Source organism: Monodelphis domestica, chromosome 1 (genome assembly GCF_027887165.1).
Source record: "Monodelphis domestica isolate mMonDom1 chromosome 1, mMonDom1.pri, whole genome shotgun sequence".
NCBI lineage: Eukaryota > Metazoa > Chordata > Mammalia > Didelphimorphia > Didelphidae > Monodelphis > Monodelphis domestica.
In genome coordinates, this window is record NC_077227.1 from 705,588,871 (window position 1) to 705,660,033 (window position 71,163).

At 43.5% G+C, this 71,163-nt stretch overlaps 2 protein-coding genes across 3 annotated transcripts; both read right to left on the reverse strand.

Moving 5' to 3' along the window:
- Positions 1–447: 447 nt before the first annotated feature.
- LOC100026086 (cytochrome b-245 light chain) lies at positions 448–16,870 on the reverse strand. The gene is made up of 6 exons (XM_056810786.1): positions 16,661–16,870; positions 10,758–10,827; positions 8,108–8,182; positions 6,090–6,173; positions 4,255–4,336; positions 448–880 (listed from the first exon to the last, which is right to left on the reverse strand). The coding sequence occupies exons 1-6, from the start codon at positions 16,716–16,718 to the stop codon at positions 674–676; spliced, it is 576 nt and encodes a 191-aa protein (XP_056666764.1). The 5' UTR covers positions 16,719–16,870; the 3' UTR covers positions 448–673.
- A 5,346-nt stretch (positions 16,871–22,216) lies between these two features.
- Positions 22,217–38,323, reverse strand: MVD (mevalonate diphosphate decarboxylase). Of its 2 annotated transcripts, none has more exons than XM_056810796.1 (10): positions 38,114–38,323; positions 35,628–35,698; positions 34,306–34,420; positions 27,709–27,849; positions 27,189–27,388; positions 26,228–26,302; positions 25,781–26,086; positions 25,090–25,205; positions 23,729–23,837; positions 22,217–23,042 (listed from the first exon to the last, which is right to left on the reverse strand). In XM_056810796.1, exons 1-10 carry the CDS (start codon positions 38,181–38,183, stop codon positions 22,962–22,964), a joined length of 1,284 nt encoding a protein of 427 aa, XP_056666774.1. In that variant the 5' UTR covers positions 38,184–38,323; the 3' UTR covers positions 22,217–22,961. The 2 variants fall into 2 exon arrangements, with proteins under 2 accessions (XP_056666774.1, XP_001376834.1); XM_001376797.4 differs by having other exon boundaries at positions 25,781–25,999; positions 38,114–38,321.
- Between the last annotated feature and the right edge of the window lie 32,840 nt (positions 38,324–71,163).

Consider the following 71,163-nt stretch of genomic DNA (forward strand, 5'->3'; position numbering starts at 1 on the left):
TCGAAGGCGTCCTTGTATCCAGCAGTCCTTGCTCTTCTTTGTACCGCAGCCCTTGGCCCAGAGCCAGAGCCAGAGCCAGAGCCAGAGCCAGAGCCAGGGTGCAGCTTGATACTTGTTCTCTGACTGTTACATTCAGAAGGCAGAGAGAAGGGACTCGGCCAGAGCTGGCTACAGACAGGTTAAGCGCCCAGAGCTTTCTGGTGCAGTGGTGGGGAAGGGAGCCCTGCTCACAAAAGCTGAATTTAAAGCGCGGCTAGAGTCTTCTCTGTCTTCAGTTTCTTCCTCTGCCAGAGGGTGCCTATGTTATTTCTCAGGAATGCATGACCAGCATCAAAAGCCAGACGAAAGCGCTTGGGAACCCTGCAGGGTGCTCTAGAACAGGAGCGATGATCGCGTGCTCGCCAGTCCCACCCACTGTGCCCATTGGAGGAAGAAAGACCCAGGAGCTTTTACCGCGGTGCATTTATTACAAAATATGCATTGCAACTGGAAACTGTGAGTAAGGATGAAGACAGAAGGGAAATAGGGCAGGCTCTGCCCCCGGGGCCAATAGCTGACACGGAGGTTCCCGTCCCAGCTGCCTGCTGCGCCGGGCTTGGGTGCCTTCTGCCCTCTGGTGGTCATTTGTAGGAGTGCGTGAGGCGGAGGTGGGGCTCTACCCATTCAAGGGTCTCTACACGACTTCATCCGTCACCGGAACCGGATTCACCTGGGGGCCCCCAGAGGGCACCGCGGCCTCTTCCTCGGGCTGCTTCTTCCGGGCCTCCGCGGGGGGACGGGGTGGGGGGTTGCTGGGCGGCTGCTTGATGGTGGCCCCCACCTGGAGTCGCTCCTTGGGTTTCTGCTCGATTGGCCTCCACTCCTCTCCGCGGATTGCAGCCTGAAGAAGGGGAACGAGGGATAGGTGGGCAGGCCATGAGCCTGTGTCCCTAGAGCCCCTGTGGGCAGGGGACATCCATCACAGCTGGTCCCAGCCCCAGAAGCGGCACTCCCCCCTTCCCCCATCCTCAGCTCTGGAATTATTCCTGTTCCCTCTTAGGGGTATCATCCATCTTCTTCCCCCAGAAACTGGAGGCCCTTCCCCGCCCCCCTACCCCCCCCCCCCCCATCCAGTACTTTTTCACTCATTTCCTATATCCGTCTTAAAAAAACAAACTTCCATCTTATTATTATAATACCCAATATTGGGTATCAATTCCAAGACAGAAGAGTGGTAAGGGCTAGGCAATGGAGATTAAGAGACTTGCCCAGGGTCACATAGCTGGGAAGTGTCTGAGGCCAGATTTGAACCCAGGACTTCCCATCTCTAGTCCTGCTCTCAATCCACTAAGCTTTCCCCTCCTGTACATATCTTTATGCATCTAGTTATCTGCATTTTATCTCCTTCATTAGACTGGAAACTCTTTGAGAGCAGTGACCATATTTTTGCCTGTTTTTTTGGGTTTTTTTATCCCTGGCACAGGGATTTGCATACAGAAAACATTTAATAAAGGCTCAAAGACTGGTCCACCAAATGTCCTTTGAGACACAGTGTGGTGGACCAGGAGAAAGCACCTGGCCTTGGACAGAGGAACCAGAGCCAAGTCTGTGTGGCCCTGGACAATCTTCTTCCCTCTCTGGACCTCAGTTTCCTCATTTGTAAAATGAAGAGTTGGGATAATTTACATGTGGTCTTCCTCTATGACTGTGACCCTTGAGGGAAAACACTAGTTTTGCCTTTCACTGTAATCCTAGCACTTAATTAATGCTGGCTGGAATATTATAAAATGAATCAACTCTGAAAGTCTTAGGAACTCAGATCAACAATCATAATTTCAAAGAACTCACAATAAAGTACCCACCTCCAGAGAACTACTGGACCTGGAATTCAGACTGAAGCATTTATTTCTCCTTCCTCCCTCCCTCCCTTTCTATTCCTTCCTTCCTTTCTCCCTTCCTTTTTCCCTCCCTCCCTTTCTTTTTCCCTCACTCCCTTCCTTTCTCCCTCCCTCTATTCCTCTCTCCCTTTCCTTCTTTCCTTCCTTCCTTCCCTCTCTCCTTTCTTTTTTCCATGGTTAATGAGGGAATTTGTTTTCATGACTATTCATATTTGTAATGGATTTTGCTTTTCTTGCCTTCTCAAAGGGTAGAGGAGGGAGAGAAAGAGGGGAGAAACAGGACTAAAAAGAAATTAAATGTTTGTTGACTGTGTGACTATGGGGTAGCCCAGGAGCAGAGGGTGGGATGGGTGGTGAGAAGGGGCACTGCCCCTGACAGACTCCTGCACTCTTGAGATAGAGTGCAGGCTATGGGTCCCCTGAGGTATTGTGGAGCACAGGCCTAGTCACTAATCTCACTGAGCCTCAGTTTCCTACTCTGTAAAATGGGTATAATAAACCTCCACTTCACAGGGTGGCTGTAACAAAAGAGATTTATAAATTTTAAAGTACTCTAGAAAATGGAGTTAACAACATAGCTGTGGTATAGCTGGCTCACTGGCAGAGGGGGCATAGACTTTGAGTTGCCTGCACCCCAACAAGTATAATTTTGCACTGAATGGGTCACAGTGATCAGAGGCACTATTCCTGACTTTCTGGAAGAGGCAAGGGTACTGTCCATGGTCCTCTAGAAGTTAACTGGCCCACACTGGAATCAAGCTAGCAATAGTGACCTCTGGAGCCAGTCTGTTCCAGGGGCTAGGAGGGACAGCCTGGAGAAGGAAGACCCTGCTTGTGAATGAAGCACACTGCCCTGGGGGTCAACATGTGGAAGAAGGTGCCCCTCTTCACCCTGAAGCATCCCTCTGTCCTTTGGGGCCCCTTCTCTGGCTGGTGAGTTCCTCCTGGAAACTTGGTTTGGAGAAAAGCCCTTCCCAAGCAGTCCTCTAAGACTCCACACTTCAGAGAAAGTGCCCATATGCCAGAGGGAGCTTCCTTACTAGGACTTCTCTCTTCAGACTAATCTTTTAAGCTTCCTGTTTTGTTTTGTTTTATGACTAAGATTGTGGGGTTGGTGAAGAGAGTGCTTAGCTTGAAGTCAGAAAGCTCTGAGTTCAAATATAGCTCCAGCTACTTTCTAGCGGTTTGTCTTTGGTCAAGTCATTGACCTTCTGTCTGTGCCTCAGTTTCCTCATCTGTAAAATGGAGACGGCCATGGCTTTTACCTCCCCACCACTACCTAAGCTTGTTGTGAGTATCCAATGAGATTCAGCACAATGCCTGGAACATAGCTGTCTTTTAATTAATTTTTGTTCCCTTTTCCCAATTAGCACTTCCTCCCTCCCTCCTGATATAACTGTGAATATACCACACTGTATTTACATGCCACAGGTGGTTTTGTCTTTGTATTCTATTGTCTAGCACAATGCTTTGTATGTTCTAGTGATGGGAAGTTATGGGATGAGGTCCAGACTCATTGTATGGAAACTTGCCACTCTATAACTTTAGCATTGCTTGCTGGGGTCCTGAGAGGTTCTGTCTTGCCCAACATCATGCAGTCAGTCAGTGGACATTTATTAAATACCTACTATGTTCCCCTTTCTCCCAACTCTGACATTTTATGTTCTACAGTCTTGCCAGTTCTGACATCCTGTGTTCTAAGATTTCTCCAGCTCTGAAATCCTAGGCTCCCTTCCCTTCTAATTATGATATTCTCTTTTCCTCTCCCCCAATAAACTCTAGTGGCTCCCTATTACCTTAAGAATAAAAAATAAAATCATTCTGACATTTAAATTCACAACTTGGGCCCTTCCTATCTTTCTTCTCTTCTTTTAAAACCCCTATTTTCTGTCTTAGAATTGATACTCTATTGGTTCTAAGGCATAAGAGTGGTAAGGGCTAGGCAATGGGGGTTAAGTGACTTACCCAGAATCACCTAGCCAGGAAATGTATGAGAACCCAGGTCCTCCCTCTAGGGCTGGCACTCTATCTACTGAGCTACCTAACTGCCCCAAGTTTGATACTGCTGAACAAATTTGGCACGATAGACAGAAATATGTAAATTGGTCTTCAATATGGGAGAAAAACAACCACCACCACTCCCCAGGCCAGGAAAGATGGCAGACACTGGGATGTAATCCCAGCTGTGTAACTAACCATCTGTAAGACCTTCAGCAGGTCCAGGCTCAGTTTCCTCCTTTGAAAAATGTGAGGAAAAAAACTCAACTCTAGGATAGGTCCCTTCTAACTTCCAAATGCCATGACTTCAAGATGGGGATGTTAGAAGGGATTCAGAGCAGGGAGAGGGTTGTGTTTGTCTGCACAAGATAGGACTCACCAGGAGATAGATACCACTTGCAATAGCCAGACAGGCTGTGCCCAGGATGGTGGCTAATAGCACACCTGCAGGTACTGCCAAGCTGTGGAGAGACAAAAGAAAGGGATCACCAATGTAGAGATATTTTTTAGGGATGAACAGATTGTACAGGCAATGCTGAAGGATTAACGGTCTTAGGCAATAAGGGAAGAGTGCTGCTACAGGGGACATCTGCTGGCATTCTGCAGCCTGTCTCATGAAGCTACTTCATAGAATCTTGGAGTAGGAAAAGAGCTCAAAGGTCATCTTGGGTTGCTTTCACTGTAAAACCCTCAGAGATGAGAAATTTAATACTTCCTAGGCAAGATGCTACAGTGGACAGAGAGAAGAATCTGGAGTCAGAAGAAGACCTGAGTTAAATCCAGCCTAGTGCAACTAGCTAGCTCAGTGAATAGAGAGCCAGGTCAAGGTCAAGGGCTCAAATCTGCCTCAGACACTTCCTATCTATGTGACCTGGGGCAAGTCACTTAATTCCCATCACCTAGCCCTTACTACTCTGCTGCCTTGGAACTGACATTTAATATTGATTCTAAGATGGAAGGTAAGTGTTTAGGAAAAAATAGAAAATGGTATCACCTGGCATTTCTATAGTACTGATATTTATAAGCATTTCACTTTGGGGATAGAGAGCCAGGCCTGGAGATAAGAAGTCCTGGGTTCAGGGGTCTCAGACACTTCCTAACTATGTGACACTGGGTATGTCACTCTTCAGTGTAAGGATTTTTGAAAAATCAAGCCTTCAGTATTTACTGTGTGACTGATTCTAGGCAAATCATTTATCCTGTCTGCCTCAGTTTATTCAACTGTAAAATGGAGATAATGATAGCATCTACTTCCTAGGGCTGTTATAAGAGAAATCTAAGATAATATCTTCAAAGCAATTTACAAACCTTAAAGTACTATGTAAATTATTATTACTCCATTTTCAGTTAACCCTAGTTAGAAAGTCATTTTCCTTATATTGAGCCACTATATATATATATATTTTTTTTTCTTTTTCAAAAACCTTATCTTATGTCATAGAATTGATACTAAATACTGGTTCTAAGGCAAAAGAGACGTAAGGGCTAGGAAGTTGGGGTTAAGTGACTTGCCCAGGATCACATATCTAGGAACTATCTGAGGCCAGATTTGAACCCAGGACACCCCCCCCCCCATCTCCAGGTCTGACTATCCACTGAGCCACCTAACTGTCCATTCCTGGTATCTTAAAAAAAACTTACCTTCTATCTTAGAATCAATATTTTGTATTGGTTTCAAGGTGAATGAGGGATAAGGGCTAGGCAACTGTGGTTAAGTGACTTGCCCAGGATCATATTGGTAGAAATATCTGAGGACAGATTTTAACCCAAGTCCTCTTGACTCCAGCCTGGTTCTCAATCCACTGAGCCACCTATCTGACCCTAAACTGGACTGAATTGAAGCATTACATTTCCCCCAATGGAAAAGTACAAAGCAGCAGTATTGCTCAAACCCCTCTAGAGGACAAGATGAAGGGATGAGAAGGAAGAGACCTAGGCATGTATCACAAGGTATAGAGCCAGGAACAAGGGAGCCTTGGTCCTTCTGCAAGGTCAGTCACCCTAGAACATAGCCTATCTAGGAAACCTTGTTCAGCATCTAAAATCAGGCAGGGAAGATGTCCAAGGATGGAAGGGGTAAAGAACCCAGGAGTCTTGAGCCCAGGGGTCTCCCCTGATCACTGACCCAACTTTGCTAGAGGGGACCAACTTATATTCTTACTCTCCTTTAGAAACCTGCCCTTCCCCTGCCTCAGGCAGGTAGGTTCTACTCACCAGAGGTGTAGGATGGCTCGGACATAGTAGTTCCTAGTCAGGGGTCCAAATGCCTTTACCACAGTTGTCAGGTACTTCTGACCACTGGACAAGAGAAGAAAGAAATGCATGTGGGAGAAAGGTCCCCGTGCCCAAACATTGACTTTCCTGGTGGCCCCTGATGTCCTTCTTATGAGAAATCTGTCAGCCAAGGAAAGCTTCCAATGAGCATGCCATGTAATGCCCACTTTGTGAGTGAATACTGGCTCTGAAGAAATGGCCAATGGGCTCTCCCATGACCTTCACCTCCTAGGTGCTCCATTGGGAAATGGAGCTAGACTCCATGAATCATTCCTGAGTCCTACACACCTAGAACTATGTAAAATACAAACCAATAATAGTTCTTCCCTCATGGAACTTATCATCAATTCTGGGGAAGTAGGTCTCTATGAATGGAGAAGTGGTCAGGGAAATAAAATACAGGATTTCAACTGGCTCTTGAAGGTTGGGCAGAGTTTGTGTGGACAGAAGTGGGAAGGATGAAGATTGAGAGAGAGAGAGAGACAGAGAGAGAGACAGAGAGAGAGAGAAAGAGAGACAGAGACAGAGACAGAGAAACAGAGAGAGAAAGAGAGAGATGGAGAGCTGTAGAGACAGAGAAAGAGAGAGAGACGGATGGATGGAGAGAAATAGAGAAAGAGAGAGGCAGATAGAGCTAGTTAGAGAGAAATATGTAGATAGATGGGTGGATGAATGGATGAATAGACAAATGATGGATCGATGGATGGATAGATGGAAAGAGAGACAGAGAGAGATGGATGAATGGATAGACAAATAGACAGACAAATAGATGGATGGATGGATAGAGAGGAAGAGAGAAAGAGAGAGAGAGGCAGATAGAGCTAGGTATAGAAAAATATATAGGTAGATGGATGGATGAATGGATGAATTATGGATGGATGGATGGATAGATGATGGATAGATGGACAGAGAGAAAGAGAAAGAGAGAGATAGGTAGAGAGAGATATAGAGAGATAGACAGCCAGATGGATAGATAGATAGATAGATAGATAGATAGATAGATAGGAGACTGAGAATGCTATATGCGTCAATAGGGTATCTATTTTTCCAGGAATGAGGATGAGTTTGCATTGAGTCATTCTCACTGCACCATTTATTCAAGAATGAATTTCCTGACCACCTACTATATGCCCAGGACTTTGGGGAGCCAATGATGGATGAGGCAAGATCTAACTGCCTACCCCTTGGAACCAATACACAGTATTGATTCTAAGACAGATTTAAGAGTTTTTTTTAATTAACACACAGGGAATAGGGAGCAATAAACAACAATATATTAGAGGTGCTGATTTGTACTGATCAATATATATTTGTTGAATCAATTACAGACAAAGTGCATTGCAGGTTTAGAAAAGGGATTCATCACTGTGAACTAGGAGGGTTGAAAAGAAGCTTCATAAAGGGGTTGGGATGGAATTCTCTCACTCACCCACTCTCCATTATGGTCTACTATAGGAATGTCAAATGTCTGACTAGCGCTGTTCTCTGTCTAGAATTTAACTCTCTTCTCCCCTTCTCTTCCCTCCCCCATATCCATCCATACAAACTCTATCTAGCCTTTAAAACCCAGTTAAAGTCCTATTATTCCTTTGACCACTTTCAATATTCCTCCACCTCCCTCTTTGAATTCCTAAAGCCAGCTCTCCCTTAAGAGATGATGAGCTCTGTGAGAGCAGAGGTATTATTCTCTTGTATATTATTATTATATTACGTATATTATTCTTGCTAGTCACTTTGGGTATAAGCAACCAAAAAGGGTTTGTTAAGTAGCTGGCTCCCATTCTCAAGAGGTAATGGGTCTTTCTGTAGGAGGAAACATCAGTCAAATCTTTAGATCTAATATTTGCTGACAAGAGGTTGGGAGAGTTCTCAGTTCTTCCTGGCTCAGACAGCAGGGCAAAAGTGGCCTAGAAAGTCCCTAAAGATCTCACCCATGATAAACAAAGGAGGGAGCTTACCACCGCTCCATGGTGGAGCCCTTTTTCCTCTTGCCCCGAGGGTACTCCAGCAGGCAGATGAAAACTCCAGCCACACTTAGGGATCTAAGTCAAGGGAAGTTTCATCTTTGGGAAATGAAGGGGTTGAACCAGAAGATCTTGGTGGCACCTTCCAGAGTGTGACTGATGATGCTATAATCCTATGTCCTGACTCATCCAGCTCAGCCTACAGATCTGCCCACCAATGGCTCTGGTGGGGTACATGAAGAGGAACCTACCTAGGTCATAGCCCCTGGAGGAGGAGTCCAGAAAGGCCAGGAGAAGATGGCATCTCTAACAAAAATGTCTAGACAGAGTCTCAACCAGGACCCAGGAATTCAGGCCCATTACTGGCTAGAGTGGGATGTTCTGAGAAAGAGGGCAACATTATGCTGTAGGAACTGATGTAGGAGATGGTTTCAGAAAAAAAATCTGAGAAGACTTATATGAATTGATACAAAGTGAAGTGAGCAGAATCAGAAGAACCATTTATACAGTAACTACAAGATGATAAAGATAACCAATTCTGCAAGACTCAGGAACTCAGATCAACACAATTCCAAAGAATTCATGATGAAACATGCTGCCCATCTAATAGAGGGCTGATGGGCTTAGAGGGTAAACTGAAAAATATTTGCTTCTCTCCCCCCCCAACACAACTAATGTAAAAATTTGTTTTACATAATTATACCTTTTTGAAATGGGTTTTATTTTTCTTGCTTTCTCAATGGGGAGGGAAAGGTTAAGAGGAAGGAGAGAACTTAGAACTGAAAACAAAATAAAATGGAATTTTAAAAGATACAAAAAAATCAAGAACGAAGGCAGCAGCAGAGGGGCAGAATGTGGTGTAGAAGAAAGAACACAGGTCAAGGTAGCTCTAGCCTCAGCTCTGCCATTAACTAGCTTTGGGAAAGTGGGGTCTTGGTTTCTTTACTTGTGAAAGGGATCCATAAACTTGAAGTAGGTGATCTCAAAGGATCACTCTAGCTCTGATGGTGTATTCTGTGTTCCCTCCTAGCTCTGGCATTCTATGTTCTAAAAAGTCTTTTCCAATTTTTATGTTCTCTGTTCTCAGGACCATTCCTCTTTCTGATGAATTCTAAGGTCTCTTCCAATACTGTTTTGTGTTGTAAGTTTCCTTTTAGCTCTTAAATTCTAAGGTTCCAACTCACAGTCTATGTTCTAAGGTCCCTCCCAGATCTGACATTCTCTGTTCTAATATCTCTTCCAGTTCTGACATTCTCTGTTCTAAGCTCCCTCCCAGCTCTGACATTCTCTGTTCTAATAATCTCTTCCAGCTCTGACATTCTCTGTTCTAATAATCTCTTCCAGCTCTGACATTCTCTGTTCTAATAATCTCTTCCAGCTCTGACATTCTCTGTTCTAATAATCTCTTCCAGCTCTGACATTCTCTGTTCTAATAATCTCTTCCAGCTCTGACATTCTCTGTTCTAATAATCTCTTCCAGCTCTGACATTCTCTGTTCTAAGGCCCCTCCCAGCTCTGACATCCTCTGTTCTAAGGTATCTCCCAGCTCTGAAATTCTCTGTTCTAAGATTCCTCCCAGCTCTGACATTCTCTGTTCTAATAATCTCTTCCAGCTCTGACATTCTCTGTTCTAATAATCTCTTCCAGCTCTGACATTCTCTGTTCTAATAATCTCTTCCAGCTCTGACATTCTCTGTTCTAAGGCTCCTCCCAGCTCTGAAATTCTCTGTTCTAAGGCCTCTTCCAGCTCTGGTATTCCCTGATTTCTATTTGTTACAAGTTCCAGAAAAATTTTCACACAGCACATAAGGGACACAGGAATTCCCCTGTGACTTCAGCACTAGACCTAGGACAGAGCATTTGACAAATGATTCCTACCCCCATCTTCCTTTTCTTCTGACAGATGCCTCTGGGACAGGGCAATAACAGAGGTGTAGCTACAACGGGGACAGGGAACATCACAGTCTGCCAAGCCAAGACCTCAATCCACTTCCAAGGGACCTCATTCACAACAGACTTCTCCCTTCAGAGGCTATGGGAAAAGAGGACAAAACCAAACTCCAAAGAGCTGTGACCTCAATAAAGAATGTTCTAAGGTCCCTTCCAACTATAACAACTTTTGTTTCAATGCTCCCTCCAGTTCTGGCATTCAGGGTTCTTATGCCCAAATTCCTTCTTCAGCTTTGTTTCCTCACAGAAATAGAGAAAGTTAGGATTGGGTTCTTAAAGATTATCCAAATGAGAACTAGGGGCCCAAGATGTGTGAAGTGACTCACTTCCAGTACTGTTTTGTCAGTAAGTGACTTTTAGAAACAGAATTAGAATCCAGTGCTTTGGACTTTGCTTCCAGGGCTCATAGGTAGATGGGGAGAATCATATTTGTGTCCTTGCCTCATGGTGAGAAAAGTTTGCAAACTCAAAAACACTCTTTGGAAATAAGCATTATTATTGTTATTATTAGTGGATGCCCCCTTCCTCTCTGTGATTTACCATCCATCATTCATCAGCTTTCCTGTAACGTCTGACAAAGAATGAAGCTCAAAGTTCTGGAATCTTTGTCCAGTTTGGGTGCAGGTCCTTCAGCATCTGGATTAGTGTGACAGGCAAGGGTGGGGTGGGGTGGGGTGTGAATGTAAAAGGATACATCGAGTAGGCACCAAACTGCCACAGGACAAACTGCCCAGCTGTCGCCACAATGCCACCACTCAGGAGGACTGCAGAAATAGAAAAAGAAACTGAGTCAGGGATAAGGGACTGGAACCAATGGAAAGCAGGATACACTGGGGGAGTCACCTCTGAACAGAAGGGGGACCCAGAAGACAGTGTCCATTTCTTTCCCAAGCCTGGAAAGGCAGACTATATATTTTGTATTTATTTATCTGTGCATATATTATTTTCCCTCAAAGAATAGAAGCTTCCCCGGGGGGGGGGGCGGCAGGTGTTTTACTGCATTCCCAGGGCCTAGGACAGCACTTGAAACATCACAGGTGCTTAAGAAATGTGCTAAATGTATGAATACGAAGGCTTTCTCTCTCTCTGTCTTATTCTAATTCTCTTTCCTTTTCCCGCTCTCCTCCCTTGCCCTCATTTTCTTTTTCTCTCTCCCCTTCTTTCTCTTATTCTAATTCTCCCTTTCTCTCATATTCTCTCTTGTTCTCTCTTTCTTATTTTCTCTCTCCTTTTCCCTCTCCCTCTCCCCTTGCCCTCCCTCCCTTCATCCTCCCTCTCCTCATCTCTCCTATTTTTCCAACCAATCAGTTTTTACAAAGCCCATCTGGCTACATCCAACCCAATACCTTGGATTCTGCTGATGTCTGTCTGATTGGGAAGGTGGTCACATCTCCCCCTACACACAGACACACACACACACCTTGGAAGGCAGCAGACGGTGTGATCCCATAAGGCAGCAGGGTCAGAGAATATCAGAATTGGAAGGACCTTTGGCTGCACGAAGTCATTGGACTGAAGAGTCCATCTAAGCTTAGAAGCTGAGCGCTTGCCCTTTCTTCTCCCACTTCCAGGAGTCCACTGCCCTGTGTTCTCTGTCTTTCTCTCATCCTCGGACTTCTGATCTCATTTATTTGGGTCTGAGAATGGTCACTCTCCCAAGGGGATTCCTTGGAGGGAGCTTTCACTTGGTCTGTGGAAGCAGGGACATTGCCTATGCCTGTGAGAAGAATTCTCTTGGGCATCAGTGAGGATTGGGATGGATAGCAGAGGAGAGGGCAAAGTGGAGGGGCAGTATTCCTTGCCCTGGAAATGTGGCGGTTCTATTTAACCCAACACTGAAAAGCCTTGAGCAAAGTAGGCTGAAGCATATTCTCCAGGAAAGTTAGCTCTTGCTTCCCTCTTGAGACCATCACCCTTCATTTGATAACTAAGGAAACTGAGGCTTAGAGAGGAAATAAGACTCATTCAGTTATCCATGTAGTGCGCAATCTTTAGGTGGTACAATGGGGAGAGCATTGACTTGGAGTCAGGAAAACCTGAGCTGCAATGTGACCTCAGGCACTCCCTAGCTGTGTGACCCTGGGCAAGTCACTTAACCCTGTCTGCCTCATTTGTCAAATGAGCTGGAGAAGGACATGGCAAACCATTCTTGTATCTTTGCCAAGAAAATCCCAAGTGGGGTCAGTCAGACACAACTGAAAATGACTGAACAACAATTAGTAATATTAGTAATACACTGCTCTAAAATTATATTATTTAAGCATAATGTTAATTATACTAATTATTATCAGTATATTATATTATTAACATGTGGTTATATTATATTATGATGATGATTATAGTAATTAATGACATGTGGGAAGCATCTTGGATAGAGGGCCAGCCTTCAGTCAAGCTCTATCTCGCCACACACTTATCTGCTGGGCAACCACGTGCTTAGTTTCCCCAAAGAGAACTCTGCCAAACTGTTAAGTTCCAGATGGATAGTAGCAAACCTTCGATAATGGTTTACAAAGCACTTTACCCCCCAACCACTCTGTGAAGTCAGCAAGGGAAGAATACTCATCTTCTAGAAAAGGCTCCGAGAAGGGAGGGGACTTTTTCAGTCTCACTCAGGTAGCTCAGTGGCTAAAGAACCAGACCTTGAGAGAAGTCCTGAGTTCAGACCTGGCCTCAGACACTACCTAGCTGTGTGATCCTGGACAAGTCACTTAATCCCTATCACCAAGCCTTTACTGCTCTTCTGCCTTGGAACCAATACACAGTATCAATTCTAAATAAAGATGGAAGGAAGGAGGAAAGAAGGATGGAAGGAAACAAGGAAGGATGGATGTAAGGACGGAAGGATAGAAGGAAGGATGGAAGGAAGGAAGGAAAAAAGGAATGAATGGAAGATGGAAGGAAGGATGGAAGGAAGCAAGAAAGGATGGATGGAAGGAAGGAAGGATAGAAGGAATGAAGTAAGGATGGAAGGGAGGAAGGCTAGAAGGAAGAAAGAATGGAAGGAAGGAAGGATGGAAGGAAGCAAGAAAGGATGGATGTAAAGAAGGGAGGATAGAAGGGAGGAAGGCTAGAAGGAAGAATGGAAGGAAGGATGGGAGGAAGGAAGGATGGAAGGAAAAGAAGAATGGAAGGAATGAAGGAAGGAAAGAAGGAAGGAAAGAAGAAAGGAAGGAAGGGAAAATGTTAAGTATCAGTATTCTCATTGCCTTGATCAAGAACAATCAGTGACTAGCACTGAACCCAGAATCCTTCTCTTATATGAAGCAAGTGGATGCATCTGTTCCCTGGACCGCTCTTGTCTGACTGGTAAACAAGCATTCAAACCCTTATCGATGCCCAGATCCACAGGTGCTTCAACAGTCCTCAGTAGAAAGGTGGTGGACTACTTTCACATACTTTCCACAAGTTGGCTTGTTCTGCTTAACTATTTTTTCTTCATTATAAGGAAGAGTATCTCTCAGAGAATAATTAAGAAATTATTTTTTTTAAGATATCAATAAAAGAGGGTTTTTAAAGGTTATGGTTTAAAAAAAGAAAAGTTTATGGTTCATGCAGTTAGCCCCAAAGAAAAGATAGAAGATGCCTTTCTCTACTCCTTTGCTGAGGTAGGAGGGACACAAATGTTGAACACTACAAATATTTTCAGATTATTTTTGGTATGTATTAGTTTTGCTCATTTTTTTCTCTTCTCTTTTTAAAAACAATTCTTAAATGAGGTGGCTATCTGGAAGAAAAAGGGGAGAAATAAGAGGGGAAATGTAAGCAACATAAAAACAAAAGACTTAATTTAAATAAAATTTAATTTAAATTTTAAAAATTTAAATAAAGAAAAATTCAATTTTAAATTAATTTGGATTATTTAGTCTTATCTTTAAAGTTTCAATTTAATTTAAATAGATTTGATTTAAGAAATTTTAATTTAATTTAAAGAAATAAGAATTTAAAGAAATTTATCTTGATTTGACATTTTAATTTAATTTAACATAAATAAATAAATTTTATTTTATTTTTTAAGAAGAAAAAGTAAAATCAAGCATTCAAAACACATACAGATTTCAGATCATGTGGTCCACTACTGAAAAACTTGAACTCCATTCATGTTATCATTTGTTTTGGGAGGGTTTCTCAGTTACCATTTATTTTGGGGGCTCTTCCTGTTTTCCTGGCACCTGAATTTCAGAATCTTCAAAGAGTTTTTTCTTTTTTTTTTTCCTGTTCCATTTCATTGGCAGGAACAAGGGCTCATTCAGTTAAGAATAATTATCCTTCACAATTAAAAAAAAAAAAGAAGGCCCCAATGATTGGGGCTTGCTAAAAGCCGTTCCAGTTTAAGGCTCCTAGAATGGTCCAAAGTACAAAGAATCATACAAGTCACAAGCCCTAGGATTTAATTCTGGCTCTGCTTCTTACTAACTGACTTTATGACTTGGGCGTCAGTCATTTCCCTCTGTAAAATGGGGATAAATGAGACTTGCATTCCCTGAACAGAGGCTTGACAGCTCCTAGGGTTTATGGTTGGTGGGGATCCCAGACCCCAAGTTTCTAAGAAAGCACCCTCCAACCACTAGCCCAGGCTGGTTCCCACTTGGTGCCCAGAGTAGTTAAGCAAGGTGGAATGGGCACCTCTCTTTACTGGAGGGTTGGAGGTAACCATCAGGGAAGTAGGTGCTCAGCTGAGAGGGGGGATACTTCAGCCCACTCTGCCTGAGGCTTCTCAGCTCTGAGTAGGCTGAGTTGGCAAGTCTCAAAGGTAAGAGTCCTGCCTTCCCACAGTCCTTTGCCCCCTTCCCTGCCTCCTCTCACAGGGATGGATAAAGCCCCTTCTTCGACAGAGCAAGAGCAGGCTCCTTTTTCCCCTGTGAGAGGAATCACTGCCCACTCAGGCTGACGTTCCCATTTAGACTGAAAGAAATGAGATCAGACTCCTGAGGAAGAAAGGAAGATGCTAGAGGGGCAGAGAACACAGGGCATCGGCTCCTGGAACTGCCAAGCTTCTTGGTTTAGCTGGTCTCTACAATCCTATGGCTTCATGAAGCCCAAGAGCCTTCTAGCTTGGAGAGTCTATCATTGCTGTCTTGGGGACCACACAGTCTGCTGGCTCCCAAAGACCTTTCTTGCCACCGTCACGGGTTACAGTGGAGTCAAAGGAACTGAGTTCAAATCCCACCTCTGCCTCTAACTAGCTGGGAAATCTTGAGCAATCTATGTTATCCTCAAAGCCTGTTTTTCATCTGTAAAATGAGACTTCATCTGTGAGGTTCCTCTCAGTTCTAAACCTTGAGATCTTAGACGGGGTCTAGACCCAAATAGCTTCTTTCTTTGGTCTCTATGAAAGTACAGACAGCCCTGCATTGTGGTAGCTGCCCAGAGCATCTGGAGCTGTTTGTTTTGGGGGAAGAGGGGTTGGAGAACTACAATCCAAGGACCTGGAGGGGCCTTGGGAGGGCTCCAGTTTAGGTTTCGAAGTCCTTGGACTGCTGGAGCACCCCCCAATCCTGGGTGGAAAGGGGGCCTCTGCTTCTACACAGGAGCCTCTCAGGAGACAGAGCTCAAGGCACAAAAGTTCCGCACAAGCAGACGGGACTTTCCCAGGCTTAGCAGGAGGGGGGTGACCCGGCCAGAAACCACAAGGAAGAGGGGGAAGAGAAGGGCAGAGAAGAACAGACTGGCGGGAGAAAACCCCCACTTCCCCATTTTACTTTTACTTCCTCAACCTCAGAGAGGCAGCAGCTTCCCTCCCACTTGTCTGCCTGAAGATCAGAATGAAATGCGGCTTTGGGAAGGTGGGCCACGAAGGGGCTCCAGCCATTCTTGATCGAGCCCCCCCCCCCCCCCACCCGCGTTTCCCTGGTATACCTTAACCTATGGCCGGACCTCCGAGCTCAGTCAGTCTTCTTCCCTCTCTCCTTCCCCCTCCTGTTTGCGCCCCTAACTCAAGCCTTTACCCCTGGCACAATCTCTGAGGCTCAAACCCTAGCAACGTCTCTCACTACGACCCTCTGTCTGTCTGTCTGTCTGTCCCTCCCTCCCTCCCCCTCCCTTTCTCTATTTCTTTCTCTCTCCTCTTCTTTTCCCCCTCTCTCTCCCTCCCCCCTACTCTTTTTCTCCCCTTCTTCCCCTCTCTCCCTCCCTGTCTCTCGTCTTTCGGTTTCTCTCCTTTCTCTCTCTGTCTCTTTCTCTCCCCCTCCCTCCTCTCCCCCCACCCCTTTCTGTCTTTCCCCCACCCCTCTCTCTCTGTCTCTGTCTCTCTCTGTCTCTCTCTCTGTCTCTGTCTCTCTCTGTCTCTCTGTCTCTCTCTCTGTCTCTCTCTCTGTCTCTGTCTCTGTCTGTCTGTCTCTCTTTCTCACACACACACACACACACACACACACACACACACACACACACACACACACACACACAGAGCTTGACACCCACTTTCAGTCCCCCTCCCGTCCCCAATCTCGGCCCGGGCCCCCCCACCTCGGGCTTCTCAAAGTTAAATTACAACCGAACCGAAAAAGTTTCCAGCCCGGGGCCTCCAGAGGGGGCGGGGAAAGAGCTGGCAGCCGCCCCCCCAGACTCCCCAGCACACTCACACGCACACGCACTCACTGAGGCCGGACGCCAGTGCCTGCTCGTTGGCCCACATGGCCCATTCGATCTGCCCCATCACGGCGGGCAGCGGCCCCGGAGGGATCAGGCAGCTGAAGGAGGCGGAGGAGCAGACGGCGGCGGCGGGTGCTGGCAGCGGCGGCGGCGGACGCCTGGCTCTGCCTCGGAGCCGCCCAGCAGCCGGACCCGGCTCCGCCACTCCCTGCGCCCCGCCCCGGGGCCGGCCTGGCCTCCCAGAGCTGCTTCCTCCTGGTTTTCCTCCCCGCCCCCAGTGCCCCTGCGCCCCAGCCCCCAGGCTCTGGGCTCCGGGGCGCCCCCATCCCTGGAATCAAACCGACCTCGCCAGCCTGTCCGGTCCCGATGGCCGGAGCCCCTCTCACTCCCTTCCTCCCTCGGAGGGTATGGAGCGAGAGCCGGGAGGCATTTCCCGCTACGGGGAACTCCCGGAAGGAAAACTCCTTCTCCCACCTTCGCCGCCACTCTTCGGCTCCGTGTGGACCAGACTCACTCCAACGGGACTTGAATTCAGGTCTTTGCGGTTTGAAGCTCAGCTCGCCCGCCCTGCTTTCCCTAAACTAAGGGGAACATTTCTGCCTCCCCGCTCCTGGGCATCCCCAATCCTCTCCGTCCTGGAAGGTCTGGTTGGGTAAATGTTATATTAAAACGTCACCCCCATTGCCCGGCCCTACCGCTCTTCTGCCTTGGAACTGATACATGGTATGGATCGAGGCCCGGCTTTAAAACAATTAAATAGGGGTCTGCTGGGTGGTTCAGTGGGTGGAGAGTCAGGCCTAGAGACAGGTGATCCTGGGTTCAAATGTGACCTCAGACACTTCCCAGCTGTGTGACCCTGGGCAAGTCACTTGACCCCCATTGCCTAGCCCTTACCACTCTTCTGCCTTGGAGCCAATGCACGGTAATCGATTCCAAGACAGAAGGTCAGGGTTAAAATAAATAAATAAAATAACAATTCCGGATGAACATGATTCTTCTCTCCCAGTACCAATGCTTGAAGTTTAGGGAACAATTAGAGCTTCCTCCTGACTCAGAGCCCATCTAGGCCTGGGTTCAAAGTCAGGGCTCCTGTCCCCAGGTCCCTGGTTCCTTCCCCTGGACCCCACAGCCTGCGGGGATCTCCAGGAGGCCAGAGAAAGAACCCCTAAAGCGGGGAACCCCCCTGACTCTAGGAGCTGGGCTTCCCGGTGTTTATCTGTAAAATGGGATAATACTGGTACTACTGAGAGGGGGACCAATGGCCCTTCCCAGGATTTTTAACTGGTGGGGACTTTGGAGTCTCTTCATTTGATAGATGAAAAAATCAGGCTGGGGAGGTCAGGCTACCCTGTCGTGGAGGACTCCGGGAGAGAACGCCTTATCACTGTTACCCCATTAAATATGGGGCCCTCCAGGTAAAGAAGTGGAGCCTGGAGATGAGGGGGGCTGGGGCTCTGCTCTCCCTGGGGTGTGGGGGAAGTTGGCCAATTTCCTGAAGGGACAGATGTACTCTGGGAGTTCCTCTCCAGGCTGCCACCCATTTGACACTTTTTCTTGTGTAAAAACCAACAGCTCTGCCAACCGCCAATGTCCTCCGAAGCTAAACAATGGATGGGCATCATCCATAAAGAGCCTCTGAGGTGTCCAATGCTGTGCTGGGGGACGAGACACAAACACAGAACGGAGGTTTTACATCCTTGTAGGGGGAGGCACCGCTGTGGACCCAAATAGACACAAAACCAACAGTAATTAGGAGTGGGAAGAGTTAATGACTGAGAGGGTTGGGAAAGACTTCTTGGAGGAGGCCCTTTGGATGAGCCTTGAAGGGGCCTCTGGGTGCCAGGAAGCAGGGGGAGGAAGGAAAAGGGTTCTAGACATGGGGTAGCCCTCTCCAGCTCCCCACCCCTCAAAGGAAGGGGGTCACAATTGCCTTCCCCCCAGGGTGTTCTGCCCTTAACAAACAGGGAGGGCTGGGGAAAAACTGGCCTCAGCACACATACCTGTGTGGCAAGCCCTAAAATTAACTACAGCATCTCAAGAGCTGCACCTCTGGTTTTCTGTAGTACTGGGGCTTTTAACGTGGGGTCTACAGAGATTTCTGAGGGAATGTGTTTGGTAACTAGACTTCAACCTAATTAGTATCCTTTGTAATCCAAAGGCTTGTATGTGTTCCAAAATACAATCTCCTGATCAAAAACGCCCTCCTCAATCTGTAATTTTATTTTAAAACTGCTCCGTTCTCTCTCGGGACCTAGTGACTCCAAGGCAGAAAAGCAGTAAAGGCTAAGTGACTTGCCCAGTGTCTGAGGCCAGATTGGAACTGGGAAGACTAACTCCCCTGCCCATTTTTAGATCGAATCATCGAAAGTATAAACACCCCACTCACAACTGAGTGGGGGATGTCTGACCCACGAGTGCAATAGTGAGTGACAAATCAGAATTGACTGCAGTCAGAAGCAAAGCTTTAGCTGTAATTGGTAGATGTAAAAGTGGAGGAAGGCACAGGAAGTGATGCAAAATAAAGTGTCTTTAAAAAGGAGTTACAACTTCCTGTGGGGAGTTCTTCTGGAGTTGAGTTCGAGTTGGAGGCTGATGAAGAATCTGCTGACTGGACCTGAGATCCTACACTTGATGAGACTGTCCTTGAACTGGACTTTGGATTGACACATGGTGAGTGAAAGGTTGACTCCTTTCCTGGATTTTCTGGAGACTAGCCTCAGGAGAGACCTATCCTCTTGAGAGAGGCTCCCTACATCCCCAGGTCCTCGGCTACAAGGGCAGAGGTCTCTCTGGCTAAGGACTAAACTCCCCTGCCTATTTTTGAGCCAGGGGTCAGAGCAAGTACTTAGTGTGTAGGTTAGATACCTTACTCTATCCTCTCTGGCTTTCTTACTTTCACTTTTTCTATATTTTATAAATTATTAAAATAAATCTCTTTGGAATTAATTAAATTCCTGGCAACCCTATTCTTAGATAATCCAGTTCAATCTTTTATAAAAACCCCTCACATTTTCTACCCCTTTACAGAACCCAGGATCTCCCATCTCCAAGCCTAGCTCTCAATCCAGAGCTACCCAGTTTCACAATATTTATTGATTCTCTTGAAATACACAGGAGTTAGTAGAGACATTTGCCCTGTGAAAAGGGCCCTTCCCACTAGTGCCCATGCAGGATGGAGAGGAATAATTCTGTCCTGTTTGCAAAACTAGTCATATGAAGTACAACAGTCATATGAGTCACAACAGCAAAAAGGGCGAGAACTACCCACCTACCCCCTTTTCCCCTGTAAATGAATGCTTTCCTTCAAATCTGGCTTCAAAAACTTTCTAGCTGTGTGACCCTGGACAAGTCACTGGACTGGATTCTCCAGTGTTAAGGGTAAATTTTAGGGTTGAGACTGAATATATTATTTAATGGTTGCCAGGGATTTAAATTCTAAATTCCAATGAAATACTCAAGTCAGAATAGAATTTTATGGTGATTTATTTACAATAAAAGGAAGAAAATAAGAATGAGGGAGAAAGAGAAAAAAGGAAGAACTGCTCCAGCCTGGCCTGAGCTAGGGGGAGTTCAGAGGCTTCAGCCAAGGGGCCTTCCCAGAATATTAAATCTAGCTTGCCTTCCAGCCACAAGGCTTCCTCCAAGATGAGGGGCCTTCTTGTAGTCTGGTGCCTTCAGAAAGCCAGGGAAAGAGGATTCAGCCTTAACACTCACCACATGGTGGCCTAAAGGAAGCAGTCTCAGGTCTCCATGCTCAAGCCCTCCAAGTCAAGAACCACCACAAAAAGTTACAAAAGCCCCCCTCAAAGGAAGTGATGTAAAATATAAAGGCAGTTCTTTACATCACTTCCTGTGTCTCACATGTACCAATGCTGGCTTAAACTTGGCTTAGGACAGTTCAGGGGGTCAGTCAGTTGTTTCTGATTTGTCACTTGCTAGCACATGCGGGTCACCAACCATCCTCCCCTACAGTTAATCCTTAAGTGGGGGATTCCTCGTTGCTAGAATTCTAAAGACTAAGCAGGGTGGAGTAAATCTAAAATTCACACAAGCCCTTATTGCTCTTATGCTGTGGAACTGATATTTAGCATTGATTCTAAGACTGAAGGTATGGGTTAAAAAAAATTAATACTTCCTTTTATGTTTTAGTTTGTAAGTTTAGAAAACTATACAGGTCCAGATGAGATATCTGAAGTGACCAACCATAATAGCCAACCAAAAGCAGTTCTTTATAGTGACAGAAATAGCTAAATTAAACATGGCCACAGATGCTTTCTAGTTATATGGGCAAGTCACCTAACTCCAACTGCCCAGCCCTTGCCACTTTTTTGTCTTAGAAGTGATACTAAGACAGAAGGGGAAGGAAGGGAGGGAGGGAGAGGAAGAGAAGAAAGAGGGAAGGGAGGAAGGAAGGAAGGAAGGAAGGAAGGAAGGAAGGAAGGAAGGAAGGAAGGAAGGAAGGAAGGAAGGAAGGAAGGAAGGAAGGAAGGAAGGAAGGAAGGAAGGAAGGAAGGGAGGGAGGGAGGAAGGGAGGGAGGGAGGGAGGAAGGGAGGGAGGGAGGGAGGGAGGGAGGGAGGGAGGGAGGGAGGGAGGAAGTGAAATCATATCATCAGTGGAGGATACAGAAGGAACTAGGGCTTCTGGAGCTGCAGTCTGAATTCCTGAGGGCTACATTATGCTGTTTTCACTTGGGAAAAAAAAAAATTTCCCAGAACCCTCACTGGTGATCTAGGAAAAGTGCACAATTGATTTCTCTTGGCCTGTTTACACAACCATCATTCAGACCTCTTTGGATCTCTGAGTCCCTGGCTGCTGTCTTTGCAGTCACTGGATCTCCTTAACCTGGGGCTGGTCATCCTCTGAGGTGAGGTAACAAATAGGAGTATAGGGGGAAAATCTTTCTGGACTTAAATCTTTGTTAGTTTACTTCCCTGATTACAGTAATGCTTATATAGCAGATGTCTGCTCCAGTTAGAAAATACAAGGTAAAAAACTGGATAATCAAATATTTGGACTGGCAATCCATGGAAGGGGAGCACGTGATAACTGATTTAGAATGAGAGCACTGATGTGTGATTATAATCACATCTTCCACTGAAAATTCAGGAGCTCCGGCATCATTGTGATGAACACCAATGATCACTACAATGCACAAAAGATGGAAACTGCCCTTTAACAACAGAATTCTAATCAACAGAGTGCTGGATCAGAGTACACACCAGCACTTATTTCTGGGGTGAAATGATCTATTTCTGCCATGCTTTTTTTATGGAAAGCTGAACCCTGGGGCTGTGACCCGCTGGTCTCTTCCTCTGCTGATGCCATCCATACTCTCTCCTAAAGTCTGGGGATGGCAGAAAAGAGCACAAATCTGGGAGCCAAGGGAAGGGGGTTATTCCAACAGAGACCCCTCAGGCAAGTCGTTTCCCTCCCAGTACATAGCATTCCTCTCAACATTAATGCCAACAACTACTGTTCATTTCTGTGGAAGTAAGGTAAGCTATGCTCAAAGGTAACATGTTATCACTAGCTTCAAAGAAAGACCGCTCAGAGACCACCTCTTGTAAATGAATACTTTTTTAAAGGAAAATTAAACTCATAGTCCTTGGCTTAAAGTTCAATTCCAGAGCACCCAAGAAAATCTGGCAAAAAAGATTCACCTTCTGGACCACAGTCCTAGGAAACCGCCTCAGTTTGTGGGATTCCCAGGGGCTGCTTAGGTGGCACACTCACATCCACTTAATACAGATCGAGACACGTCAATGATTCAGTGGGGAAGACAAGAACCATTTTTTCCCTGCGACTTTCTTCAAAAATAGCAGGAAAGGCTTTGGAAGAGGAGTCAGGGAGGAAGAATGCCTCCATCATCAGTTCACCTGATTCTAGCTCAGAAATGACCTGCTATCACTTCTGCGCAATGACTGATTGGCCTTTCTTTAGGTGATGGACTATGGGGAGGGCTGTCCAGCCTCTCCATATCAGCAGAGAACCCAAGAGAACCACATGGGGGAGTGAGGTAGAGGGGAGAGACACCGCGACAGAGGGGCAACAACTGCCTGTCCCACTACAGGTCATAACAGCCAACAGTCGATCCATTTTAACTTCCAATGCAGAAATCTCTTGCTGGTGGCATGTTTGACAAAATTTCTTGCATGACAGTATTTTTCCAGCCAGGTGCAGAATCCTAACAGGCCAGTCCTCGCCGGGATAAACAGACGTTTCATCAATGCTCCCCGCCTCTCCATAAGACAGCTCCCATTCTGCTGCATGTCCCCGAGGTGGCTGATGACTCGAGATGACCCATACTCAGGACACTGGCTTGGGCAGGCCGTCGGGGCCCAGGAGCTGCCGCTGGGGCTCTTCCAGGACCTGAGGTCCGGGCCCCACCTGTATCAGGAGAGAAGTTAAAGGTGGGATTACATGGATATATGCAGACTTCACTTCTCTAGCCTTCTCCCTGGGACAGGCAGGGAGTTTTCAGCGGAGGAGGGGAAAAGTCATATGGGAGGGTCAAGTTGTCAACTCTTCCCTATTCCTTCTAGGCAGAAAGAGAGACTCTGGAGGCCCCTAGTGCAATGCAAAAAGGCAATTTTGGAATGCCAGACACTTGTCTTGGGTCCAGATTTCCAAATCTTTAGCCAATTTTCTTGGGAAGTTTCCCAGATTCGTGTGCCCAAGGCCCATATTTTACTGCCCCTTTCCAACAGCAGCCTCCCTGCCTCCTGTGATGGACAGGGAAGGCCATCATGTCATACACATCATGCAATTATGAACATGTGGATTATGGCTATAAGATCTGCAGAACCAACACTGGAAATGTCTGCTTATGGGAGACAGGAATTTGTACTTCCCCATAATTGTGACCACAGCATGGCCAATGACTGTTTGGTAGAGGCCAAGGAAGGGAGAATGGCCTACAGCCCTGAGGTGGGGGAGGGAATCCATGCCTAAAGAATGGGGCCCTTTGAAGGTGCACTTAATAAATGGGGTGACTGTTGTGAGAAGGGGGATATGACTCTATCCTGACCTCCAGGGCCTCCCTAGGGGGCTGAAAAAGCACTCTAAGGCATTACCTGAGTAGTGATGATGTATCTGATTCCTCCAGGGAATGGCTCCATGGGCAAAGCAGATTTTACTTCTTCTGAGAGCTCAACAGGCTCTACGGGCAACCCCTTCAGGAACCTGGGAGGAAAATGACCAGAATACACCCCATCTCTCTAGGGTGGGTGGCCCCAAGACAGCATGGGCAAAGTGGGGCCAGGAAAAAGAAGGGCTTTCCAACCCCCCCCCCCCACCCCAGCCCATCACCCCCATTCATCTTAGTGCCATGGGATCTTTTCAGCCCTTTTCCCTTAGTTTCAAGGGTTTTCACGGCCAATTAATTCACCATCTAGTGAGAGGCAGTTGGTGCCCTGCACCTCCTAGGTTGGCTCCCTGACCCAGACTCTATTGCTGGGACCATACTGGGAAGGCAGAAGCTCCCAGAGACGGAGCTCCACTGACACAACCTTCAAAACTCTGCAGTGCGTTTTTAAAAAGTTAGTGCCTTCTATCCCAAATGCTTTCATTATTATTCATATGACATTGTCGTATAAACCTGGGCCATGAGGCTGCACCACGCATCGTTTGCCTCTCCCTCCAAGTACACAACAAATCCAAGAGGTTCATATCAAAGCTTTTCCTTTATTTCCTGAGGCACTGGGTCCATGTCTCCCACCAACCCCATATACAGAGGACGGTAAGGAGATGTGAAGAGAAAAGCCAGGAAGAGACAAACTAGCCAGGGCCTGGAGCAACGCCAGAGGAGCCTCCTTCACCAGATCATCATCCTTCATCTCCTTTACTCCATCAAGAAAGTCTGAGACAATCTTCCCAACTCCTAACTCTACCTTCCCAGTCAGAATTTGGCCATCCGGGTCTTTAGAGATATCCTTCTTTGGGGGTCTGAATGGCGAGACCCTTCGCCTGCTTTTCCCTTACTCCGAGGCTATCCCAGACCAGCTTCCAGCTAGGCTGGCACCCTCCTCCCACTCTGCTGTCGCTGCTAGACTTCCCTAACTGGAGTCCTGGGCAAGCGGCATACTGGCTCTCCTCTCTGGAAGGCCAGCTGGCTTCAGGAGGTGGCAGCAGCAGGTGGGGAAACAGGACCCCAGGCTGGGATGCCCACTTCCTATTACAAGCCTCCTGGGGGGCCAGAGATGCTGAACTCTGAGGATGCCACCCATCACCATTAGAGAAGAGTTCCCATGGTCCCAATATCACCATCCTCATCTCAACAGCCAGTTAAAGTGGGGAGCAGACTCGAGAGATTTTCAGTTTAATCTCTTGCATGAAGCAAACGATTTCTCTTTCCTGGTACCTCAACAAATACATACTCTGTAAGCCAGTCAACAAGGGAAAGAGAAAACATAAGGGAATGAGTTATGTCACTCACTTGTCTCCATTCATCTCTGGAGGGAAGACTTGTTTTATGACAGCCACAAATTCATCCACTGTTTCCTCCAGGGTAAAGATGACGGCGTTGGGCCCAGCATCAAAGGTGTACGCCACCTGAAAGGCAGGACAGCTAACACGGATGTGCCACACTTGGCCCTCTGCTGCCAGGCTGCCAGCGAGCGGAAGTAACTCTGGGGTCCCCAGAGCTTCATAGTTCAAAGAACCAGAGGCCCCTCGGGCCACGGATAGAGCAAAGAGCTCTCCATTTGCCTCTCAGATCAAACAATATCTCACTAAAAGGCCGAGGTGGGACAGTAAAAAGACTCTAGATCCCTGTGCTTTAGAGCTGGAAGGGCTTAGAACTCGCTCCCTTTAGTAGGCAGGAAGAAGGTAGGTTCACAGAAGCCTGGCAATGGGCACGTTCTCTGGTCCTGCCACAATCTCAACCCCCTCGTCTCCCTACAGCCTTCCCCAGGAGCTGTGAATCCCAGCCAGGGTTCTATGGCACTGGCCAAACTCGAATAGAAACAGATGCCCGTGGATGGCCCTGCGGGTCACAGACTGCCTTAGAAAACCATAAATGCACATTCTTGAGGAGTTTAGCTGCGAGTTAGTGCCTCTCCTCCCCAAGAACAGAAGGGCTCTGGTGTCAGGTATTACTGTCCTTCTCTCAGGCACATCTGCCTTACCTTGGTCTTGCCATAGTAGGCATTGAAGCAGTGGACCAGGCTGATGATCTGCCGAGACGTATCATTGAGGTAACAAATCGGAGGGAAAGTGTCCAGGCAAGTGGCATGGAACTGGTTGCTGTCCTTCATGGTCAGCTGGCCAAAGGCCTCAAAGTCCCGCTCCTTGATGCACCGCGCCATCTCTGCCATCCTACCTGGCACCACAGACTCAGCCCGGAACTGCAAAGCGATTAGCCAATTTTCAGAAATGATCCAACTATCAAGGGCGAGGACAGAGGGCAGGAGGATGGGGGTGTGTCCAGAAGTCTGCAGGTGAGGGGAGAAGAGCCTGTAGAGTTCTACAAGCACAACTCTGGCAAGGCCTGGCTCCCCACCGTATGATGCAGGCGGGCCACCAGCAGCCCCCTCCCACCCCATCTCCCCAAGGACCACGGAGCTGAGCCTTACTTTGAGCAGAGAGCTGGTTTCTACACTGGTCTGCATTCCAGATGTGCTGCTCACTGGCTTTCTTTCAGCACTGACCTAACACAAGAAAGAATATGAACACACCTGATGCACTCCCTAAACTGACCCCTTGGGCCAGACCACCCTGTTAAGTAACGAGCATGGTGCTAAGGGCAGAATACATAAGGCCTGGCTGCCTTCTAGGGGCTCATCTTCAAGACTAACACAGATGCAACAGCCATATACAATACAAGACATAGTCTAAGACAGTGGTACAACGGGCGTCCCAGGCCCCATGTGCCACAAACTGTGCGCCTCAGCCTTTGGTCTTCAAAGCCACATGAGGGTACATCAATAGATGATAATGCACAAAGACAATCGTCATTCTCGGTCACCGAGAGACTACCACTAACTAACAAGGGGCACTAGGTATCACAGTGGATGGAACACCAGGCCTAGAGAAAGGAGGTCCAGGGTTCAAATCTGGCCTCAGACACTTCCTCACTATGTGACCCTGGGCAAGTCACTTAACCCTGACTGCCTAGCCTTTGCCTCTCTTCTGTCTTGGAACCAATAGTAGGTATTGGTTTGTGTGGCATACAAAGAAGGTGGTACAAACTTAGACAAGCTAGAGGAGATGGGCTGAAAGAGGGTCAGGGTCGTCAGGCAGGGCCTGAGGTCTTAGAAGAATGGGGGTTCTGAGAAATACTCTGGGGAGAATAAGATCTGGCCATGAGTGAATGAGCAGGGAAGCCATCCTGGCAGAAACAGAAGGTCAGTGGGTTCTTCCTCTTCATTCCCCCGAGGCTGCACCAGCCAAACTACCTAGAACCAGGCGCCTTCCACACTGCGGACCCTCGGAATTGGAGCTGTCGTCTCTAGGGTCTATTCCCAAAGCCTGGCTCCCCGGGTGGGAAAACTTATTGGAGGAGCTTCGATCCACGGGTGCCCAGGGCCCACTCACCACAAGAACGAGGACCCTGAGCTCCGGCCAGTGCGACTCTGGGGCGACCTGCTGGGCGATGCTGTCCTTCCCATCAGGCCTTTCTCCCATGTGCCACTGCACAAAGCCGCCAAACATGCTTCGACAAGCACTGCCCGAGCCTTGCCGAGCCACCTCGGAGAGCTCACTCTCTACCCCGTAGAGCTGGGCCAGAGTGTAGACTGTAGAGAAAGGAAGGGAGAAAAGAATGGAGATGATACACAGGATAGAAAATGGAAGGTGGCCACAGCTGCTGGGATCACAATCAGAGATGAAATCAGTCTCTCCAAGCAGGTAGGGATTTTATTTGTGAATTATACTCTCCAAAACCCTCCCATGAGGGTGGTTCAGAAAGCAACAGAATCTGTGATGACAAAATAACCAGGTGCCTGCTCAGCTCCCCTCACAGAAGGCCCCTCCCCTACAGGGAGTCCCTGGCCCTGCCTGGTTCAGAGACATGGCTATAGACCTACAAAGAGGGCCCAGTTCTAACACTACTCACCAAGGCAGGCATACCCTGCGGCTGAGGAGGCCAGGCCCGCTGCAGTGGGGAAGTCATTCACTGAGGCGATGTGCACCTTGTAGGAAAGAGGAACCAAATCCCCATCACTCCCACTCCTCCGTTTACGGGCCAGGCGGCGGACTATGGGGAAACAGAGAGAAAGGACCAAAGGCCCAGGGGCCCAGGTGGGTTAGCCTTTCTGTTACAACCCCTGAGATGGCCTTCCATTGTAGCCTCAGAGCACCTTCTCAATGAGGGGATGGGAAAAAGAGGGAGAGAATTTAAAACTCAATATTTTATTTTTTAAAATCCTTACCATCTGTCTTAGAATCGATAGTAAGTATTGACTCCAAGGCAGAAAATCAGTAAGGGCTAGGCAATGGAGGATTGATTTGCCCAAAGTTTCCCATCTCCAGGCCTGGCTCTCTAGCCACAGAGCTATCTATCTGCCCTGGAACTCAAAATTAAAAAAAAAATGTTAAAAATTGTTTTGACATATAATCAGAAATTTTTTTTTTAATTTTAATTAGATTTTATTTTATTTTTAAAAATTTTCCCATTATTATGTGATTCTTGTTGTCTCCCTCCCCTCTTCCCCTGACATCCCCTCCTGGAGCTACAAGCAATTCCACTGGGTTATACATATATTATCACTCAAAACCTATTTCCTTATTCATTTTTGTAATAATCTTTTAAAAACAAAACCTCTTATCATAAAACCATATAACAATGAATGTTTGGAAATGACCAAATAAAATAATGTTAAAAAAAACCATATAAATAAGTGATAAATCATATGTTTTCTTCTGGATTTCTACTCCCACAGTTCTTTCTCTAGATGTACATAGCATTCTTTCTCATAAGTCCCTCAGAATTGTCCTGGATCCATTACATTGCTTTTAGTAGCAGAGACTATTATATTTGATCATCCCACAATGTTTCAGTTCTGTGTATGATGTTCTCCTGGTTCTGCTTATTTCACTCTGCATCAGTTCATGTAGGTCTTTCCAGTTCTTTTTTAAATCATCCTATTCAACATTCTTTATAGCATGATAGTATTCCATCACCATCATATACCACAATTTGTGCAGCCATTCCCCAATCGAGGGACATCCCCTCATTTTCCAATTTTTTGCCACTACAAAAAGCGCAGTGCTAAACATTTTTGTACATACAGAACCTTTCCCATTCTTTTTTATCCCTTTGGGATACAAACCCAGCAGTGCTATGGGTGGATCAAAGGGCACGCATTCTTTTAAAGTCTTTTGGGCATAATTCCAAATGTCTTACAGAATGGTTGGATCAATCACAACTCCACCAGCAATGCATTTTTGCCCCATCCCCTCCAACATTTATTATAGCCCTTTCTGCTAGATGTAAGGTGGTACCTCAGAGTTGTTTTGATTTGCATTTCTCTAATCAGGAGGGATGTAGAACATAAAATTTCTTTTAAAAGAAAAAAACTGGAAACTAATGGGCATCCATCCATCAATTAGGGAAAAGCCAGATAAGCCTTGGCATATTAATATAATGGATATTACTTCACAGTAAGAAATGGCAAAAAAGAGATGGTTTCAGAGAAATCTGGTTAGATTTGTATGAACTAATGAAGAGTTAAGTGAGCAGAACCAGGAGAATAATTTATATGATAACCCTAACAGCATAAAGAAAGACCTAAATAAGGACTCTAATCAATACAATGAGCAATCATTGGACCAAATCTGTACCAATTGGGATTTTAAAGGACCAAAGAAAGTATGCTACTCATCTTCTAAGAGAGGCAATAGGTTCAAGGTGCAAAACGAGACACATTTTCAGACACAGTCAATGCAGGAATTCTTCAGACTGCTGAACTGTTTTAAGAATTGGGTTTTCTTTTCTTTCTTTTTTTTGGGGGGGAGGGTGGGAAGGAGGAGGTAGAAGGGAAATGTGGGCTAGTAATAGTAGTTAGTAGTGGTAGTCTCTCAGTGATTGAGAATGACTATTGTCTTTGTTCATTATCATCTATTGATGTATCCTCATGTGGCTTTGCAGTCCAAAGGCTGAGGCGCACAGTTTGTGGCACATGGGGCATGGGACGCCTGTTGTTACGGGAGGTGCAGTTGTGGCCTGGTGTCGGCGTTCACGCGCAGCGGCAAGATGTCGACGTCGCTCATCTTCAAAGGTGGTGGTGGCATGGTTAATGTGGGTTCGCCAGCTGCTTCTGTCAGAGGCAGCAAGTTCTAGTTGCTTTGGTATCATGCCAGCCCACTTCAAGTTTGATTTTAGCTGATCCTTGAATCTTTTCTTTGGTTGGCCTTGTTTCCTGAATCCAGCTGACAGTTCACCATAGAATACCTGTCTTGGTATTCGCTGTGGGTCCATGCGGATGACGTGTCCAGACCATCGTAGCTGGGTTTTGAGGACCATTACTTCAATGCTGGTGGAGTTGGCTCTGTCAAGGACTTCCTGTTTGGTGATTTGGTCCTGCCATCAGATCCTCATGATTGACCGGAGGGAGTGTTGGTGGAATTGCTCCAGCTGTTTCATGTGCTTCTGGTACAGTGTCCATGCCTCACAACCGTACAGGAGCGAGCTGAGGACCACTGCGTTGTACACTTTGAGCTTCGTCGCAGTGCTTACACCTCTGTGTTGGAGGACTTTGGAGCGCAGCCGCCCGAGTGCCTGACTGGCCTTTTGGATCCTGGCATTAATCTCGTGGTCTAGGGACCCATCGTTGGTGATGGTGCTGCCCAGGTACTTGAAAATGTTGACGTTAGAAAGCTGCGTGCCGTCGATTATAATGCACGGCTGGTTAGTTGGCCTCCCTGGTGCAGGTTGGAACAGCACCTCTGTTTTGCTGAGGCTGATAGTGAGGCCAAACAGTTTTGTTGCGGTAGAGAACCTGTCCACAATGGTTTGAAGATGATTTTCTTGGTGGGCCATGAGAGCACAGTCATCTGCGAAGAGAGCTTCCAGGATGAGTCTCTCTGTGGTCTTTGTTTTTGCAGTCAGGTGGCGAAGGTCGAATAGTGAGCCATCCAGTCGGTATTTGATGTAGACGCCCAGGTCTAGATCCATCACAGCATGTCGTAATACTTGGGTGAAAAATAGGTTGAATAGTACCGGAGCGAGGACACAGCCTTGTTTCATGCCATAGGAGATGTTGAAGCGATCGGAAGTCTCTCCACCAGATAGGACTTCCCCTGTCATGTTCACATGAAAGAGCTGGATCAGTTTGACGAATTTTGCTGGGCAACCGAGCTTGCTGAGGATCACCCACAATGCGTCCCTGTTCACTGTGTCGACCACCTTTGTCAGGTCTATGAAGACAATGTAGAGACTCAGGTTCTGCTTAAGGCATTTTTCCTGCATTTGCCTCACCGTGAAGACCATGTCGATGGTGCTGCGATCTGGTCGGAAGCCACATTGTGATTCAGGCAGGTTCTGCTCTGAAACAGATGACAGGAGTCTGTTGAGTATAACACGGGCGAGGATCTTTCCAGCAGTGAAGAGTAGTGAGATGCCTCTGTAGTTGTCACAGGCTGCTCGTGAGCCTTTGTTCTTGTATAGGGCTACGATGGAGGCATCTCTGAGTTCTGGGGGCATGTCTTCCTTTTCCCATATGCTGGTCAGCACTATGTGGAATGCCTGGAGCGCCTTTCCATTTAAGGCCTTGTACACCTCAGTTGGGACCCCGTCTTTACTGGATGCCTTGCCTGCACTCATTTGTTTAATGGCTTTTTGGACTTCCTCTATTGAAGGAGGGACGTCAAGTTGTTCAATGGTGCGGTTTTGGGGGATCTGGTCAAGGGCGCTTTGGTCGACTGAAGAGGGTCAGTTGAGAAGCTGACTGAAGTGTTCTTTCCACCTGTTGCTGATGCCTTTTTTTATCTTTTATGAGAGTGTCACCGTCAGAGGATAGCAAGGGAGTGGTGGTGGGTTTTAATGGCCCATAGACAGTCTTGAGGGCACTGAAAATTTGTAGTTTTTTGTATCAGCGAACCACTGGATTTCTTCTGCCTTTTTTTCCCACCATAGGTCTTGCATCTTCCTGATCTCACGCTGCGCTATGGCTTGGAGTGACTTGAATCTGTCCTTTTTAGGAGCAGAGTTTGGGTTATTTTGCCACTCCATAAAGGCTTTGTTCTTTTTGCTCAATAGGTCTTCAATAGCAGTGTTGTTCAATAGCAGTCCTGGTGGTTGCGTTGTTTGGGGCCTAGGACTGCCTTTGATGTTTCCTTCATTGCGTCTCTGAACTGGTTCCATTTCTCGGTTGAGCTTCCAGTGAGTGGTCCCTTGGCAGACAGCTTGTCATCCAGGCAGGACTGGAATGTTTGCAAATAAGATGGATCTCTAAGATGACTCACGTTGTAAAATGCACGAACTGTCTGAGCGCGTTTTGGATGGTGAGGCGCAATGCGCATTTGAAGAGTGCTCTAACCAATCGGTGGTCTGTCCAGCATTCAGTTCCTCTCATGGCTCTGGCGATCTTTACATCCTGGATGTCTCCCCGGCATACAATGATGTAGTCAATGAGATGCCACTGTTTTGATCGTGGGTGCATCCACGTTGTTTTATATTTGTTCGCCATTCTGAACACAGTGTTCGCGATGGTGAGTTCGAACTCTGAGCATTTGCTGAATAGCAGTAGGCCATTGTTGTTCATTTTGCCCACGCCGTGTTTGCCAAGCACTCCTTTCCATCTTTCATGGTCCTGGCCAACGTGGGCGTTGAAGTCTCCCAGTAGTATCAGCTTGTCATTTGTGGGCACTGAGTGCAGGACGGCACTCAGGTCAGAGTAGAACTGCTTGATGGTCTCCTCTGTGCTGGTCAGTGTTGGGGCATATGCGCTGATGATTGTGGCATACTGGTTTTTGCTGAGAGGTAAACTGATCTTCATGAGCCTCTCGCTGATGCCCACAGGCAAGTCTGGCAGCTGTTTGAGCAAACTGGTCTTGATGGCTAGGCCAACACTGTGGATTCTGTCTTCATCTGAGGCTCTACCTTTCCAGAAGAAGGTGTATCCAGTGGTGGGTTCGCTAAGTGATCCCTCTTCTGGTAAGCATGTTTCGCTTAAGGCTGCGCTGTCGATGTTATATTGCGCCAGTTCTTTACCGATTAGAGCTGTTCTTTTCTCAGGCCTTGGGATATTCTCTCTATCAAGTAATGTTCTGATGTTCCATGCTCCTAGTAGGAGTTTCTTTGTATTTTTTCTTTGATTTCGACCGCTTAAAGGGATGACCCGCCAGCTGCGGTGTGCTGACAGGATGTTTGTAGGGCAGGCAATGTTTGGGACACCTTTTCTAGTCCCCTCCCTTGATTAGGGTGAGCAGTGCTGTCCTAGAGAGGGCTGTTCAGTCACCCAGGATGCTGCCGAACGTCCCTGCTGCCCACAGGGCCGAGCAACCACTGGTCCGTGGGCCGCCTACATGCAGGTTCGTGACTACAACTGCCAGTGGTCACCTCCACCTGTTGCGTTGCCACTCCCCCATCGCCGCAGGTCTTGAAGAGGGTGGACAGGGTCAGAATAGATGAGTGTGCACAAAGATACTTGTGTGTGAAAGGGGTGTATGGGGTGCTCAGGGAGGGGTAGTATCTCTGGTATGGAGGGCTTGTCGTGCCTTCCTAGGGCAGCTCTCCAGCCTCTGACCCCCACCTGGCACCCAGCTCTCACTTGTGGCTCCTAGTAGCTGCTAGCATGTGGCAGCAGCCACACCCTGGGCAACAGCTTCGACAGGCCGGCTAAACCTTGTGAGGGTAGCCATTGGGTCATCGACCCCTGGTGAACCAGGGCTTTGCTCACCCAGCATGTGAAGACTGCTTCGGCTGAACAGACGGAAGAAACCAATAAAAAGGTTCAACAGCTGAGAGGGCGACGCAGCAAAGCACTGTGGAGTGCTTAGGGTGTGTTGGAGCACAAAGGATGACATGGCCATCCAATGCAGCTGAGGAAGTCTCCAGACATAACAATTTTTCGTGCCACTGGACCCAGGCTTCCAACGCCGAGAGAGTGGGACTGTCTCTGTGCATCGGCTTTTCCAGTAATAGTGATGCCAAGAAAAAAAAAGGCTCATGTATACATTTTTTAAATTCACAAAATTTGACCAAACAGACAAAAAGGATAGCTTTGAAAATTACATGTTGAATTGATCATATACTTAAAAGGAAAAGCAAGTTACATGCAATAGAGATCCTCAGTTACATGTACAATCCTCTTTTTCTGTTCCACTTTATATATGAAGATGATCATTTAGGGATATTTGTTAACTTTAAAATAATAAAAAACCATAAACAAACAAAAGCCACCACTTTCCCATGCCTATGGCTCTCTAGCTTCCAATTAATCATTATACAACAGAGTAGAGGTCAGAGAAATAAGTGGGAAAAGTGGTGCTGAAGGTATCCCAAATAGGGCTCAGGATTACTCACTAACTCTTCTGTCACCTTACTTTAAGGGAGCTGGGTAGATGAAAAACATCATCAATCTCTGAGAAGCTGAAATTCTAATCTCTTTCCATTAGAAAATCTAGGTTCAGTACTACTCCCATCCCAACTGAAAACTATGAAAGAAGAGCCTGGGGCCAAAGGAACCAGCTCTTGATCTCAAGTACTTACTCTCTCGAAGGCAGGACTGTAATCGATGGTGCCCCACATCCTCTTCCTTGCCATTCAGCCAGATTCGGTCCTCTTTGAAGTCCCGACTGATGGCTGCTGTGGTGGTGGTTTTTAACTAGGAAAGAAATATCAGGATTACCTCAGCCTTCAGGAAATAACAAGGAATTTCTAGAATAGTAGTATTAATTAGAATTTCTACATGGCAGTATTAATTAGAACTGGACTCACTTTCCATATATCCAAGTCCATTTTAATACCTATTACTACCTATAATCTACTTTTTAACCTTTCAGGGAGCCAGAAGTTATCCTTATTTCACTTTTTTCAGATAAGAGGTATTCTCCTCCTTACCCAAGTTCAATAAGTATTTATTAAGCCCCTACTACATTCAAGGAAGGCACTGTGCCAGGTGTTAATGATACAAAGATAGTAAATGTTTCAGTCCTCAAAAGGCTTACATTCTACCAGCCCTGGCACATACTCAAAATAGGTCTGTGATCTCATTTAGGAATGAGACAGTGGAGCTTAGGGGATAAAAGGCCAGCCTTAAAGCCAGGAAAACCCAGGTTTGAGTCCAACCTCTGACACATACTGGCTGTGTGACCCTAGACAAATTACTCAACTTCTGACAACAATAGGCAATTCTGTAAGACGAAGGTCAGCTAGCATTGGGAGAGAACATTGCTTCAGCCAGAGAGTACCTTGTGCCAGTGAATCACAGGTCTAGTACAAAAGACTATTTTATAAATCAGGAAACAGTAGAAAGCAGAGAAACTGACCTGCCTGGGGTTGAAGGGTAGGTGGTAGAGATGCTGGTAGGTCTAATAGTTCCACCTGCTAGGCTGGGGATCCAGGACAAATGGTCAGAGTCCCTTATTTTTTAGGGGGAATTTGGGGCAGAAAGGAGTCCTTTGGGAGGGATCAAAACTCTCAAAATCTTCTAGTGGAAAGCAGATGGCATGTGTCAGCCACATACAAAACATTACTGTTCCCTGCTACTTCTTTTCTTCCCAGCCTCTACATGCAAAATCTTCTAATTAATACATAGTAGATGGAATAGGAGTGAGGAGGAGAAGGTAGCTCAGTGGATAGGGCCAGGCCTGGAGGTAGGAGGCCCTGGGTTCAAATCTGGCCTCAGATACTTCCTAGCTAGACAAGTCACTTAAACCCCACTGTCTAACCCTTCCATTCTTCCACTTTGGAACTGATATACTGTGTTATTTCTAAGGTAGAAGGGTTTAAAAAAAATACATAGCAGATAGACTTATGTGGGCTCTCAGCTCCTAGATAGGGGAGAGTTAGCTTACATGCTTTGTACATACCTGATTTTGGTGCAGAGTGACACTCAGTGAGGAATTGATGGGCAAAATCAGCTTCTCATCACGTTTCCCCCCTGGAAGATCAAGCGATCAGCACCTTGCATGCAAGCACTGAGGTTACCCTAGGAGGCAGTCTAGTCTTCTACTGCTTTAAAAGAGGATTCTGCTCCAGGCAAGTCAATCTCCTCCAGGCCACACCCACTCACATCCAGCTACTGGGTTCAGGGGTTCCTAGGCCTGCAGCTTCCCCTTTGGTTTATGTAAGTCTTTCAAACCCCAGCTCAAGTCCCACCTTTTTGAGAAAGTTTTCTCTAACTATTTATTCCTTGCTGACCTATCCTCAAATGAGTGATCATACTTCATCTTCAACATGTGCTAATTTACCTGCCTGTTACCTTAACTTTGGGCAGCTAGGTGGCATAATAGATAGGGAACTGGGCTTGGAATCAGGAAAACTCCCTCTCTGAGTTCAAATCTGGTCTCTGACACTACTAGCTGTGTGACCCTGGGAAAGTCAACTAAACTCATTTGCCTCAATTTCCTCATCTGTAACATGAGCTGGAGGAGAAGGAGAAGGAAATGGTAAACCACTCAAGTATCTTTGCCAAGAAAACCATAAATAGGATCATGAAGAGACAGACACAAGTGAACAACAACAAATACTGTTGCCTCAGTGAAAAAGGTCTTTTCCTACTCCCATCCCCTCCTACCTCACTGGCTACACCTCCCCCTCCCATTACCAAACCTTTAAAGGACCTGAACAAAACATACTGAAGCCAGACTACTGGCCTCTGCTGTGTCCATTCCTGCCATGATTTCAGCAGTGTGAGTACTTTCTCCATTGATGCTTAATGGACTATATATAATTCACATGTGAAATAGTCAAAACAACTGATAGCCAAGCTCCAGGTGATGTATCTCTACAGACTTGGCAACAGATACACAGACTGCCATGAGACCTTACTAAAAGCCTGCTCAAAGACAGTCAATAGTAAGGGCAGGTACTCAAACAGCATCTACTATGTGCTAGGTACTATACGAAGTGCTTTATAAATATTATCTTCTTTGATCCTCACAACAACCCTCCAAAATAGGTGCTGTTATTGCCTCATTTTTACAGTTGAGGAAACTGTAGCAAACAGAGATTAAGTGACTGTCCAGGGTCAGAGGGCTGGTGCATGTCTAAGGATAAATTTGAACTTGGGACCCCTTGACTCCAGTCCCAGTGCTCTACTACACCACCAGCTGTCCTCAGTTTGGAATTTTCTCCTTCTTCATCTTTGCCTCCTGCCTTCCTTGGCTTTCCTTCGAGGCCCAAGCAAAAGCCCACCCTCGATGGGAAGCCTTTCCCCAACCCTTTTAATTCTAGAGTTCTCAGCCTCTGTTAATTCTTGACCAGTTTATCCAGCCTAGCTTTTTTTGTCCATACAAAAAAGCTCCTCCAGACAAAAATGCTGTCTCCTCCATTAGACTGTGAGCCTCTTGAGAGTAGGGACTGCCCTTTGCCTTTCTTGGTATACCAGCTGCTTATATCACAGGGCCTGGCACATAGTTTGCACTTGGGCAGCTGTTAAGGGATTAAGAGGTAACTAGGTGACTCATTGGATATAGAGCCAGGCCTGAAGATAGGAGGTCCTGGGTTCACACACTTCCTAGCTGTGTGACCTTAAGTAAATCAACTTAATCCAAACTGCCTTGCCCTTACTGCTCTTCTGCCTTAGAGAATGAATACTTAGTATCTATTCTAAGAGAGGTGGTGAAGATTTTTTGAAAATTGATATTAGGACAGAAAGTAAATGTTTTTTAAAAAAAATGAAGGAGTTGGGCTAGACCAAGGGTTCTTAGCTTCTGAGTTTATCATGGACCCTTGACAGTCAGCTAAAGTCTATGTACCCCTTCTCTGGATGTTTTTAAGGGTATCTTTTATTTATTTAAAATATAATATTTGGGGGCAACTAGGTGGCTCAGTGGATAGAGCCAGGCCTAGAGATGGGAGGCCCTGGGTTCAAATGTGGCCTCAGGCACTTTCTAGCTGTGTGACCCTGGGCAAGTCATTTAACCCCAACAAGCCAAGCCCTTACTGCCTTCTGCCTCAGAGCCAATACACAGTACAGATTTTAAGACAGAAGGTAAGGGTTTAAAAACAAAACAAAAATAAATAAAATATAACATAATTAACGTATTACTCATACAAATCCTGTTTTGGATACATAGAATTATGCTGTTACTGACATGCTATTTCATATTAACCTCATTTTAATCAAGCATTAATATTTTAACACGATGCCATTTCCTTTCCCCTTCACAGAACCCAGATCTCAGGCCACAAGGCCCCAGCCTGGACGTTTTCTAGGTTCCTCCTAGCTCCAAAGCCCATCACCTGGGCAGGTCCAAACAACTCCGGAACCCGAAGCTCTGCGCTCAGCGCTTCGGGGGGAACGTTTCCTTGTGACTCCCCCTCCCTGTCTCCAGCACCTGTCCTCACTCACAGTATTTGATGACCGCGATGTTGGTGGGGGCGGTACAAGTGACGGAGACGAGCGGTTTCTCGGCAGCCATGACCAAAACCGAACCTTGAACCCCGAACTTCGGACGACGGACTAGGAACAACTAACTCCCAGGCGGAGCCACCCGCTCATGCCCGAGGTCTAAAAGACTTGGAGAGGCCCACACACCTCGTGAGCTCCGCCCCCTTCCTCACGCGCTCCGATGCCATTGGTCGCCTCGGCAGCAGCTGCTTATGCAATGGCCAATCATATGAGGGACAGGCCCACGTCGGATTCTCGCAGCCAATGAGCTCGGATCGAAAGGTAGACCTCGGGAGCCTCGCCGGCCCCCTGAGGCGGGCAAGTTGCTCTGGTTCGAGGAGGCGGGAGCAGGCACCGAAAGACAGATGACCTCAAGGTGGGCGGGGCGCTGGGCTCGCGACATCATTGCGCATGGGCATGGCGGAAGCATCATTAAATTGGGTCTGGTCAGTATGCACCTGGTTTTAAACAGAAATTACCGCGGAGTTTCGTTACCTTTATTGATGTGACCTGTCCTGGATAGCCCATTTTCTTTTTTTAAGTTCTTAGTGAGTGAAACTTAAACCCAATCTTTTGGCTACTGTAATACCAATAATATTGCGCCCCCAAATACAAGTAGGGGTCGATCAATCAATATTAAGCGTCCTCTGGGTTAAGTGCTGGGGATACAAAAGGAGGTAAAAGGGGGCACTATGTGGCTCAGTGGATTCAGAGCCAATCCTACAGATGGGAGATTCTGGGTTCAAATGTGATCTCAGACGCTTATTGTATCAACCTAGACAAGTCAGTTATCCTCATTGCCTAGCTCTCACCACCTTCTGCCTTGAAATCGATACTTAGTATTGATTCTAAGACGGAAAATAAGGGTTAAAAAAATGGCAAAAGATAGTCCCTGCCCTCAAGGAGCTTACAATCCAATGGAGGAGACACTGTGCAAATTAATATATGCAAAGCAAGCTAGCTATATGTTGGATAATTGGAAAACAAAAGAGGGAAAGTACCAGAATTAAGGGACTGCTCTTGAAAGTTAAAGGATTTACTTAAAGTAAAATTAGAGACAGGTTTTATGCCACCAGTGCTCTTTGATCTGGTAAATAGGAGTGGCCACCCTAAAAAAAAAATCACAGATTTTAGAAATTTAATTCTCCATTTTAAAGCATTTTACTCACAGTGACCCATGAATGATAGTGGCAAATTCCTGGTGACTCCAATGCTTTTTTAGTGGGAACAATGGACAGATATAATGTAAAGAAAATTAAACAAGTATTCAATAAAGCTAGGATCTACTTTGGACAAGTCCCTTTTCACCATCTGACCTTTTCTATAAAATAAGGGTATTAGTTCCTACCAGCACTGACATCCTCAAATTCTGTTAAGTGTTTTGGGGCTAGAAACTGTTACATTTCTTTCCTGAGATTAGAAAATGCCATCTCTTCTCCCATTGTCATCATGAAGCTGTCTGTGGAAACTAGCTTTCAAAAGCAATTGAATTCCAATGGGGAGCAGGAGACAACTTTTTTAGGAGTATCCTGACAATACCACATCTAGTTTTCTCTGTAGACATTGATCAGCCCATCACATTTCCAACTGCAAAATACTATAACATAATCCATTCACTCATCTATATATCAACACATTTGTTAGTGCACTGTGCTTCAAGGAAAAACAAGACATTCTTTCCTGGAGGAGTTTACAACTGTAAGAAGTAGATAAGAGCTAGGAACTGTAATCTGTTATTTCACTGTCACAGGGAACTGCCAATTGAGGAAATTTCTTGTAGTAATGCAGATTGTTACCTTGTCTGCAAAACTTAAGTTTCAGAAAAGTGTCTAGGGCATTGAGAGGTTTATGGGCTTCTTCCTGGTAACAGCAAGGCCCAGCCCAATGAAAACAGGATAGACTTGATCAACCAGTTTATAGCTATTGAGCGCAAATTTAGAGTAACATCAAGGAGCAGAGAATGGAAGAAAATGGGAAGTTTTTGGTTTTTTAATCATTGAAGTTAGTGGCTTAAAAGAGATTGATAACAGGTATTAAACGAAATATGAAAATGTGTATACTCCCTGTATCTCTTGATGAGAAAAAGTTGAATTAAAGGAGTAGCCTAATCTTGCTTTCTGCAAAAGTCTGGACATGCTAGACAAAATAATAACAATATTCATTGGAGGGAGCAAAAGAATTAGAATATGGAGGGAAATCATGAAAAAAAGTGGCAATGAAAAGGCTTTTCTGGACCTCAAACTATATCAGGAAGCAATAATCATCAAAACTATTTAGTTTTGGTTAAAAAATAGAAAAAATCAGTGGAAGAGATTGTTGGAGGAAGAGCTATTTCTTGTTCAAATAGAGTTCTTACCTAAGGAATTACTGGGCTCCAATAAATCTTTAGAAAATAAAGAAATGTATTAGGAAAAAAAATGCCGAATGTCTGGAAGACAAGAGTGCAGGCGGAATTGGCCTCATTTGGGGAATAGGGGTTCAGGATTTTTATACCTTAAAGAAACAGACTCTGTGACCAATTGTAAGTTTAAAGGTGAGAAGGGGAACAAATGAAGGGGATTCAGTGACATTACCATACAAGGTGCCTTGGTGTCTGGGGAACAAGCAAAATTATACACTGTAACCTGTACATATCCATGTTCAAGTTGTCATCATAAAAGTGGGTGGAATGCATATCTCAGAGAATCTACTGATGTTTGAGGTGCAAACAGGAGTATATATTTGTGCTCAAGCCCTCATCCTGAAAGTAGAAGTGCATATTTAAGAGAATCTATTGATTATTTATTTGTCTTTTTAATTGCACCAGGGTTGTCTTTCTTCCACCACTAGAATTCCTGGGGTCAGAGACTGAGGAGTTTCTCAAATGCTCTTTCTGGTATGAGATCCCTTTGGGGTCACCAGGGGACCCCACACTCCTACTCCAAGACTAAATAATGAAGAATTCAAAATAATCAAACCCAATAACTCAGCATTTGATAAACCTCAAAACATAAAGGACAAAGAAAGAACTCCCTATTGTAAAAATTAAAATTAATCTCAATAATAAAAATATTATATTTTAGGAGATTTATTAATGATCATTAGAAATAAAGGAATAAAAGGGATACAAAATTAAAAATAAAACATGCCCATGGCTAATCAGCCTGTTCAAAACCCCCACGTTTACCACCACCATGCTCAACAGGAAACCAAAGAGCCCAGTGCAGGCATACCCACTGAATTCATCCCCTGTCTACAGGAAGTACATAACAAGAAGTCAGTGGGCTCCCTGGAAATGTAGTTTTTTTTAGGGTAACAGATTTTCAATTATACATTATTCAACAAGAATTGCTGGGGAATGTAGAAAGCAAGCTGGCCAAAATTTGGATTAGACCAACATCTATCTTACTGCAATAAATTCAAAATGGAAATGTGATCTGGTGTTCATACTATAAATTTAGAAAGGCAGATCATATACCTTTGTTTGTGATTTTACATTTGTTTCTTAATGCTAAGCATGGAACATTTTCCTTCTTAAGACAGATGATTTATTCATTCACAGCTATTGCTAGGGTATGAATTCTTAATCAACAAGGGGGTAAAGTAGAGTTATAAAAGAATAAATATATAATTTTGATTACATGAAATAGAAAATCTTTTGCATGAATAGAACACAACTAGGATAATGGAAGTGATGGGAAAAATTCTAATATGAAATATCTCTAATAAGAGACTAACATTGGTATATGGAACTAGTAGGTAAGGAAACATTCTCTAGAGTTTGGATCATGAGAGGTCAGTTCCTTCTTTGTAGTTTATATGGTCTTAGAGAGCTGCCTATAGCCCAGAGAGGCTAAGGGACTTCTCCAGGATCACTCAGCAATGTGTAATCAGGTGACATTTGAACCTAGGTCTTCCTGGCTTTGAGGTAAGCTCTCTCTATCCACTACAATAGACTGTCTCTCTGTCTCTGTAACACTGCATCTGATAGACTGTATAATATACATTATGTATCTAATGTTTGAGTATATAAATCTCCCTATATCAGGTGTCAGGACTGTAATTGTCTCATAGTTAGAGTTTGGTAGGATACTTCATTCTATTTTTGTTTCAAACAATGTATGTAGTAGTGGAGTTACTCTTTGAAAGTTTTAAAGAATTTACTTGTAAATTCATCTGAGCCTGGATTTTTATTTTTTGGTAGAGGGAAGGTTTATTTATGGCTTGTATAACAAGATCCTGGCAATAATACCCACTGGCAGTGGAAATCCTCAGCATTATCCTATTTGGTTTTCTGAGAATTTGCCTTAAGCAAAAGACTGTTAAAAGGAGTCTGAGATGACTTATTGTTCTACCCTGTCAGCTTAAGGGAGGGGGGCAGCTATAGCTCTGAGAGGATGCCAGCATGGGAGAAGGCTCAAGGAGGTTAGGGTGCCTCACTAAGGGGTGAAGCAAGAGACTGGGATTTTAGAAGCTAGAGAACAATCTCTGCAAGTGGAAGGAGAGATAAAATGAAGAGCTTACCAGCACCTGACACTAGGACTATGATGCATGTCTGGGGTGTATTTTGTTTGTTCTGAGGTCAGAGGGGCAGACCTATACCTGGTAAAATCTCTCTCCTTCTTTTTCTCTTTTTCCCCTTCTCAGGAGAGTTGTACCTATATCCTAATCTCTGTTTCTTAAATAAGGTGTTCACTTTCTACTTTCTTTTGTCTTTTTAAGTATGATAAACACTATCATGGACAGCTAGGTGACACAGAGTCAGGAAGACTCATCTTTAAAATCAGCTGGAGAAGGAAATGGCAAACCACTCCAGGATCTTTGCAAAGAAAACTCCAAATGAGGTCATGAAGACTGGACAACTGATGAAGAACAAAATATTATGAACCTTGGCAATGTTGACCTATATGAAAACTTGAGTAGAAGTGGGAAAGGAGAGGATGGAGAGAGAGAGAGAGAGAGAGAGAGAGAGAGAGAGAGAGAGAGAGAGAGAGAGAGAGAGAGGGAGGGAGAGAAGAAGAGGGAGAGGGAAAGGGAGGGAGAGAGAGAAAGAACTCCCCCTTGGAAGGCCCAGGGAAGAGGAGCAGATAGCAAGCTCTGCTATCCAAAATAGACCAGGATGGTGCATCAGCACTCAGACCTAGACAGCCCAGGCTCAAGGGTCTTAAGAACCCTAACACTCTAACCTAAGATGCTAGAAAGTACCCTGGAATTCCAAGATTGAACCTCAAAGTTCTAAAGGTGTAGAACCACAGGTGACTAAGGACAGTGCAAGACTGTGCAAGAGACCCAAGGAAGACCAAGCAGAACCAAGCACCTCATCTAAGAGCATAGCAGAAGACAGATTAGGTTCTCCAAACCATGAATTTGGGAACTAAAATGGGAAAGGTGAGTAATTCAAAGAAAATCCCACCTAGACTCCCCCCCCCAATACCAGTTTCACAATGAAGATATATTAAGCAATTAGCCAATAAGCTCATTTATCTAAAACAATAACAAAACACAATTCAGAAAAGGTATATATAGGAGAACATATATCAGACAATACAGAGTAAAGAAGCTCTCTATTGGAAATAAGGTAACATTTCAACAGAGAGAGAGAGTTCTGGATCTTACCCAACAGGCAACTCCACAAAGCCATTTTAGCATACTGGGGATAAGACATGATAGAGACTGCTAGCTCCTCTCATGTCTCCCCAGAGTCTTTTCCTTCAGCACCTAAGGTGAGGTTGGAATCATCAGTCTTCTCTCTTGAAGCTGAAAGTCAGAAGCACTTGGAGTGACTGCAGGGCCTGAAATGACTCACAGATTGAAGAGAGCTCAAAGAAGTCCAAAGACAACTTGAAGAAGCCTGAAGAGCTTTCTTTTTAAAGGTTGGGTTAAAAGAAAGGAGGACAAGGGGATAAGAAAAGGGAGGAAGGGAAGGGATACCTAGAGGGAGTACATATCAAGAGGGATGAAGGAATGGAAGCCTGTGAGTATTAGAACCCAATTTTCATCATATCTGTGATAAAGAGAGAACAACTTATATAATTAGGAGGGTAAAATTTTTCTTAATGTAAGAGAAACAGGAGGTAAGGGTAATGAGATCAGGGAGGAACTGAGAGTCTTCTTGGGGGGCTTTATTAAAGAGAAGAAAAGGTAGATTAAGAGAAAGGAGGACAAGGTGATGAGAAAAGGGAGGGAAAGGAGGGACACTTAGAGGAGGGTACATATGGAGAAGCAGGGGTGATAAGGGCATCAGGAAGTAGGAGGGCACAGCTGGGGGATAAGGAAGGGATTTTGGGAGAGGAAGAATGACAAAATACCTGGAAACTACACAAATGCAATAAATGGGGAAAATAGCTGAATAGATTGTGATATTTGAATGTAATTGATTGTATTTTGCTATTAGAAATGACAAATATTGCAAATATAAAGAAAATAAGGGAAATGCATGAAGAGAAGAAAAGAAAAAGAATAATACATACCATGATTGCATTTTTAAAAAATAATTACCACAAAATCAAGAGAAAAAGTATCCAAGTAAAATAAATCCAAAGGGAACTCAAAAGCAGAGGATGTTTATTTTGGCACAGTACAGAATTTGCATATTTTAAAATAAATGTGAGTAATGTGGAGTTTGTGGTTTTGCATATAATCTTTTCATGTATTTATTTAGTTAAATGTTTTGTGGTGGTGTTGGTTACTAAGTATATAATTAAAAAGTTTTTAAATTAAAAAGCAAAAAAAAAAAAGCTTTCTTCTCTCACTATCCTGCCCCTCTTGTAGAAGAGGATACTTATCTCCCCCATGGAGGAGAAAATCCCAAAGCTGTGGGCTTTGGGACCAGGATTACATATAGGACATTCATTTGAAATGTTCAATAGGTAGCTGGTGATATGAGCTTGGAACTCAGAAGAGAAACTAGCAGAACTGTATATGTAGGTCTAGGAGTCGTCTGTGTAGAGATGACTAAATTCATGGGAGAGGTCCCAAGAAACATTGTAGAGTAAGAAGAGAATAAGGCCAAGGATATGGCCTTGGACTACACCTATAGTTAGAGAACAGCATATGGATAATGATTTAACAAATGAGACTGAGATTGAAGTCATACATGGAGAAGAAGAACCATGAGAAAATAATGTTATGTAATTTTTTTGATGTTCTAAGCTTTTGTTAGCAATGAGGGAGCATATAGATAATGAGATATATAGACCTAGACACACAAAACAAGTAGGGATGGAATGCTTTTCATATATAAAATTAGAGGGATAACCTGCATTCCCTTCCAGAGGATAGAAAAATGGAGGGAGCTAGAAGGACAAATAGGGGATATTTGGCTCAAATAGAAAGCCCGACCTTGGTAAAGCAGTGTATGGGCTTGTCTAGTGTTTTTCTTCCCTTAATACTTTGCTTACAGAGGCATTATGGCAAGTCTTTTATCTGTCATTTACTGGCTGTGTGATCTTGACAAGTCATTTTTTCTTCCCAGAGCCTCAAGCAGCTCTCAAGACTATAAAGTTGCAGAATGGTGCTGATCTGAAATACACAGTGTCCAGTCCATTCCAGTGCTTAACCCAAAGAGGAGAAAATATCTAGGAATAGAAAATGATTAATAATAACAATGTTACAGAGAGATCAAGAAAGATGATTGACAAAAAAATCCATTGGATTTGGAAATTATGAGATCACTGGCAAGTTTGGGGAGCATGCTTCATTTCAATTCAATAAGTTCAGAAGCAAGATTGCAAATAATTAAGAAATGATGAGGCAGCTAGGTGGCTCAGTGGTTAGAAACCAGGCCTAGAAATGAAAAGATTTGGGTTCAAATTTGGCCTTAGATACTTCCTAGCTGTGTGACCCTGGGCAAGTTAATTAACCCCAATTATCCAGCCCTTACCACACTTCTGCCTTGGAACTGATACTTAGTATTGATTCCAAGACAGAAGGCAAGAAGTGAAAAGTGAGAGAACTGGAGGAAATGAGAGCAGACAGCTTCTTCTAGGAGTTTGACTAAAAAAGAATAATATAGAATGATAGCTTGAAGGAGGTTCAAGTGAGGGGTTTTTTTTAAGCACAGAGGACACCAGATTATTTTGAATGTAGGAGGTGATTTATGAATTCTTTCAACGTCTATTTTGCCCTCTTGTTCAAGAATATCAGAGCAGTGTTCTTGGATAATTTCTTGTAATATGATATCTAGGCTTTTGTTTTTTGTTTTGTCTCAGGCTTTCAGATAGTCCAATAATTCTCAAATTGCCTCTCCTGGATCTGTTTTCCATGTTAGTTGACTTTTCAATGAGATATTTATGTTTCCTTCCATTTTTTCATTCTTTTGAGTTTGTTTTATTAATTCCTGCTGTTTCATGAGATCATTAGCTTCTACTTACCCAATTCTAGTCTTTAAAGATTGATTTTGCAGCTATGATCTTTTAATTTTTCCTTTTCAGTTTGGTCTATCCTGCTTTTCATGGCTTCTAGCAGATCAGTTCTGGCCTCCAACTTGCTTATTACTTCATTTGACTTTTGTGCCTTGTTTTCTATGTGGGCAATTTTGGCTTTTAAGCTGTTATTTTTTTTCATTACTTTCCTTTCTTTTCCCTGCTTTTCTTTCTACTTTTCTTCTATCTTTCTTGCTTGGTTCTTGAACTCCTTTTTTAATTCCCCCAGAGCTTATGACCAATTTCCTTTTTTTTTTTTTTGAAAGTTTGGATGCGTTTGCTTATTTCTCACTCTCTGCTGTTGCTTTTATATTTTTTTCTTTTTCTCCATAGAAATTTTTCAGGGTCAAGAGCATTTTTTTTTGCTGTTGCTTATTCTTTTGGCCTCTAGAGGATTGGGATTCCTGCATGTTGGTGATCATTGCTTTCTTGGCTTCTGTCTCACAGGGCTTTGCCTTGGTACTATCTTCAATTCTCTACCAGAAGCCTGAGTAAGGGCAGTTAGATCTATGATGTTCTTTGTGTAGCAAGTGTTTTAAAGCATTTTGCCCTGAGGCTATTTTCCTCAGTTGCTTTCCCCCTTAGATTTTCAGCTGCACTGTTTGTTTTGCCCTGAGACTATTATCCCCACCCCTACTGCCTCTACTGTGGCCAATTGTATTGCTTCCCTCATTGCCTTGAATCTCACTGCCAAGGCCTGGCACAGCCCTCATGGTAAGTCTATAAGAATTTGGAGATTGTTCTGGCCCTCGCTCTAACTGGTATGTTAGGTGGTGTGGGGAGGGGGTGGTCAGCTTGTGCTTTGATTAGTTGGTTTCACCCCCTTATAATGTGGGAATCACCATTCCCTTCCTACCTTTCACACTGTCCAATGGGAGAACCCCTTCACTTGTTTGGTTTTGATTTCTCTCCTTTTGAGACACTTTGTAATGATTGGTTGGGAGGAGATTCAGAAGGCTTCTGCTACTATGCCACCATCTTGGCTCCACACCCTTTACTAGCTTATTTTTAAAGTCAGTAGGGAAACAATTAATAAAAAGGTGAAGGTGAAATATTAGCGAGGAAGGAGGTGATTATGGGAGCAGTCTGTTGGTAGGAATGAGAAAGGATGGGATCAAGGCTACATGCCGCCTTTTTGGACCTAACAAGAAGAGAGGAGCCATTTTTTCATTAGAGATTAGAAACAGGGGAATTCTGAGATAATGAGAAGGGGAGAAAATGGAGCTTAAGTAAATGATCTTATTTTTTCAGTATGAAGCAAGAGTCTCAGTTGAGAGATTGGATGAGAGGGTGGTCTGGGAAGCTTGAGAAAGAGATTTGGAATAGCCATTCTGGGAAGCTCCAGAGAGAATAAGAAAAGGACTGTCTTGCCTGTCTTACCTATAGTAAAGATCCAATAGAAATTAGATAACATGAATTCGTAGTGGACCCAATCAGTATGGTTTCATGACTTCCTTCTAGCATCATTCAGGAGTTGCATGAATAGTAGTAACAGAGGTGAGAGTAGTAGGTATAATCCAGGGTTGGAGTCTGATAGAACAAGGAGGCAAGAGCTATGGGAATAGAGGACAATGCGATACTGAACTAAGTCAGTGGTGGTGAACCTTTTAGAGACCATGTACCATGCTGTGCCCTGCTCCTCCCCCAGACCCTGTGCCATGTATGCCTTCCCCTTACCCCAGACAAGGGAGAAAGTATTCCCATTGGGCTGCTGGGCAGAGGGGCAGGTGAAGTGAAAAAATGTCCTCAGTGTGGTGAAGAGGGGGAATGGAACTGTTTTCCTGAGTCCCTCTGCCTTTCTAGTAACAAACTCTGGCAGGCAACAGCTCACATATCCACTAAGAGGGCTCTGCATGCCCTTTTTGGCACATGTTCCTTAGGTTTGCCATCATGGAACTAGGTCATTATAGTCAGGATTAAACATCTAGGAATGTGAAATCAGAACTAAGGATCATGATGGCCTGGGGATTATTGTTTGTTTGTTTGTTTGTTTTGTCTTGATGTTTTACTAATTTTTCCTTCTGTTTTAGTATCTTCTGTTGGTTTATCTGTTTGTACATTCAGTTTTTATTCAGGTCCTCTCTCCTAAATTTTTGGAGTTTTAGCCTTTCTCTTTTGTTAGCCAGGTTCATTCTTTGGTACTCCCACCTCCCCCTGCTGGACAGATCCCCAAGACCTGGAATAATGGGAGGATAGAACTTGTATTGGGAAGTGTGGGGGTCAGCTTAGCTTGGGTCCCTGCTCATTCAGAGTAAATTCTAGAGGAAGAGGATAAGCTGTTTTATCTGTCTCCTTTTCTTTGGATGTAGATATTCTTTTCCTTCAAGCTAGCTTTGTGCTGCCCATGTCTTCCCTTTCTTCAATTGTTTTTCTTTTCCTTCATCTAGCTAGGCAGAATCAGTGTCTGTTGCTTCCAGTGGGGTAAGGTGGGGCTCAGGCTGAGTTGCTCCTTTGGGTGTCCCAGGCAGTGATTCCCACTGCCAGACACTGACTTGCAAGCCTGCAAGTTTTTTGGTTGGGTTATCTAAGCCAGATATGAGTGGATTGAAAGATGAGGACACTGAGTGGGAGCTCTAAGTACTGAAGTTTTCGCATACTATTTCAGTGTGTGTTTGTGTATGTGTGTATTTAACTTTGTATAGTGTTTCTGCTTTATTTTGTAAAATCTAACTTTAATGATTCTAAAATTCTATTTCCTGAGGTTTTTGCTTGTCAGAGGGCTCCAGAAAACAAGTACTTGGGCATCTTGCTAGCTCCAGCCACAAATTCTGACTTTGGACTTTTAAAATGGTGTTTTATTTCCTTTAATATTTATTTACTTAGTTGGGAGCATTTCCAAAGAAGACAGAACAATAGGAATAGGAAAAGGAAAAACTAAATATTAGATACTGGGAGCTAAATATAAGAATTGAAGATTAAGAATGCCTTTACTATGGGCCCAGGAAATCTGTTCAATTCTATCTACCATTCTTTTTTATCTAACCCCAATCTCTAAATGAAGGAAGTTGGATATGCAGAAAACCTTTGATTAGGGAATGAGAAGATAAGTCTGGAAGTTAGATCTGAGGTCCAAGCTAGTTTGAAGAAATGTTGGTTTGTTGGGTTGTTTTGTGTTTTTTTTTACCTTAAATATTTAAAATTTTTATTTATTTGCTTGTTACATGAAAGTTCCCAAGTATTTCCTTACTCCTTTTCCTCTCTGACCTTGGCAAGGTATCATTTAACCCCCCCCCCCCCACAATACAAATATGTATATATAAAACTATGTCTTGTTGCTTCTGTTAATCAGTTCTTTCTTTGGAGATGGACACACACAAGCTATTCTTCAAACACTATTTCTGGTGCTGCCTATGATGTTCTCTTGGTTCTGCTCATTTTACTCTTCACAATTTCATTGAAGCCTTTCCATGTTTGTTTGTTTTTTTTTTTGTTAACCTCCACATCATTTCTTATGGTATGATAGTATTCTATCACAGTCATATGCCACAACTTGATTAACCATCCCCTCAGTTTCCATTTTTTTGCCACTACAGAGAGCAGCTATAAATATTTAGAAAGTATAAACTCTTTTCTTTTTTCCCTGATCACCTTAGGAAACAAACCTAAAGGGATAAAGGAATAAATGCTATTCTTTGTCATCCACCACTGGCTCACAAAGTTAGATGCAGATACACAACACTCGGGGGCTTGCTCCATGTACATGCCTAAACTTTACCATTAAACTGAACACTGTCTTTGACTTATTAGAGAAGTTGATGGGAAATTCTGTTTCCTTTTTCTTGCCATACTTATAGAAGAGATAAATCAGCCTTACCCCCATGATAACAGATCATTGGCTTTATTCTCTCGATTCTTTCACTTTACTGACAATTTGTGAAATATATTATCCAGCAGAGGGTGCCAAAATTCCATTTCCCCATCCTCTCCACTGGCCAAATGGATTTCCCAGTGTTCCTCCTGTATAGCTCTAAAACTAGAAGGGACTTCATCTCCTCTCTTCACAAATGAGAAAATTTAGTTTCAGAGTGGTTTTTTTTAAGTGTGTTGGAGGGAGTGGTTTAAATGTAAATTTAGAGCATATAGCAGGGCACATTCTCTTCTAGTTCAGTTCAACTGCTTAATCTAAAGAGTATCTTTGCCTCAGTAGTGTGGAAAGGTCTTTACATTTTGACCAGAAGATTCTTTTCCTTAGAATCAATCTAGGAACCATTTACTAAGCATCTGTTAAGTGTTATCAATGTTAACATTGTTGTGTTATGGCCAACTAAACCATGATTGCCACAATACATTGTGTCTTCTTGTAGCAGCCACACGTTTTCATAATATACATGAAGGATACAGTTGCTATTTAGGGTTTGTTTTATTGCAAATGCCATTCTCCCTTTATGAACATAAATTGATATTATTTGCTGGAGAATATACATATATCTACATTTATATATAGTTATAACGATTCATTGAGGCCCCTTTCTTCCTAATATTAGGTTTCTTGGGAAGCTTTTCTCTTCTATCATTCAAGCTAACACTCCTACATAGAGAATGTAAATGAAAGCTGTAACTCTTAAGGCAGAGGTGCTACCGTCCTTTCTTTGGAGGGCAATGTTCTTGTTGGTGGAGATCAAAGCTATTTGGAGATAAAAGGCACATTCTTAGGAGTCCATACGACATGGCTTATTCCCCTGCATGTCTATTCAGTTGGTTGCTTATAGTCTTTTGCCCTACACACCTAAACTGCTAAAGGTTCTCTCTGTTCTAAAAATCCCAATACTTCTTTCAGCCTAAATTAAGGAGTTTTGGGGGTCTCTTTTGTAATACTCTCTTTCCTATAGACCACTGAATTCTGAATCCTAAGCAGAGATAAGAAAGATGAGGATTCTAGATTTTAAACCTGCCATCTCATCTAGCAATTATCCTCCTACAATTCTGGGAACGAGAAAACAAGCATTCCTAAGGTGTATCAGAAATGGGCTTTTCTGGAGCAGTTAGGTCTCTCAGTGGATTGAAAGCCAGGCCTAGAGAGGGGAGGTCCTAGATTCAAATCTGGTTTCAGATACTTCCTAGCTGTGTGACCCTGGACAAGTCACTTAATCTCCCACTGCCTAGTCCTTACTGCTCTTCTGCCTTAGAACCATTATATAGTATTGAATAAAAACATTTTTTAAAGTTTTATTTAATGGTCATTGTAGAACATTATCTTTCCCTCCCTTCCCTGCCACCCCTTCCTGTAACCGATGTGCAATTCCACTGGGTTTTACATGTGTCTTTGGTAAAAACTTTTTTCACATTGTTGATGTTTGCATTAGGATGATCATTTAGAATCTACATCCCCATTCAGATCCCCATTGATCCATGTAATCAAGCAGTTGTTTTTCTTCTGTGTAAAAAAAAAATTTTTTTTAAGAAATGGGCTTTTCATTGTCCAAAAAGAATAGCTCATGGGTCACCAATGGTGCTTCTACCCCTTCTGGGGTGCTACCAGCCATCTCATGATGCTGCAACTATTTGTTCTGTATAGATGTATGTGTGTGTATATATATATGTACATGTATATGCATGTCTCTCTATATAGTTACATATGTATATATAGAGAGAGACACACAACAATCTGTCTTTCACTGTCATTGTTGTGTGATCATTTCTGGAAGTCCTGGTCTATGACCCAGATTTTCTTGGCTTCCAATCCATTTTAAAGGATAAAAACTTGACTACAAGTTATATGGCAATGTGCATTTCCTCCTCTAGTTTTTGATTACACACTTTGGATTGCCTTTTGGATTAAACACTTGTCCACTGACTTTCATGGGGAGGAAGTATTGAAGAAGAGAGCTATGATTTTATCAGGGTATAGAAAGTATACCCAAGTATAGAAAATACCTCCACCAATATGTGTGTGTGACTTTTTGTCTGTAATTTATTTGTTTATTTTGTTTTAAACTTTTACTTTTGGTCTTAGAATCAGTGTTGTGCATTGGTTCCAAGGCATAAGAACAGTAAGGGCTAGACAATGGGGGTTAAGTGACTTACCCAGGATCACATAGTGAGGAAGTATCTGAGTCCAGATTCGAACCCAGGACCTCATATCTCTAAGCCTGACTCTCAATCCACTGAGATACCTAGCTGCCCATTTTAATTAAAAATTTTAAAGGACTGTGAGATTAATTGATTCATCCTCGGGTACACAGCTAGTATGTGCATAGATGATATAAAATAATTTTAAAAGAAAGGTAGTGCTGTTGAGTCAGGGTTTCTGAAAAGACTCTGTGCAGGAGATAATACATGAGTTGAGCCTTGAAAGAACTTAGAGATTCTGAGAGGCAAAGGATGGAAGAATGTGCTTTCTAGACTTTTACAAAGCTATGGTGGCAGGAGATGGAGTTCTGAGTTTGGGAAATAGCCAGCTGGTAGGTCATTTGGGAAGGAAAAAAGAATGTGTAAATGGGGCATGGAGGGAGAATGTGGAATCAGCTTAGAAAGATAATTTGTAGACATATTGTGAAGAACTTTACAAGTAGGACTTTAGCAAGGTAGGAAGTGGACATTTTATCTTAAAGAAGAAACATGGAGCCATTGACATTTCTTGAGTTGAGGTGGGGCATGATCATACTTGTGCTTTGGGATTTATTTTGGCAGTTAATTAAAGGACTGGAGAGGTGAGATCCTGGAGACAAGGAGATGAAGTAAAGTGCTTTTTTAATAGTCCAGGTGACACAGTGGTTGTGGTGTGTGGAAAGGAAGGGATAGATTCCATAGATGTTGAGGAGGCTGAACTGACAAGACTTGAGGGTGAGTGTTGTAATGGAAAGTGGTTTGGGGATGGGAAAATCAGAAGATTTAACTGATTTGGGAAAGCAGTGTCAGTAGGTTGACTGTGACCACTTGACAAGATATCAGACTCAGTCAAGGCAGAGCCTGTCCTGAGGTAACAAACATAGACCACTATATACAGGGATATATTGGATTTATTATGACAAGGAAGGGTGTAAAGGGGATTTGGATAATCCTAAACTAATAATTTCCTAAACCTCCCCTGGATCTAAATGTCTCGTTACTGAGAGTCTTTACAGATTTTGAGCTAACCTAATCTTTACCTCTGTGTAGGGACTCTAGTCCCTAATATAGATAAACCTAAACTAACCCAATCCCCCTTTTTATGCTAATAGAGGCAGTGGGCTTTGACAGTTTGACAGGACAGGGCCCAGGGAGAGGTCCTGGATCCAGAAGGACCCCAGACCTAATCTTAAAGATAGATGGCCCAGATTGGTTCAGGGTCACACCAGGCCCAGATCACACCAGGAAGCTCAGTAGATAACAAGAAGCCAGCAGGCAAACAGGTAGTATGGGAAAGACAAGGTAGAAACAGCTACAAAAGGAAAGTAGTCAGTCCCTCCTGGTAAAACCAGAGAAAGATCCCAGTTCCTACCTCAGTTAACTGTCTCCTCACACCTTTTCCCCCCACATTTTAGAATCTTTTCTCTGCATCTGCCTCTGCATCTCACTGAAGACCTACCTCATCTGCTCTTTTACTTATAACAGTGTGGAGTTGAGGGTAACTCAGATTTATAAACCTGAGTGCCTAGAAGAATGCTGTACTCTAGGTAGAAATGGAAAATTAAGAGGAAGGATAGTGTAATAGCATCAGAATAACATCTTGTTAATTTAGATTAAGTACTGGAATGAAGACAGACCCTAGAAAGTCATTCAACAGTTAACAGAAGGAGGTTTACATAGCACAGAAGGGATATCCAACAAGAATGCTCTAGCGTAATGATGGCAAACCTATGGCATGGTTGCCAAAGATGGCACACAGCATGCTTTCTGTGAGCACTGGGCTGACCTTCCCCCCACCTCCCACCCCCAGAGTTTGTTACTAGAAAGGCAGAAGAACTTGGGCAGAGCTTCTCCCTTCTCCCTCTCCACAGTGCCTGACAACATTTTTTCACATCACCCACCCTTCTTCCCAGCAGCCCAATGGGAGTGCACAGGTGGTAAAGTGGGTGGCTCACAGGCAACAGAACTGGAGAGGAGCAGAGAGCTTGGGCCACTCCCTTCCCCCTCTCTACACTCACTGAAAATATTCCTCACTTCACCCACCCCTCCATTGGGAACACCTTTTCCCTCTTCTGTGTGGGGTAAGGGTAGCATAGCCAGCATTTGGTGGGGAGGGGCCTGGCACTTGATCTGGGGTGGGGTGGAGGCAGAGTCTGGCACTCTGTCTCTAAAAGGTTCATCATCACTGCTCTAGCACTTAGCTTAGATAGACACAGTCTCTCTGCCTCCATGTGGAAATGTGCCTGGTCAGCCTGGTTAGGTAATGGTGGCTCCTTCAAATCTGAAGGGCCATGGTTTTGGGGGGACCTTTTTTTGCCTATAGAGAACCATCTTCTACAGGAAGCCTTTCCAGTCTCCTCAGATCCTAATGACTTCTTTCATATCTACTTCCATTTACTTAAAAAAAATCTATTTAGAATATTTTTTTCATGGTTACATGATTCATGTTCTTTCCCTCCCCTCCTCCCTCCCAACTCCTGGAGCTGACAAGCAGTTCCACTGGGTTATACATATATCATTTTTCAAAACCTATTTCTATGTTATTAATATTTGCAATAGAGTGATCTTTTAATGCCCAAACCCCAATCATATCCCCATTGAACCATGTGATCAATCATATGTTTTTCTTCTGCATTTCTGCTCCCACAGATCTTTTTCTGGATGTGGATAGTGTTCTTTCTCATAAGTTCCTCTGGATTGTCCTGGATCGTTGCATTGCTGCTAATAGAAAAGTGTCTTACATTCAGTTGTGCCACAGTGTGTCAATCTCTGTGTACATTATTCTCCTGGTTCTTCTCCTTTCACTCTGCATCAATTCCTGGAGGTCTTTCCAGTTCACATAGAAATCCTCCAGTTCATCATTCCTTTCAGCACAAAAGTATTCCATCACAATCAGATACCACAACCTATTCAGCCATTCCCCAATCAATGGACCCCCCCATTTTCCAATTTTTTGCCACCACAAAGAGTGCAGTTATAAATATTTTTGTATGGGTATTTTTCCTTATTATATCTTTGGGGAACAAAACCAGCAGTGGTATGCCTGGATCAAAGGGCAAGCATTTTTTAAAAGTTCTTTGCGCATAATTCCAAATTGTACTCCCATTTACTTTTTAAAATATCTTGTATGTACCTAATTATTTAATGTTTTATGCCCCATTACAATGTAAACCCCATTGAGGGCAAGGACTGTCTTTGTTTTCCTAGCATTTAGCAGAGTGTCCAGAACACAGAAAGCACTTAATAAATGCTCAATCACCAACTGACTTATATGGTCCCACTCATTTCTCTTAATCTAGTCTTTAAGAGACTGTGTACATATTTTTCTTTTTTTGTTTATGCTGTTTTTATCTGTCAGGATCTACCTCCTCACCCTCCCATTCCAACATTTTTTCCCCATTGAGAATACAAAAAGAACCAAAAAAAACCCAAATCCATTACAAGCATGTATAGTTTTAAACACAACAGATTTCCACATTGTCTGTGTCTTTTAAAATGTTTGTCTTATTCTGCATTCTGAGTTCTTTGCCTCTATCACAGAGTGAGTACCATGTTTCCTCATTATTCCTCTAGAATCCTGGTAGCTTATTATGCTTATAAGAGCACAAATGTAGTCCATCATATTTGTAAACCATAACTTGTTCATCTGTACCTCAATTTATGAGCATACCTTCATATTCTCATTCTTTGTCACTTCAAAAAGAGCTAAAGATATTTTTAAATATCTTTAGAATTTGTTTTGCTTAGGACTAATCTTTTCCTTAACCTACCTTCTCTCTAATTTTCACTTTCTCTCTTTGCCCTTCTCCTTCCTATTTGAATGAAATATATTTCTGTATTCAACTGTATGTGTCCTTTCTTCTTTTGACCAGTTCAGATGAGAGTGGATTTTAAATGTCAGTCACTTACTCTCCACCTTGCTTGCATAGATGTTTACTTTTGCACCTAGGTTATGTGAGATAATTTTTCCTAACCTTCCTTTCTCTTTTCCACCCAATGTATTCCTCTTCCCCTTCCCCTTTCCATTTTTCCTTAAGATCATAAAGACATAACAGAGCTACTCCCAGGTCTTGTCTGATTGGACTCCCTCTATGAGCCCTGATGATAGATATCATAGGGGACACACATATCATCTCCCCATATTTAAATGTGAACAGTTCATCCTTATTTAGTCCATTATCATTTTTATTCATATTTTAATCATTTTCCTCTTTATTCTTGCTTTTGAACTTCAAAGTTTCTTTATAGCTCTGGCCTTTTTTATCAGGAATTCTTGGAAGTCTTCTATTTCATCTAAGATCAATTTTTTTTCTCTTGTAGCATTATACTCAGTTTTGTGGGTAAGCCATTCTTAGTTGTTAGCTCATATCCTTTGTCTTCTAGAATATCATATTCCAAGTTTTCTGCTCCTTAATAGTAGTAGCTGATAAATCATGCATGATTCTGACTTTGGCTCCTTGGCATTTGAATTCTTTCTGAGTATTTGCAATATTTTTTATTTGATTTGAAAACTCTGAATTTTGGCTATACTGTTCCTGGAATATTGCATTTTCAGGTTTCTTTCAAGATGTTTATATTTATATTTCCAGTTTTCTCTATGCTTCTAAGAGATCCAGAGAGTTTTCTTTTATGGTTTCTTGAAATAGATGTTTGGGTTTTTTATGGTATTAGCATCCTGATAGTCCAGTAATTCTCACTCCATCTTGTATCTGTGACCTGAGTAGTAGGTGATAATGTTGCCAGTTGACACCTTTCCCTATTGTAGTAATGGTGTGGGCCTGATGTGTTCTAGTTTGGGTTTAGGGTCTCCTGTCTCATAAGCACAACTTCTCCTTGGGCACTGTTTGCTTCTAACTTACCCCCTTTCTATGTGTACCTCCCTGTAAGTCTCCCTATACCAAGCCTGGCTGGACAAATGACTCACTATGACTTTTCTTCTTGATTTCCCCACCAGTCCGGTACATTTCCTAGGTCTGTTTGGAGAAGTTTGTGTGTGTGTGTGAAGCTCAGCTACACTTGGCTATCTTGACTCTTCCCCTGCATATATCTTTTTTCCACTCTATATAGGAAGTACATGGAGGGGAGTAAATTCTAAGAAGATCAAAAAGGCAGGGCATTGAAAATTGGACCTATCATGAAGGGCTTTAAATGGCAAAAAGAGAATTTCATATTCGATATTAGAGAAAAGAGAGAGTCACTGACTTTTACTGAGTAAGGGAGACATGTTACCTGGTCACATAGACTTTCAGAAAATCACTTTAGCACCTGAGTAGAGGATAATGAAGTAGAGAGAGACATAAGGCAGAGGGGCTCATTAGAAGTCTTACTGCAAAAGTCTAGATGAGAAGCGATGATTGTGAATGTGGAAAGAGAGGGCTATATATGAGAGATGTTGTCAAGGTAGAAACAATAAGATTTCACAACGGATTGCATATATAGGGTGAGTGTGAGTGATTGGTCAAAGATGATTAAGTACCTGATGACTGTACCTGGATTAAGTACCTGAGTGGTATTGTCTTCAACAGGAATAAGGAAGCTGGGAAGCAGGGAGTGTTGGGGGAAAAGATAATGGGTTCTGTTTCAGGCATATTGATTTTGAGGTACCTGCGGGACAGGATATCCAGGTGAAGAAAGGATGAAGTGGATGAAATAAAGGAAGTCATCAAAGAAGTGTGTGAAAAAGACTCATGTTGAGATTAAAAGAGAATGGTTAGATTGCCCAGAGGCTCCATTGATATCTTCACGTCAAGAGAAACTGGGGGAAATTCCCAACCCGTTGGGTATTAAATTTGTGGAGGAATGTGAGCAAGGTCAGAAAGGACAGCTTGTGATCATCATCCCTAGAGGGGATACCAATCCCTATGAGGTCATAGATCCCTTAGAGTATTTTTTTCTCATTTTTTCCATCTAGCTTTACATTAATTTCTATTTTTGCTCTTGTCAGTCAGTGGTCTAGCTATAGGCTCACAATAGCAACAAGTTGATTTCTATTTATTCAGGCATACTTAATATAATTTTTGTGCTGTTACTTGGGGCATGTCATATCCAGTTCCTTCTGATTTTTCCTCTTATGATGTCCAGGCATGAAGCTTCTGTGTGGTCTACAAGCCTTTAGCACCTTGTGCTTTTGAACCATGTTTTCCATCATTTTTCACTGTCCTTCCCTATGCTTATTTTTGTACCAAGCATAAATAATCATTTAATCTGGAGTATGTTATTAAGTTCTTCATAAGGTTCTACTTTCTCATCCTTTTAAACAGATGTTAGTTAGCAGGGGCTGCAATTATTTTCATTGGGATGTTTTTGCAAAGGTTTTTCCTGAGCACCAAAATACAGAAGGGCAAAAATGTCTCATGAAATGATTTTTCTTGTTGCCTTTGGATCTACAATGAGACCAGCTCCTCTAACTCCTTTCCTGGCCATCCTTCCACCAAATGGAAACTTCTTGGTTTTCTGGCTTCCTTGATGGCAAGAATGTCAACAGAGCCACTTATTTGTTACTGACCGGAATCTTTGATCTGGAGTACCACAAGGGAAGTGAAAGTATATAAATAATCTAAAAATTGCTCTTGTTTGCCCTGCCCCCCTTTTCCTACTCTTCCACTATTAACTGCAGAAGGAAGAGGGGCCAAACAGGTTCGATGATCGTTTTGAGTTTTTCCTTGTTTCTACACAATACTGGCTCTTGAGTCAGGGCATCTGGCTTCAGATCCTGTCACTGGCTATTTAATACCTGTATGACTGTGTGAATTTAATATAAATTTGTACCCCCCCCCATTCCTTTTAGAAAGGAGGAAAGTTCTGAAAATCCATTTTGGTCTTAGCCCCACTCTGATTGGGTGAATGTGAGAAGCCTCGTGGCTCTTTGGTATCCCAGAAGCCCCTTACCTCATGTCCCACATGACTCCCAACATCCAGAAAACTGGCCTCTGACCCAGACTGAGCTCAAGTCTGTGCACCCAGGGGGAGCCAGGAGTGATGCCACCCGAGTTGTGTTAGGGATCGAGAAAGCAGCAAGTCGGTCTGTCTGGGGACTTGCCTGGTGGGGCGGCTCATGTACAGTCTTGACTAGGAAGCAGTGGGAGTGAACAGAGACCCAAGTGACCAGTAAACTCAGATTAGCTAGGCCCAGCCACGTGAATATGTGCCTGTACTCTCAGCAACCTGCTTTCACTAGATTATAAATCATCATAAATTAATATGCAATCTCCAGGGAAGTTTAATCCTAACATGACTCTGGGCAAAGAAACTTCTTTGTTCCTCAGTTTCCTCACCTGCAATCAAAGGGTTGGACTAGATGATCTCTGAGGGCCCTTCTAGCTTCAAATCTATGATCCTGTGGGTTTTTAAAATTCTTATCTTCTGTCTTAGTATTAATTCTAAGGCAAAAGAATGGAAAGAGCTAAAGACTTTAGGGGATAAGTGACTTGCCCAAGGTCACACAGCTAGGAAGTATCTGAGGCCAGTTTTGAGCCCAAGTCCTCCTGGCTCCAGGTCTGACTCTATCAACTGTGCTACTGATCCTATCCTCTTAAGGCTTGTGCCCAAAGAATTCACACCCAGGCCAGACTACTGGTGGTGAGCCTTGATATATACTTAGCTAGGGTATTCCATAGAAAATAGACACAGTCTGTGAACCAGGACCTTACCTGAAGGCTCTCCAGCATGGTAGAACCTACCAGAATTCATACTTCACTGTTATCATTTTTAAAGTGTTTATTAAATTTAATATCATAATAACAAAATTGCCCTACATGTTTCCTTCTGGGGTTTTTATGGGTGTATTTAAATGTTTTATTAATGTTCTTTTCTTTTAAATGTTATTATTTATTTGTTTTTAAAACTCATTTTAAAAATAATTTGACCTCCAAATTCTCTTCCTCCCTCCCACCTCTCCCCCACCCATTGGGAAGGCAAGAAATTTCACTGGTATAATCTTCAAGAATCACAAATACTTCTAAACCATTATGAGATATCAGGGAAGGATTTTATGGAGATAATTGTATCGATAGGACAACACATATAAGGGATATCACAAGATACTATATAACTAACCTCCCTGCCTAGGTAATACAGGAAAAATGAATGAATTAAGAAGGTAAACTCACAATGCTTCATTGAATGGGGACTTTAGTTAGGCTTTGACTGATGTCTAAGATTTGCCTAAGGGGCAGCTGGGTGGCTCAGTGGATAGATAGCCAGGTCTAGAGAAGGGAGGTCCTAGGTCCAAGTCTAGCCTCAGACACTTCCTAGCTGTGTGACCCTGGGCAAGTCACTTCCCTCCCATTGCCTCACCTTTTCTGCTCTTCTGCCATGGAACTGATACTTAGTATTGATTCTAAGACAGAAGATGAGAGTTTTTTTTAAAAATACAAGAGGAATGAAATGGAGTTTTCTCTATAATTCTCTTTTGGGGGGTCCTGCGGTGCATATAAAAATGCAAATTTTTGTCTTGTGTTTAAGGTCAGAATTGAGAGAGAGAGAGAGAAAGGGAGGGAGACAGAGACAGACAGAGACAGAGTCAGACAGAGGGAGGGAGGGAGGGGGGGAGAGAGAGAGAGAGAGAGAGAGAGAGAGAGAGAGAGAGAGAGAGAGAGAGAGAGAGAGAGAGTGAGAGAGAGAGAGAGAGAGAGAGAGAGAGAAAGAGAGAGAGAGAGAGAAAGAGAGAGAGAGAGAGAGAGAGAAAGAGAGAGAGAGAGAACTTTGAGGAAAAGTCTCAGTTAAGTGCTAAAATTGGAAATCAGATTGAGAAGAAAGATAGTGGAGGCAGCATTCTGCTGCTGGGGCTAGGGAGTCACCCCAGGCTTTAGGAAAGACTGGAAATCCCAAGCTTAAAGATTAAAGGGGAATCCCTTGTTCCTTGAGCTTTCCAAGACCATTAAAATATAGCAGATGTAAAGAGCTTATGGCTAGTTAAGGAAATGACCTAAACACAGAGTAATGCATTAAGAGAAATAACAGAACAAGAGGCAATTTCAATTAGTTTCTAGCTAGTGTAGATCAGGGGTCGCCAAAGTTGGAGACTGGAGAAAACCCCCCATCTCCGGATGTGCGATATCCATCCACATCTATCCTGATCCTTCAGGACACCCTCCCAAATTGTGTTCCTCCCTCTTCCAGGCAAGCTGCCAGCTTCCCCACTTCTGGGTGAGCTTTCCCCCAGGGCTGTTACCCTTCTCCCTTGTGCCTCTTGGACTCTCTACACTCTCTCTACAATGAGTGACTGATGAGTAAGAGCCTGCTCCCCCATTTTAGGAAGGACAGAGTAAGCTGCACGGAATGGGCAGATGTGGCTGAATAAATCTGCATCACAGATCTCGTTCCATTATCTGTCTTCCCAAGGCTACCTGCTGCCAAACTTTTTTTTTAACTCTTACCTTCTGTCTTAGAGTAAATACTGTGTATCAATTCTAAGATTGAAGAGCAGTAAGGGCGAGGCAAAGATAAGTGACTTGCCCAGGGTCACACATGCAGGAAGTGTCTGAGGTCAGATTTGAACCCAGGATCTCACACTTTCAGGCCTAACTCTCTATTTCCTGAGCCACCTAGCTACCCACCTCCAAACCTTCCTATGATTCATCCCATGCTTTCTTTCACCCAAGTTTACAAACTTGATGTCATCACCAAGCCCTTATCCTCCCTCACCTCACATGTCCAAGTCAGTTGCCAGATCTTGTCATTTCTGTGTCCTTAGCATCTCTCATATCTGTGCCCTTCTCTCTAGTCACACAGCCACCACCAGACTGACTTCTTTTGTTGTCGTTCATTCATTTCAGTTGTGTCCTACTTTTCATGACCCTGTTTGGAGTTTCCTTGGAAAAGATACCAGAGTGGTTTGCTCTCTCCTTCTGCAGCCCATTTTAAAGATGAGGAACTGAGGCAAACATGGTTAAGTGACTTGCCCAGGGGTCAGAAAGCTAATAAGTGAGGTCACATTTGAACTCAGCTTTTCCTTATTATAGGACCAATGCACTATCCACCGAGTCATTGAGCTGCCAGTTCAGCCTCTACCTTGGATTATATTGCAATAGCTTCCAAATTGGTTTACCTGAATCATGTCTAGGTGGCACAATGGATAGACTGCTAGACCTGGAATCAAGAAGGCTCGAATTCAAATCCATCCTCAGGTACTAGTTGTATGACCCTGGGCAAGTCACTCAACTTCTGTTTCCTCAGCTGTAAAATGGGGATAATAATGGCACCTACCTCCCTGGGTTGTTGTGAGGATTTAACAACATAATTTATAAAGCACCCAACACATAGTAGGTGCTCAATAAATGCTTGTTCCCTCCCACCCTGGATCTAATCTCTCCTGTGTATTTGCATAGTTCATGCTGTTCCTTTTAGAAATTATCAGCATTTTTTTTTGCACTTCAGGAGTAGTTTCTTCCACTTCTAGATTCCATACATAGTTGTCCCTAGATTAGCTTCATAATTTTCTCACTATAAATGGAAAGAAAGGATGGAGAAAGAATTTAAAATTTGACTTTTGATTCATTTTATTCATGATTGGGGGGGTTGATACCCAGAATAAATGGTTTGATGTGGAACCTGGGAGCCTCTGAGGGGAATAATGAATTCCTGAGCAAAGGTGGGTAATTGAGACTTTAGCATGAACCAAATTGGGAGATGAGGAGCCAATCAGAAGAGGGTCAAGTTGAGAACAAGAAGCAAAGCTCTTTTAAAGAGGAAAGACTATGAAACTTGGCTATGAGGAAGGGTAGCCAATTAAAAATGAATAACTATTTAGGAGAAACTGATTGATTGGAATTCAGGTCCATGGAGAAGATGAATTAGGGACATTCACATGAGAGGCAGGCCTGTCCCTTAGGAACCTACATGTTTGGAGTAGAGGAGAATTCATCTAGAATCATCCTTTCTGCCTAAACCATTTGGCTATGACTCTCCCCTTAAAATGTTAGGTAACACTTGTCATAGGAGATTGTGTATTAGTTACGTATGTCGGTGTATTATTCCCCCTCCTAAATTGTAGCAAAGTAGTTCAGTGGATAGAGCACAGAACCTGGAGTCAGGAAGACACCTTCCTGAGTTCAAATCTGACATCAGACACTCACTTGCTGTGTGACCTTGGGCAAGTCACTTTACCCTGTTGGTCTCAATTTCCTCATCAATAAAATGAGGTACAGAAGGAAACCACAACAGTATCTTTTCCAAGAAAATCCTAAATGGGATCATGAAGAGTTGGACAATACTGAAACAACTGAAAGCAATAAAACTATAAGACCATTCCAGATGTAAAGTTTGCTCTCTTTTGGTAAAGGGCAGGACAGAAAAGGGGAAGATGATTGTCTTATGGTACAAACAGAAGGAAGAGAGGTCTACAAGAATAAGAATGTCTGTCTCTTTTGGAGAAAATGATGATTTCATTATAAAAAATAAAAGAATAAGGTATAAATTCATACCCTTTTTTGCAAATATGAATGCATTATGTAGGTAAGCCCTTTCACGCACTTGAGTAGAGCCCTTGGTAATCCCAACACTGAGTCTATTTGGAGAGTCTTAAGAGATTTTGAAACCTGAATACCACTGGACCCATGACCTACTCAGCCTTAAACTAGAACCTAGAGCTCAGCTGTCTTTAGGTTACAGATCTTGGCACCTCTCCCTGAAATAGCTCATGGCACTAGTATGCACTGAGATCAGGGACCCTTCAAATAACAGAGCATGAAAAGCAGGAGCTCGGGGACCATTCTGTCAGCAGAACTCAAGTATTAGAACCTGTCTCAATGGAGAAATTCTACCCCAACCTTTCTCTAGAATGTTAATCTTCAATCATCTGTTTGTCTTCTTTCTTCCCTCTTTATTTTTTTCTGTATTTCTTCCCCCAGCCTCTACCTAACTCTCAGACCCAGTTAATGATATATTTTGAATACTCTCCTACCAAAGCTTCTATAAAACTTTACATTTTCCTGTCACTTAAAGTATTTACTGGACAGCTAGGTGGTATAGTGGATATGGATAGAGCACTGGGCCTAGAATCAGGAAGACTGATCTTCCTGAGTTCAAATCTGTCCTCAGATATTTACTAGTTGTGTGACGCTGGTCAAGTCACTTCACCTTGTTTGCCTCAGTTTCCTCTTCTGTAAAATGAGCTAGAGAAGGAAACAGCAAACCACTCCAGTATCTTTGCCAAGAAAACCCCAAATGGAGTCACAAAGAGTTGGACTCCACTGAGATGATTGGACAACAACAGAGTATTACTTACCACCAGCTATTCTTTGCTTGTTTCCAACACCCCTCTACCACTCCATCAATCAATATGGTAAAAAAGGGCTATCTTTCCACCATTACCATTAGCATACTGGACAAATTCAGAGGAAACTAGGAAGATCTTTATGAGTGGAGGCAGAGCAAAGTGAGCAGAACTAGGAAAACAATTTATAAAATTATTTCCAAATACTTTAGAACTCCAAATGGCAACGATAAACTGCCAGTCCAAAGGAAGAAAGATGAAATACAGCATTCACTTCCCAACAGAGGTGATAAGGCTATATTGAAGAAAGACACATACATTTTTGGAGATGGCTAAGGTAGAAGTTTGTTTTGTAGGACTCTATAGGTATGGAATGAGATTTTTAAAAAATTTTGCTTGACAGGAGGATAACGGGGGACAGAGCAATAAAAAAATACTTGTCACTTGAGAAATTGACACGGTAAAATTCCACCCAACCCCATTAGGTGACTGGAAATTCCATCTTCCCACCAAGAAGCCATCATATGAATATGATGTCACCTTAGAAGAAGAAAGGACCAACCCAGCTTGCTAGATATAATAAACTCTGCATATGAACAGTTTTCCAAAACAAGGAGACCCCAACAGCATCATTTACTGTACACACTCTGCTGTGGAAGCTGGAGAGGCATTACCCTGCCTGCTCTTCTTTGCCAACTCAGCATTTGCCCTGGTATTTTTATATTCTAGTCACTCACAGCGGAAAGTATTTCCCCCAGTGAGAAACACAAGCACACCCAGCCCACACACATGCGAGTGCACACATACGCATATGTACGTACATGCGCATGGTCTCCCAGATAAATATATCCTGGGCTTGATTCACTCTGTCTGTCTAAATATAGGAGTTTGGCTTCCACCTGCCCCATGGGACTGTTATTGATGACTATATCCCTTGCTAAAGAGCTAGCAAATTTCTTTCCAAGGATGGGGAGAAGTCACACTGGTTGGATCATCCCAAGGGAGGAGAAAATAAATAAATCATTCTTTCCCCCCTTTTTTCCCTTTTGCTGTCTCTCATCCCCCATAACATTTCACTCTATTTCCCCCCAATTTCCCCAAACAATTTTTAACATTTGTTTTTTGACACTTTGCTGTAAATTCTCTCCCTCCCTCCCTGAGATGGCAACTAATCTGAAAATCATGATTTAGAAGAGCTTTGAAAGAGCAGCTAGGTGGCTCAGTGGATGGAGTGCCAGGCTCGGAGTCAAGATCCTGAGTTCAGATCTGGCCTCAGATACTTCTTAGTTTTGTGATCCTGGCCAAGTCACTTCCCCCAATTGCCCAGCCCTTACTGCTCTTCTGCCTTAGAAATAATACTTAGAATCAATTCTAAAACAGAAAGTAAGAGATTTTTTTAAAAAGAGCTTTTATTTTTATCTATGGTGAAAGAGAATCCCCTAATTTTTTTTTCTAGTCTTGCTCCCTCTTGTACATACTTAGTACATCTTCTTATGTAATTTCCGTTACTATCACTTTTCTCTCATTTTTCCATTGAAAACCTTGAAGTCCACTCTTGGTTGGCTATTGGTTGCTCTCTATTTCTAGTATCTTTTTTTTTTTTAACTTTACCTTCAACCTTAGAATTGATAGTATCAGTTTCAAGGCAGAAGAGCAGTAAGGGCTAGACAATGAGAGTTAAGTGACTTGCCCAGGGTCACACAACTAGGAAGCATTTGAGGTCATATTTGAACCCCAGACCTCCTGTCTGCAGGCCTGGCTCTCTATCCACTGAGCCACCTAATTGCCCTGCTATATCTGGTAGAGAAGCATTGTTCATTTTGTAAAATGAGGAGTGTGGGATCTGGATAAGTAAGAGCAAAGAGATCCAGGCACCTCTTTAGCCCTAAAGTCACTGGATCATCCTTAAGAGAAACCTGAATAAGAATACACAGTTAGCAGGAAAGGAATAATTTCTCTTTGGCTAACCAGGAGTAATAAAGGCAGAGGCAGAAAAGAGGAGGTAGTTCAGCCAGCATCCATTTTTAAATACTTGAGGGAAAAGATCTCCTAGGGATAGTTTACTAGTTTAAAAAAGAAAAAAAAGTTAAGTAGTGAGGAAGGACAATATCAATTTGGCATCAAAAAATTAAGGTATGTCTTTGTGGTTATAGGTGAGGCTTTTTAGATTCATAGATTTAGAGCTGGACAGGACCTTAGAGGCCACCTAGGCCAACCCCCATATTTTACATATGAGGAAATTGAGGCACTGAGAGGTTTTTGTTTTTCTTTTTGAATGATTTGTCCTTGGCCACACAGGTATTAAAAGCTAGAGTTCAAACCTAGTTTCCCTTGTCTACAAATCCAGGGTTTTTCTACTACACTAAGCAGCTAAATTAAAATAATAAAATGTTAAAGCTGGAAGGGGCCTTAGTTTGAGGAGGTTTGTTTTTGTTTTTGTTTTGTTTTTTTCCTTTTACATGTTAGATGCAAGGGTCTGAGAAATCCCACCCTTTCTTTCCCTTACATCATCCATAGTAAAACAGCCCTATCCAGGGCTCAGCTGATGGTCTTGTAGACTTCTGCACGAGGCCCTGAACAAGTGCCAGCTGAGATCTCAAATAGCTCGGTTGGCTTGGGGGTGGGGATGGGAGATTTATGAGAGTCAGCTCTTGCCTGTGGCAGGAGACCAACACAACCTGAGTGGTCTAAAGAGCAAAAAAGAGTTGGGTTTTTGAAGTTAGCATTTATGATCATTTAAATTTGTTTCCATTATTATTCCTAAAATTCTAACCTCCGGGTTAGTAGAGTTATTCCTATTTTACAGATAAAGAGACCAAGGCTCAGGGGACTGATTTGACATGTCAACAATACACATGAGATTAGAATCCACAGTGTGAAAGAAAAATTTAGTACTCTCTGTTTTGGGCACAAATCTGCCAGAGACAAATTTATTAATTAACTAATTCTATCTTTAAGCATCTCTTGAGAAAGAGAGAGAGGGAGGGAGAGAGAGAAGGAGGAAGGGAGGGAGAGAGAGAGAGAGAGAGAGAGAGAGAGAGAGAGAGAGAGAGAGAGAGAGAGAGAGAGAGAGAGAGAGAAAGGTAGAGAGAGAGAGAGAGAGAAAGGGAGAGAGAGAGAGAGAGAGAGAGAGAGAGAGAGAGAGAGAGAGAGAGAGAGAGAGAGAGAGAGAGAGAGAGAGAGAATCCTAAGGGACAGAAGTCCATCCTACCTTTGAAAATCACTGCATCCAGGCCATTTTCCACACACAATTTAGAGGGCTTAAGAACAAAATAAAAATTCTGCAATCAGCATTAGACAAGAGAATGAAGTCTTGGCAATAGCTTTGATTCAGTGAACCAAACAATAGAAACTTAACTTTCATTGAACCCAGTAAAATAATTTCCCTATTTCTGATGTCACTGAGAAAGGGATTACTGACCTTAAGTCAATTAATTAACTCATCTTACCCTGGTGTGGTCACCATCCCAATTTTATCTTCTGTGAAAAGAAAAATCCTCCATGAAATCTAGCTCTATTTCCCTTTCTAAATGAAAAGAACATTGAAAAAATTTTAGCCTGTGGCATTAAGAACCAAAAAGATTTTATGTTCAAGTGAGATCAAGGACTTTTGGACAAGATACCGAGAAATAGGATTTCTTATTTATGAGATGAATCTGGTGCGTTAGGAACACTTCCACAATAGTTACTGGGCCCCCACAGATTGGACCTACTGAATACATATTTTCTATTATACAAAAGGTTTCTTTCTAGGATATCTGAAGTTCCCACTAAGCTGCAGAACCCAAGTAAAACATTTGGAAGGTGAGGACCTGTAGGGGAGATGGGCAAACGGTTACCATGGAGTCCCAGCTCTGGCCCCTTCCCGATCTCCCTACAATCTTGGCAGCCCAGGTACTCTCCCTCAAATGTCCTGCTGTCCACATAGTAATGGAGGGCTGGAAACTTATATTGTTCCACTAAGCTTTGCCAGAGAGCTATACTTAGCAATATGACTAGAGGACAAGGGTGGGTTTTCTGGGTATAGCTAGGGATAAAGGAAGTATTTCCAAAGTTCCACATTTATTAAGAACATACTTCTGGGAGCAGCTAGGTGGCACAATAGAGTGTCAGGCCTGGAGTTGGGAGGATCTGGGTTCAAATTTGATCTCAGAGACTTCTTTGCTTTGTGAACCTGGGCAAGTCACTTACCCCCAATTGCCTAGCCTTTGCTGTTTTTCTATCTTAGAATTGACACCAAAAAATTCAGTGGAATTGTGTGTCGGCTATGGGAGGGGAGTGGGGGAGGGGAGGGAAAGAACATGAATCATGTAACCATGGAAAAAGATTCTAAATTAATTAATTAAATAACTTAAAAAAAAAGAATTGATACAAAGACAGAGAGTAAGGGTTAAAGGAGGAAAAAAGAGAACATATTACTGCAAGGCTATGTACTGGGTACTAGGGACACAAGGATAACCAGCCAACAAACATTTATTTATTTATTTTAAAAGCCTTAGGGGTGGCTTGGTGGATTGAGAGCCAGGCCTAGAGATGGGAGGTTCTGGTTTCAAATCTCACCACAGACACTTCCCAGCTGTGTGACCCTGGGCAAGTCACTTAACCCCCATTGCCTAGCCCTTCTTGTTCTTCTGCCTTGGAACCAATACACAGTATTGATTCTAAGATGGAAGGTAAGGGTTTAAAAAAAAAATAAAAATACCTTATCTTCAGGCTTAGATAAAACTAAGTATTGGTTCTAAGGCAGAAGAGCAGTAAGGGGTAGGCAATTAGTGTTAAATGACTTTTCCAGGGTCATACAGCTAGGAGATGTATGGGGCTAGATATGAAACTAAGACCTCCTGTCTCCAAATCTGGCTCCTTATTCCCTGAGCCATCTAACTGCCCAAATAAGCATTTATTAGGCATCTGCTACATGCCATACACTGGGTTAAGTTCTGTGGAAACAATGACAGGCAACAGACATTCTCTGCTCTCAAAAAACTCACAGTTTAATGGGGGAGACAACGAATACGTACAAACAAGCTATAGACAGGATAAGTAAGAAATAACTAAGAGTGAAGGCACAAAAAATAAGAGGTTGGGAAAGACTTTCTGTAGAAGACAGAATTTTTGTTAGGATGTTAAAGAAGCCAATAGGCAGAGATAAGGAGGGAGAGCATTCCAGTTGTAAGGGGACAGATAGAAGAAATGCCTGGAGCTAAGAGATGAATGAACAGCAAGGAGGCTAGTGTTATTGGATCAGAGAATTCATGTCGGAGGGTAAAGACTGAAAAGGTAGGAAGTATCTAGGTTATGAAAGGCTTTGAACACTAAACAGAAGATTTTATATGGATCTCCTAGAGAAAATAGGGAGCCAGTGGAGTTTATTGAGTAGAGGGATCATGGTATTTCAATGATGAAATCAACAGACCTTGACCATAGCTTGGATGTGGGGATTCAGAGATAGTAAGGAGGCCAGGATGACATTTAGGTTGTGAGTCTTGGTGATTGGAAGGATGGTGTTGCCCTCAATAGTTATAGGGACGTTTGGAAGAGGGTAGATTTTTAGAGGGGAAAGAAGAAGACAATAAATTCAGTTTCTGATATGTTGCGTTGATATATCTACAAGATATCCATTTTGAGATGCCTGACAGGCAGTTGAAGATGTAAGATTGGAGGATAAAAGAGAAGTTAGCTCTGGATTTGAGAATTATTAGCATAGAGATAATATCCATGGAAGTTGATACGTTCACTAAGTGAAATAGTACATAAAGAGAAAAGTCCTAGCAGAGTTCTGTGTAACACCCATGGTTACATTGTTGGACCTGGATGAAGATCCATCAGAGGAGACTGAGCAGGAACATTCATATAGGTAGGAGGGGAACCAGGAGAGAGTAGTGTTCTAGAAACTCAGAGAGAAAAGAATGTCAAGGCGAAGGGGGGGAGGGGGATCATCAGAGTCAAAGGCTGCAGAGAGATCAAGAAGGATGAGGATTGAGAAAAGATCTTTGGATCTGGAGAGAGTCGTTTTGGTTGAATCATGAAGTCAGAAGCCAGACTGAAGAGAGTTAAGAAGAAAGTGAGAAGAAAAGAAATGGTGGCATCAATCAAATGAGGATCAACCGAGGTCATCTTTGTAAAGCACTTAGCACAGTGCCTGGCATGTTGTGGGTGATATATAAATGCTTGTTGTTCAGTCGCATCCAGTTTTTTGTAACCTGTGGACACAGAATTCCAATATTGTCCTTGGGGTTTTTTTTTGGCAATGATACTGGGATGGTTTGCCATTTCCTTCTCTAGTGGATTAAGGCAAACAGAGATTATGTGACCTGATCGGAGTCACACAGCTCATAAGTGTCTATAGT

Coding starts and splice junctions, on each gene's coding strand:
- MVD (XM_056810796.1), bottom strand. CDS start 38,183: ATGGCTGCCGAGAAACCGCTCGTCTCCGTCACTTGTACCGCCCCCACC. Junction 34,421..35,627: donor TCACTCTGCACCAAAATCAG/GTATGTACAAAG, acceptor TTTCTTTCCTAG/TTAAAAACCACCACCACAGC. Junction 27,389..27,708: donor CGCAGGGTATGCCTGCCTTG/GTGAGTAGTGTT, acceptor CTTTCTCTACAG/TCTACACTCTGGCCCAGCTC.
- LOC100026086 (XM_056810786.1), bottom strand. CDS start 16,718: ATGGGGCAGATCGAATGGGCCATGTGGGCCAACGAGCAGGCACTGGCG. Junction 6,174..8,107: donor GGCTCCACCATGGAGCGGTG/GTAAGCTCCCTC, acceptor TCTCTTGTCCAG/TGGTCAGAAGTACCTGACAA. Junction 4,337..6,089: donor CGAGCCATCCTACACCTCTG/GTGAGTAGAACC, acceptor GTCTCTCCACAG/CTTGGCAGTACCTGCAGGTG.